Source organism: Neopelma chrysocephalum, unplaced genomic scaffold (assembly GCF_003984885.1).
Source record: "Neopelma chrysocephalum unplaced genomic scaffold, ASM398488v2 Primary Assembly neopelma1_75, whole genome shotgun sequence".
In the NCBI taxonomy this organism is placed as follows: Eukaryota; Metazoa; Chordata; class Aves; order Passeriformes; family Pipridae; genus Neopelma; species Neopelma chrysocephalum.
The window spans coordinates 4,551,683-4,623,771 of record NW_020897736.1 but is presented as its reverse complement, the minus strand read 5'-3'; the positions used below and the strand labels follow the sequence as shown (position 1 = coordinate 4,623,771).

Here is a 72,089-nt window from a genome sequence, read left to right as displayed (position 1 = left end):
ATCAGGGACTAAAAGTATATGAAAACACTGCTAAACAGTGTTTACTTGGATGAGCAATCCCATTAGTCTTCAGCATGACTACCAACAACAAATTACATGCCTACAGGATAGAAATCCATAAGAGAAAAGTTAATTGTACAAATTTAGATCTCTATCCTGAAACTTATTGTGTGTGGGCCAACCAAACACCCTGAATGAAATCTCTCCCAGGCAGAACTTTGTGAGGTAGAAGAAATCTTCCAAGAGCTTGAAGCTTGAGGCTGAAAAATTAGAAGAGCTACAACAGGGCTTTGGTGCTCCATGTACCAGACAGGAAGTGCTGACCCAGTCTAGATTTGTTCTGCAAGTTTGTATTTATTTAGTACCATTGGTGGGTTTTTTCCAGGCTTTCTTCCACACAGGTGTTGTCTCACCCTCTGCAGCTGGTGCAGAAGTTTCCCCGTGTACTCTGAGCGGTGCATCAGAACCAGGCCCATGTGCCCACAGCCAGTGCAGACAGAATTAGTGCTCTGGGAGCTCAGGCTCAGTCACTCCAGGCTTTAGTAAAGCCCTTCTGACAGATCACTCAGGCTCCTCTCTGATCTTCAAAGCAGCCCCCAGTCAGCAGCCTGCACAGCCTGCAGTAGTTACAAACTGCCTTTTGCACTTTGTGCTGCATCACTGGAAATGAAAAAAAGCCATTCTCAGTATTTACTTTCAGCTAATTTAGGTTTACTTTTTCATGTCAGGGATCACACTTACAAAATGATGTCACAAAACAGTCATGTCTAACAAAAACAAACAAACAATAATTCCGGAGATGTGATCCAAAATTAAGTGTTTAAATAAAATCAAGTGTAATTTAATTGAAAAATAACAAAACCAAAAAGCTCGGCTAACCTTCCAATAAAAAATTAAAATTAATGCCAGAAAAAATTGTTATTGTCTGGTAAAATTAGATACTCATGTATGCTCTGATACCTTCCCCTCTCCTTCCGACAAAGTCTAACTTCTGGAAGGTCAGGGACGTCTATTTAAATAAACACAAAATCTATATGCACGCAAAATTTATACTGCAATTTGCTTTCAAGTATCTCTGAGATAAAGCAAATATACATTACATCTCAGACCAAGCCACATTGTTGTCAAGTTTCCTCAAGCAGCAGAGAGGGCGAGAGGCCCTAGAATTGGACATGCATTCCCAGCCTGCAAACCGATTCTTTGCAGTGCATAATGTCTTACGCTCTGTGGTGCTCAACGGTGACCCCCCGAAGCACTTTTGTTACCGATACTGACAGGGGATCTGCTGCGGCCTCACACAGGAGCGGTGCCCACGTTCAGCTGTGTTCACACGGTATTCTTTGCAGAAAATGACAGCAACAGAGTTCACGCAACTTGTAAGACCCAAATCTCACTTCAGACATACTTTTAAGACTGTAAATAACTCCATCTACACCTGATTTCCAAACCCCGGATAAATGGGTGCTGCTGGAGGGTTCTCTCCACATTCCAACTGCAACTCCGGGGCAACTCCGGACCTCGGCCCGGACACCTCGGGGGTTGTGTGAAGCTCTGGGGGGTGTGTGGGGTGCCCTGAGCTCCCCACCGCCGTGCCCTGCTGCCGCTGCCCCCTGAGGTGACCGCAGCGGCCACAGCACCGCGGGCTGAGGGCAGCGGAGGGCACAGACCTCGGGGCGGGGATCTCTAACGGGAATAACAAAGCGCTCCCGCCATTCGGGCAGGTCTGACCGGCCCCCGTCCCGCAGGCCCCGTGGCCGCAGAGCCGCTTCCCCCCGCGGGCCGCCCGCGCACAGCGCGGCCCCTCAGCGCTGCCTCCTCCCTCTCCCCCCTCCGCCCCGCTCCTCTCCTCATCCTCTGCCCGGCTGCAGCCCTTCCTCACCCGCCTCCCGGCTCTGCTCCGCCGCGGCCCTCGCAGGCCCCGGAACGAAAGTGCCGAGCTCTGCCTCGGCGGGAGGCGGGGAGCGGAAGCAGCTCGGGGTGTCTGCCGTGTCTGTCCCGGGGGTTTGTGTTTGTTCGGAGCCTCCCGCCCGGAATGGGATTTTTTTCGACGAGTTCTGTCGCAAAAACCTGACCAGAAACCACAGACGCAATTCCCGGGGAGCGGGGACAAGCCCGCCCTTCCCAGCGGGGTCCGTGCCAGGTGTTTCCCGCCCTGTGATATGTGCCCATCGCTGCCCCCGCCGTGAGGCGGCACCGCCCGGGACAGCCTGGAAACCGCTGGGGCGGGAGGCTGAGGCTTTGTGCCGCTCCCTTGGCAACTCCCGGAAAGCTGGATCAGTTGGATTTTTCTTTTACCTTTATTTTTCCCCCACCTAGTAGTATACTTACAGCATACCGAGTGCCTGCTGCTGGTTCTGCATCTCTCTCTCTCCAAAGAGGACATGGGATCTGCTCTGTGAAATTTCTTGGCCTGGTTGAGGATGCTGCCCCACAGTAGCATTTACCCAATATTCAGTCTTTAGTAACTGCATTTTTAGGTTGAAGTGACTAAACTAAACCAGTAATTTTGGTATAGAGAATATTTCTCTCGGTGAAATGAAGTCTGCGATGTATTAGTTGCAGTAGCTTTAGGGGGAAAAGTTGACATTATAGGCAGATTTTATGCCAAACTTTGATCTCAGTTACACCCCAAAAACCTCACTGTCTTCAGTGGTATTACATCCAGTGGCAGAAAATGCCTACCAGCATTCTGTTATTACTTGTTTTGTTTTGACTTGATCAGTTCTTCATGCTGGCAGCATGTCACACATTGCAGTAGTAGGGAAAAAGAACTACGTGTCCCCATTCATGTTTTTTACTGCCTTACACTGTGACAATACCTGGTGATGTTCAGTAGTTAATGATGCCAAAATAAAAATGTTTATTAGACAAAAGAAGACTTTTATAATGGTTTCTAAAACTCTTTCTTGACAAACTTAATTTTAGTAGGTTTTGCTAAGTTTACCACCTCTTTGAATTATTTCTTTGGGTGCTTAGTGCAGAACTTGTTTGGGAATAAACTGAGTTTCCTCATTATTTAAAATCAGGTTCTGAAATCTGAATTACTCCTTTGTATACTTTTATTCTATGCAGTTATTTACCCAAAAACTGCGATACTGAAATAATATTTTAGGAATGGATGCTGTATCGCTTTTGTTTGGGGCTCTTAATTTCAGAATACAATAAAAAATATTCTCTTTTCCAAACCAGCATTTCTCACACTTGATTTCTACTCAGATGCAACTCTAAAGTTTGATTTTTTAACTATACTTAACTCAGAAGATACCAGTTGATTGATTTCAGTGAACACTTTGGCTAATCTGAAACTTGCTTCCAACTTCTGAACTAAAAACTAAATCTGTAAAAACAGTGCCAGATTTGTTGCTTTTTCTTCAGTATGTATTTTAGAAGTGCATAAATAATAATAGTATAGAAGTTTTGGAGGTACTGAGAAGGAAATGGAGGTTCTACCTTTCTGATTAAGTGCCCTTACATATTTTTCACGTTTTGCTTTGAACCAGAACTACTTCTCTCACTGGAACAAAGAAACAAAAAATGTGTGAAAATATTTTGGTGGGTGGAACACTTCAGTATAAAGAGCAACTTGACATAAAAATGGAAACATTTAATTAGGAATAATGTAAGACCAAAATATTAATTTGTTTTAATTTCTGATTGCTATTATTACCTTTTTCCTTTTTACCCTGAAGCCACAGAATCACAGAATGTACATATGTGTATTAATAGCTTCCTTACATTCAATAGCATTTCACTGATTTTTTTTTTAAAGAAATAATTTGTCTTGCTGCCCTGCTATTAAGATAGAACATGTTGATGTCTTTCAGCTCTACCAGAGGGTTTAAAAACACATGAATTACTCTGTATTAACACTTACTAAGTTATTTCAGGAAAGTGATCAATTTGATGGTTAACTTCAAACAACTACCTTTGGTGTCAACAATTTGCTGAAATATTTGGGCTGCTTGTTTGAATTCTGTGCTAGATCAAGGAACAGACTTTCCTCCTGTGCTTCCAAAGCTGTGCTCAACAGATGGAAGGCATTACTGGCCTTTCTGAGAACTTAAATGGCACATGATTTTATTTGTCTCTTTAGAAACATAATGACCCTTTTTTCTTGAGTTATCTCCTTGTCTAACTAAAACGTTATAGTCTTTTTAATTACTCTGTGTCTGCTCTAATGGGCCTCCCTGGCCTGTTTCAGTTGTTCTGTCTCCTGGAGATGATGCAATCACCTCTGAGTGCAGCACATGGGGCAGGAGGAAATCACAGTCTCCTTACAATGGTGCCAAAATTAGAGATTCTTAGATGTTATATGCATTTACACTCCTATTACAATTCTTTGTGCAAAATAGAGTTCACAGATTACTTAATCTTTGCATTTGTGTAATTTTCAGAAATAACTTTTTACAATGGGCTGAGTGCAGAAGGAATGACTGAGTTGTCTCTCCCTTGATGAGCCTTACTCTTTGGTGGGTAAGTTACAAAAAGATTATTCCCTCAGTGTCATATGTAAATGTGTGTATGAACATGTTCCACTGAACATCAGTCTGCTCTCAGATTTGACCCATGTCACTGAACTAGAGAATTGTGCTGAAAAAGGATTTTCATTACAGTGGCCCAGCTTATCTAGAGTAACATCCTTGAAAAGAGTACCTGAAAGACATTGGCCCAGATAAGTGTTACAGCTTTCCCTCAGGCTGTAAGAGTTAAGTTTATAATTTAAATAAGTTTAATAAGCCAAAGTCCCAGTTCTGCCTGGGTTTTAGGAGCATTTTTCTTCAGTCCTAAATGAAGTGCAGGCAAAAGTCCGTGCAAACACGTTGTTCTCCACAGCTCTTGGTGTTATGAAGGAAAGATGAGTCATATAGAAAGATCAAAATGGTGACTTTTAAGCCTTCCAATCATCCCAGTGATGCAACAGGACTGTAGGGTGGGATATGTTTTGTGTGCAGACACATTTAGATGTAGATCCAGATATGTGTAAAGTCTTTGCCTGATTAGAGCTTTTAATCAACAAAATTATCAAACCAGCCTCTATTTCTACCTAAACCTTGCTAATTTTTTTAAGACATTGTTACAGAGCAAATTGCTGCAGAGGAAATTCTGACTCAGACGAGTGAGATGGGGAAAGCACAGGAGTGTTACATATTTTTAATTCTTTTTATGGATGAGACAAGAAAGATTAAATTTTCACTTTTTTTTTTGTTGGATCCAGAAATGGGATTACACCTATCTCTGTATGTTCGTTGGGGGAGAAAAAAAAACAACTTGAAAAAGTCCTTTTTATTTCTTTATATCTCCAAAGGTATCTGTAGTCACCTGAAGTATCTGTTTTAGACCATTTTCCCTATCTGAAGTACATTCACAGTTCATAGTATGAATTAGCTGGAAATATTGTTTATATCATTGTATGAAATAACATTAATTATGAATTGAATATTTAAACATTTTTCAAGTTGCCAAATATATTGCTGAGAAGTCAAATGTAAGAAATATATAGGTGATTTTTTTTTACCTTACATGTAAAAAGGTACATAGGATTCTGTCTAATGAATATGGTTTGACTTGGAAGTCAAAGAAATATCTCCAACACCATATTAAATCAGTCAATTTTTCTAAGGCTACATGAATTGAGATATATTGGGTAAGGGAAATTCTAAATACTGTGTAAATATGATGACTGACTTAGCCACAAAAATTGTAAATAGCAGTTTAGAGTGTTATTGCAACCCTGACCTCTCTGGTTTTATCTTTTACTCACTTCAGTGGGAATTAGGTATGGTTTTAAATACTTTAGTTACTTCCCTTGCAGACAAGTGAGAAGTCATAGTCTGCAATCCTGTCTTTTGACCCATTTTGCATATTAAGTTGTTATTATTAATAAAAATAATTTTTTGCACATTAACCTATCATTAATTAGTATTGCACTGGTTGAATTTCACAATCTATTTTAAGATAGTTACTAACTGATCAGACTGAAGAATATTGTAAATATTCTGAGTGAATTTTGACTGCTTCACATTTATAAATGAAGGAAACCTAATTCCTGTCATTTATCCAAGTCCAAATACTGTCAAGCTGATAAAAACAAGTTGTGCAGAGTGAAGGAGAGATTTAAAATTCAGATTCTTGAGCAGCCTTGATAAACTCTGTGTCTAAAGAGTGACCTGTCAATAGCACTTACCACAAAGCATGTGCAAAAATGCAAGATTTTTGAGAAAAAGTGTTAAAAAAACACACAGAGTTGAAGTTGAAAATGTACAAAAGTAATCACTAGTCCTACAAAATATAAAATGTCTTTTTATTCTTTTTAAGCAAAGCCTAATGCCTTGGCACCCGAAGAATGGCTGGAGATCTTATCACTTGCACTGGATAAAAATTTTATATGAGTTTATAATCTACAGCTCTTCCTGTTAGAGATATTTATAATACACTGCCAGAAGCTGATGCTGCTTTCTGAAATCCACACACCTTTGCAGGACTGATTAAAAATTTTTGTTTATTTGTGTTAAAATAGGTGCAAATATACTCAGATAAGCAAGATGCAAGAAATATTAAAATCCTATTGGCACTTCTTGACACAGTTCTGGCACAGCTTAGACTCAGTTCTTGCCTCCTAAAGTAGAAGGAAATGTTAGTCCAGTATCTTCCTCTTCTTTGTCATTGTGGTTATTTACAACATTTTCTTCTTACATATTTTTTAATTATGTAGTAAATTTAATGTCACAAGCGTGACTTGATGCCTTACTAATTTTGTGTACCTTCATTTTTGTGTTTTAAACTTTAGATGTTTTGACTTTCAGTCCTAGGTTTATGGGAAATTAAAACAAAACAAAACAAAACAAAAACCAGTAAAAGATTGAGAGCTTTGCAGGTACCTGGCATGTGGACATCAGTCCCTGTGTTTTGACAACCTAATGTTGAAATACCCAAAGCAGCTCTTTTGCTCTTCTCAGTAAAAGCCAAGCATTTCCCCTGCAGGTTTTTTCTCTTCAGTATTTTTGCAAACTGAAAGAAGTTCCTCTGTGCTTGTGGATTGTGTTTCAAATTAAAATCCTTATACCTTTTACCTCTGTCTAGTTTTGATTTGCTTTATGGGTTTAGGATTTTTTAAATCCCTTCACTCGGCGTCTCAAATATTTTTTCGTTGTTTTGACAGAAAATTGTTCTCAAAGTTTGGAGACGTATCTTTCTCTCAAAATAATCTTTTGCAGTGTTTCAGGGTTCTTCTTGATTGTGGTTTCTCCCAAACTTTAATATATAAATTAAATTCAAGTATTCTTAGATCTGTTATTATCAAATAAGCTGCATATTCCCCAAGTACAAAACTGCAAGTGTTTTACTAATGAAGCTCAACTGCATCAACTGTAGACCCAAGATTAACTTTTCCTGTAACTTTAAAGAGCTGTAGTGGAACATATGAAGAACTAGTTTATTTAGCAGCTTTATATCATGAAGCTTAAAACAAACTTTTAGATGAAACCGACTGTTTGTTTTACTTTGCTTATTTTGTGTAATGGTGCTAAAATTTATAAAAGGTATGAGTTTGGAATATTTAGGTTAAGAGAATAAATCAAAAGTGTATGGGTTCTGTTACCTCAGGTGATCACTATGTTCTTTATTAAGAAGAGAAGGAAAATATTCCTGTGGCAGGACACTGTGGTGATGTCCACTGGCTTTGATTCAGCACATCACTTAGATTCTGTCTTAATTGTTGGCTGATAAACTTAACATATGCTTCAAATAATGAGTGTTTTCAAGTGCTATTCTGAATCAGGAACTACTGCAATATACTCAAAAATTTAAACATTTAGAGGAACAACATATTGAAGTAAGAGAGGAAACACAAATATGTGTTTCAGTGCTATTGCTTTGTGTTGTCAAAGCCTCACCTCACAGGGTACATAAGCATGAGCTTTAGTAATGCTGTGCATCACACAGCACACAGCTACAGCTGAATTTATGCTCACACCTTTATCCTGATTTTTTCCCCCTTTGAAGCCTGACCAAGACCCCTTGTTTGACAGAATTGCAGGATTTTGTGGCACATTTTCTACTTGTTCCTGGGGATGCTAGAGATGCTTTTTCTCAGGTAAGATCACAAGTAGCATTTTCAGTGGTATATGGGTAGATGCTGCATTTCAGCTCATAAAAGTGGTAACATGACACATGAGCCAATTGACATGCATCCAGACTGGCAGCTGTTGGCTGCAGAAGAGAGCTGGAAGCACGTGCATGTAGGAACCAGAGGGAGCAATCAGAACTGGTGAGGAAAAGGTAGAAATTATCATGGGCAGTCAGTAAAGTGATTTTTTTGGGGCTGATAGTGTGAATAGTAAAATTAAATTATAATATTAAATTAGGTTCTTATAAGAAATTACTTGATTTTCATTAAATATCATAATTAGTTAAATATTAACAAATATTACTTACTCCACATCCTAATTTTAACCCTAAGGACTTGTTGAAAATATGTAATTTGTTGAAATCAGCATCTTCCAGTTCAGGCATAACTGGGAACTTTGACTTTTACATTGATAAAGTAGGTTTTTGAGAAGTGAATTCCCCTCTTGTTTGTACAGTTGCCCAATGTCTCACACAAATAACAAAAGGTTATACTTTTTTTCCTTTGGCAAAAGGTCTTTACAACTGCTACAGTTCACTTGAAGATTTTTACATTAAGTAAAAAAATTGTAATATCAAATCTCTTTTGTAGACTTTTTAGGTGCAGAGTTATTTTGTCAGGTATATCCTGGTTGCTCATTGCAAGTCATTTATGTTGCTTTCTGTGAAGTATTTCCTGAATCTATTAAATGTTTTGATGATGATTTTAAGGAGGCATTGGCAGACTTAGTTTTTCAGTGGCTATCAGGTACTAATAGTTTTTTTTTCCTTCTACCAGCTCTGCATTTCAGTGAGAATCTACTGCTTTTCCCCTGGTAATTGTGTACATATATATACATACAGAGAAAATTCAGAACTAGCAATACTATTGTCAAAACTGGCTTTCTCAGCTCAGTAATAATCATGATTATGATTTCTTAATACTGGTTGTTGGTATATAAATATGGATGGATAGTTTAAACCATAACCTGGAGAGGAATCTGAGCTGACTATCCATGGCTTTATTTCTCTTTAAGAAAAATAAAACTGGATCAAACATCTCAAAATGTTTTTGGCAAAAGCAGCTATTTGTAGGTGGCCCTGAAGGTGTCTCTCTATAAAAAATGGCCACTTTTTATAAATATTCTTATAGGATTCAGACTCTACCTGCCCTAGAAATTTCTATTGGAAGTAGTATTATATTACCATTAAAGGAAGTAGTATTATATTACCATTAAATATCTGCATGTTTTGACAGTAAAAGTTTATGATTTTTAGATTGCATATGTCATTTGATATCCATTCCAAAACTTAGATTTAGAGCAGATTTCTATCTTTACTGCTCATTTATTTAGATTTCATGACAATGTGGATTTCATTTTCTTGTATGTTGAAGCTGATTGACAAATGCAATAGAAATATGTTTTTGAAGTAGATATAAAATACAGAAATATTTTTCTCAAAACCTTCCTCTCTGTCAGTCACTTTTTGTTGGGCAGAATTTTCTTTTTAGTTACAGACAGAGAAAATTGTATGTAGAAAAAGATCACCCTGAAAATTTAATTTTGAGAAGGTTTACATACATCAAAGTTATATATGCTCCAAAGTCCTAATGGGTCTTTAACTTGGAAGAGCTGGGTAAGCCCACAGTATTCTCTGTAATGTGTAACCACTATAAATAGATAATGGACAGATTTAACTGAAATTTAGTCAGACCAGAAAAAATCCCAAGACTCTGGGAGACCACTGCTATGGCAGAAATTCTGTATCTGCATGAGACTTATGGTGTGGGAGCTGTGTAAAATTCTAGTGGAATGAATACTGAAAACCACGGAATAAAGTCAATTAAGTATTGCTGTGAGAATAATTCACAACCTCAACAAAACCTATGCAAATGTATTGAATTACCAGAATTGGAACAACCACAAAGTAAGGATATTCAGCCATGTGCAAAACCAAGCAGAAGGGAGATAGCAAAAACTGTTCTGGTTAACTTTAACTCTATGAATATAATTATTTCAGTTAACAGGCTTGGAACCCACGCCTGAAAGTTGACCGTGGGCGTAAAAATTTGCCCATTTTAGGCAGGAAATAAAGCAATTTTAATTTCATTTGGGAATATTCATAGGGTGATTTTCAAAATTAACATCAACATTTTTCTAAATTAAGTTTTTTTCTTTTCAGATCTAAAACCAAGGAAATGGGTGTGGAAGAAATGGAATCTCAAAAGCTTTAAGGCTGCCACAGTAAATCATACAGTAAAGATGCTACTGCTGACACACAAACTGCTGCATCTGCCAGTTCTGCAGCAGCCAGTAAGTCTTGTAAATATTTTTAAACACATAATGCACGTGACTGTACATTTTGGAATAGAACTTAGAGTACATTGCAAAATCTTAATTGTCAACAGGAATTATTAGGAATATTTTCAGTTTGTTTTGCACAAAATCTAAATGTTAAAGCAATTAAGAATGAATTGTGAATTTTGGTCAACTCTAAACATATGTCCTGCCAATATGCTGATACTTCCATTTGATTAAGCTGTAAACAATATTACAAAGTATTTAAAGGATCTGCTCATGTTCCATCTAGTAAAATCTGATTGGTTTGGTTTATCAGTTTTCTAATACTAATAACAGCTAATCTTTTTTCTACTTCTTTCTCTGGTATCTGGCTCCCATTTTCAGTATGTCTTGCATTCCAACCTCTATCATTTATGCCTTTGTCTTCACTGTCCTGATGGATCAGACCTTGCCTTTTATTGTTTCATACTAACCTACTGTACTTCCTCATGGCCACTATTTTTACTTCTTTTTTCAATCTTCTTCTGCTTGTGTTGCTTCTAACTTGCTCCCTTTCCGAATGTTACCCAGCATTTTGTTTCTTCAGGGGAGCCAGTTTCTTCTCTTTTCCCCCTCCCTGAAATTACTGTTTTCCTTCAATCATCTACAGCCATAATTTTATGCTACCAGTCTTCTCTTACTCCTTTTTGTCCTCCTTCACCAACCATAACCATAATTTTTCCCATCCTTACCTTCTCCCCCCCAGTTTTTTTTCATGTGCTCATATGCTTTTCTGCTTTTAGATCATTGTCAAGGTAGGAAAACCTTATTTTTGTTGCAAAACAATTGAGAAGAAAACATCTGAGTGAAAACTCATAAATGTGCATTCCCACTGCCCAGCCCCTGCCATTTTCAATGGTATCACTCTGATTTTCTCCAGAGTTATGTTCAATGCTTAGGAAAAGATAGAGGGTTGTCTCTTGTGCCTGTTAATGCTGAGGAGAGAAGTTTTGGAACATGCTGTACTCAGGAAACCCTGAATGCATGAAGTACTGCAGACATGTCAGAGGAAGGGAAGTGTTCTGTCCCGTGCCATGATTCCCATAAAGCTTTCTCTTCTAAAGTGGGGGGCTTTCTAAGCCCGTGTGGGGCTTTCTAAGCAAAGTTCCCTTTGAGACCCAGCTGAAGGATTTAGTCTCTGCAAATGGATACAGCTTTGTAGAATCTTGGTATGGATTGCCTATGCTCAGCTGGGGCTTAATAAATTGTCATTATGTGTTGCCTGTTAGCTTTCCAGAATAATTTTTCTTTTTTACTTTAGTGTTTCTTTACAAGTACAATTAACGTGGCTTCTTTAAAATTGAAAGTCAGTGTTGCTCTCCAGTTATGGTCTTGAAAGGAAATTCTTGTTTACAGATTCCATTTTTTGTGTGTTGCTCACTTTGCAGTACAGTTTTTAGAAACAGAAATGTATACATGTTTTTGAACAGGGGAACATTTGGGTATTTTTTTAAATCTCAAAGCCTAAACCCAGTGGAAACATTTGTGTAATTTTTATACATTCAAATGGTTTTGTTCTGATATAATCATATTTACTTTTAGATATTGGTCATTGTATTACTTTACTAGTATATGAGAACAAGAATATGAAACCGAGTAGAAAGTGATTATTCTTGAAGCAGGTTCAATAAATCACCTCAGCTGTTGATTATAATAACACTTCAAACCATAGGGAGTCTTTTTAATGACAGTAATTTTGAAGTCACCAAAGCTGTTGTTTCTTCATGTTTCTTGCCAAGATATAATGACTTGTTTTTTCCCGTGACAATAAAATAAAAGGGAGAAGCCTCACTATTTTAGCCCTCCCTGTTAATACCCTGTTCAGTGATCTACCTTATTGCTTTAAGCTTTCATGGTGTTCACAGTTTTGTTCAATAATCACTTATTCTCTTGTATGCCCACTGAGAAGGCAGTTACGTGTCCAGATCCACTTTGGTGTCTAGTTTTTTTGTGAAATCCCTAGGAATGGGTGCATGAGCAGGTTGGCTCTCATATTAATGTGTCTTACATTGAATTGAGTGTCCGTGGTTTGCAAATGTTCCCTTTCTTCTGCAGCTCTCATCCAGTTTTCCTGTGCTGTGCTGTAATATCACAGCAGACAGAAACAAGCTGCCAACCCTGTTTGCCACCTTGAACAGAGACAACAACCCAACTGGAACAGTGTGGTGTCCTTTGTAGCAACAGAAGTCACTGTGAGTGTGGGTAGAAACAGCTCCAGCTCCTCTGCTGCCCTGGTGTGATTAGTCAGGTAATTTAAAGCCACTGTGGGTGTGTGTTTGATGTTTTAGCAGTGTGTATCAGGCTCAAACTTGTTTTTCTTACTTATCAAATAGGACACTGAAAATGGCTTGCTTGAAGTTATATGAGAAATCTGTAGCAGAGCCAGGTTTCAAAGGCCAGTAGATGAGCCCTGAAAACTCAGCAGTGAGTAGCTGATGACTAGATTCTTGACCATCCAAACTGGTGCTGTCCAAGGTAATAGTGAGTTGTGTTTATGCTTAGACAGCCAGTTGTAATTGTAAAGAGAGTTGGTCCTGAATTCTAATTAAAATTATACGATGTAACATTATAAAAAACATTTCTAGTGGTATTAAAGATATTACTGGATTAGTTGGAAGAATAGGGAAGTCATTCTTCTGCTCTACTCAGGGCTGGTGACACCACACCTGGAGTGTTCAGTTTTGGGCTCCTTAGTTACAGAGAGACATGGACAAACTGGAGAGAGTCCAGTGAAGGGCCACAAGGGTGATTAAGGGACTGATGCATCTCCCCCGTGAGTAAGGTCTGGGAGTACTGGGACTGTTTAGCCTGGAGTAGGGAAGGCTCAGGGGAAAACTTATCAATGTAATAAATACCTGAAGGGAGGGTGCAAAAGAGAACTGAGCCAGGCTCTTTCCAGTGTTTCCCAGAGATAGGTCAAGAGACAATGGGCACCAGCTAAAAGAACATCTTTTTCTTGTGAGGGTGACTGAGCACTGGCACAGGTTGTGCAAAGAGGTTGTAGGGTCTCTCTCTTTGGAGATATTAAAAAAAATGTCTGGATGTGGTCTTGGCTCCAGATGGCTCTGCTTGAGCAGAGGGGTTGAACCAGGTGACCTCCAGGGGTCCCTTCCAACCTCAACCAGTCTGTGATTCTGTGGATAAAGTGAGACAAATTCTTTCAAATAAAGGTGGGAGAATGAAAGAACTGTGGTGGGGGATATAGGCTGGAAGTAATGCCTTTGCTTCTGTATAAAAACAACAATATGGAAATAAGACATTCCATAAGGACTTGCAGGAGTTGCTCAGTGAACATCACACCATGCCTATGGCACATGGTCACAAAACTGAGATGCAAACCACTGAAGACTGGTCTGTAGAATGAGCTGTTTTCAGTGTTTACTTTGCAGAGGTTGAAAAAGATGTTTTTGTGTTTTAGTCTTAGACTATTCTGAACACCCAAGTAACACAAGTATTTCCTAATTTTGCACACTTTGTTAGCTCCAGAAAGCTTAGTCTGCAGAGGACCGAGCCCTTAAAACTGACCAGCCTAACTCCTCAAAGCTGAGGAAGCTGTTGCTCCATGTAAAGAGAACTTGTCATGAGTTTCACAAAGCTATCTGGGTACCAGGTAATGCAGACACCTGCTCTCCTCCTGGAGCTGAGTACATTAGGTATGTACTTTCTATTGAAATACATTGAATTTCAGCAGCCAACTTAACCTGACCCTTCGAGTTGTCACTAGGTACCAACAGCCAACCCCTGGGTATCTGGTGTCCCCCAAGATCTGACCTACACTGAATAAATCTCAGTGTTCAGGTCTTTCCCCATCTTCACTAAAACACTGTTTGAGGAATGATTGTAAAAGTGAGGATTGTTATTTCATATTGGACTTCAGCTTGAATACACTGTAACCTTTATGTGACAAGTTTATGCATCTTCATTCTGACTCTGCTTTTCTGCTTAGCACTGGAGGTAAATAGTTATTCTCATGAGGAAGTCATTTTATCTAAGTGAGTATTTTTTTTCCCCTCTGTGTGAAGAGACATCCTTTTGAAGTGCCAGGCCTCTAAATAAAAGAGTTTCCTTAATGAAACAACGAATCTTGGTAAGCTAGGATCTGCCTTCCAAACAGAATTGAAGGAAATCTCCCATTTTAGGTCTGGAATGTAAGCAGTTATGGAATTTCAGCGTCTGGAATGCTTGAGATTTACAAGCCAGCTTTCCTCAGCCAGGTATTTATTGTGAAGTTATTTACAGAGCTCAAGACTTAACACTTGATAGCTTTAATACTATGTTAACCCCCCCCATCTCCCAAATATTTATAATTAAATTCTGAAGGTTTATTTTATGTAAGACTATGAATTTCAATGTATGGTGTTAAAAAGCTTTTTCAGTAATTTTGCTGTGGGGTTATTATTAAAGTTAATATGAATGTCATGTTAAAAACCCTGTGGAACTCCTTGAATATTTTCCCATCTGAGTTTCTGCTTTAAATACAGTCCTGATTCTCAGCATTATTTTACTAACAACAGAAAGAATTTAGCTTTTCTTCTGCTAACAAATTCACCTTCTTCACTGTTTCAAGTAAACATGTGATTTAAATAACTATTACCTTTTAAAAATCATCCAGTGATGTAAACAGTTGAATTTCCTTTTTTTTTTGGCTATTAAATGTTAGTTTAAAAAAAGTACATTATTATTTCTAAGTATGGATCTCAATTCTGATGATGGCTGTTTTCCTAATTTGGGGAAAATCTAAACTGTCATTTTTATTTTCTACATATTATATGTTATGAAATTACTATGGTTTTTGAAAAGTTGGTAGTGAAGAGATAGATATTCTAGGCTTATTTATTTAGACTCAGAAATATTTAGACTACTCAGATACTGGTCGTTGAGTGCAATGAAATACTGTGGTTCTCATTACTTTATTGATTTAATATTAACTTACATTTTGCTTCAGCTTATTCAAAGAGAATATACATGTTTTCTTCAAAAAGTAATTTAAAACACAGACAAGTGTATTTTAATAATTAATGGATCATGTAGTAATCTGATTATTACAGATGCTGTGCAGAGCAGTGTTTTAAAGTACTTGCAACAGAACTAAAAGTGAGACCGTGTTGTACCATATCAGGTGTTTTAAAAAGTCATGGAAATTGTCCAATTGTCATTTTTTATTGTGTATTTACACCATTTTGCATACCTTTAATGACACACAAGTGATGAGACAAATTGTAATTATCCCCATAACGTGGAAAATGTGTTTTGTGTAGTCGTTTCAAGAAAAATAACTTTCCTATGGAATCTGGACTCATTTAGGTTGGCAGAGTGCTGCAGGTCTCTTGTCCTGCTCAAAGTGGAGCCCACACTGATTGTGTAGGGCTTTGTCCAGTCAGACCTGGAAAACCTCCAAGGATGGATATCCTGCAGCCTTCTGGGAGATTCCTCAGATGAGATTTGCCCATTGCTGTGTCCCAGAGTGTTTATCAGCACTAATGCAAAAGATAAGTAATTAAGTAGAACCTTGCTAATTAAATTTAAAGAGCCTGTGTAATGGAGCAGTTCCCATGAAATGTGAGTGGCTGTTGTAGGTGCCACTTAAACCCTCAGAGCTTGTATTTCACTCCCAAACCCCAGTCTGTGCACACTGTGTAGTGTTGGTGGTAAACAAAGAAAAAAGCTGCATGAAAGCCAATGCCTCTGAAGGAAAAGCAAAGAAATTACAACTGAGGTTGACTTTCATAACCATTTTGTTTGGGTTTTCTTGAACCTTTAGTTATATAAAGGTTAGTAATGGGCCATATCTAGAAAGGAATATCTGTTTCTTTTCATACAAATGTGCTTTCCTCCCACATGGTATATTGTATGTTGGTGTTAACATTAAATTGTGATGTAATTGATGTAATAAGCTTTTGTGAGGATTTCTGACATCTGTTTGAATATCTGTTAAATCCTAATAGCTTCTTTTTATTATCCTTGTCTTTTAATAGTTCGCTGCTGTAGATCATCACATCTTCTGATTATTATTTTCTAGTTTTAGCACTGAACTGATTTTTTCCGGAGTTAAAAATAAGTGTTTCAGAAGAGATTTTCTAAGATAAAGCTGCGTTGAAAATTGTTCAGTTTTAAGGCTGTATGACTGTGGTACTGAAGAATTGCACCATCAGGTGTCTTTCTGTGAACAGTTCCCTCACAGGACACATTTCAGTTATGACAGCTGTAAAACATAAAGCAGCCTTGGCTTACCTGGTAATGATGGTAACATAGGGATTCATTAGAGAAAGCAGTCAGCAGTAAAGGCTAATTACAGCTGGGGCTCAGGATTGTATGACTGTGTTTCTATAGCCTTCAATTACATAATCAAAAGATCTTTTAAAAGAGCTTGTCTACATCTGGTTTTAATTTTAAGGGTTTTTTACATATATATTTATATATTAACGTGTACTTACATTTTCATTCAAACTTCAGTAGAGCTTTTAAGCACAATCTTAATGAGATGTTATTTTCACTTTTATTTCAAAGTTTCAACTAACCTAGTTTAGGTATAGAAACTTCTGCTGGTGTGTTAATGTTGATCATGAGTGTGAACTTGGTTTCATGTTTATGTATTCACAGAGAGTAGTGCAGACAGTTATCAGCAAAAAAGCTTTTCATAGTACAGTCTGTTGTGATCATGGAACATGTGATAGATAAACCAGCAAGAGCACAGGGAAGGTTCACTGATACAGCTGTACTGACACATTTTCCTGCAAGGATCTCTTTATATCTTCTTTGTTTTTTGACTTGCTAATAACACAATCAATTTTCAAATTACACTATTTGTTAGACAAGTATTTTTTTAGAAAAAGAAATATTTGTTAAAGAGAATTTTTGCTGTTTTTCTGTGAGTGCTCTTAAAAAGAAAGTTTTTCCTGTAGGAAAAAGTGGTAGACTCTAAACACTTGTAATGCAGCATAGGGCATTTAAGACCATTATTAATTAACTTGACTGTATCCCAGTCATCTGGCAGCTGCTTCAGCTAATTTTTTTGGTGATCTTTATCTAAGTGCGGTTATCACACTACCAAGAAAACATGTGGGGAAAACTGAGCAGAATGAAATGATATAATGCATTAGTCATGTAGGGCTTAGTTGAACACTTTAATAGCTGGAAAACTAAGATGTCTTTTCTTCAGCAGGTCACACTGATTTTAGCTGCAGTTTCAAACTAGTCCTGCAGGCTCGTGCATATTTCTGTGAGTTTTGGTTCTACCATCTGAGAGTTATTTCCATTACCTGCTGGAACTGTAACCTTCTTTTACCTGGCATAACTCTGAGCCTTTAATCAGCAAGAGTATGTGGCAAAGATTTTTAAGATTTTTGCATTGTTTCTTTTGAGATGTCTATTGTGTGGTTTGCTGCAGGCTGTCATTTTTGTCTGCCATCCAATGTATGTTGGCAGGAGGGTTGTGTACTAGTCTTTGTGTCTGGTCACAGAAAAAAATTCATGCATCTCAGCCAGACCATTTTGTTATTCCTTTAGAATTAAAAGCATATGAAACAGATGCAGCTTAATAAGTATCTTTTTTTATAAATAACATTTAAATAACTTAAAACAATAAAGTTCAAATACAACTTAAAATAAAGTTTAATGCTGTAACAACAGAAAAAGCATGTATAAGGATGGAAAAATAATATTGAAAGCTGTATGCCCTAACAGGAATTATACAAAAGATAGGATATGTTACATAAAAAACCTTAATATGTCTGAATTTTTGCTTCATCGTTATATAAAATGTTAATTTGTGAAAAGTGAGATGAAGTACATTATTTATTCCTATTTTTATTTTACATACACTATTTGAAACATCTTTTAGAGCAGCATTAGGTATTTGTTTCATTAATAGATAGGAACATTTTGTGTTAGAGTAAACTTAATTTTTCCAAACTAACTCTTTTATCTGAATACAACAATAAACATTTACAAGATTATATTTTTTTTCTGATCATATAGTTTATGTATAGGATATCAGTTTCTTGGGGGAAGTATTTAAAATACTGCTCAGCCTCCACATTTTCTATTGACTTGATAATCTGACAACTCATTCCAGCAGCCTTAAAGTCTGACATATTTTACACAACATTATCATCTGCTTATTATTATTATAGCAGCCATATTTAAGAAGCAGATAGGTTTTTTAAATAAAATATTATCAGATAATCAAGTAATGACTTATTCTTCAGGGTAAATTAATTTAAGAAACTACCCAGTTACAATGACTAAGATAATGATTGTACAACTCTTTAGAATTTTTTACAACTTTTAGTTACTAAATCTGGTTTTGTGTATATTTTCAAATCTTTTCATGTAGTCTCTTAAAAATAAACATAAATGCGCAAGTCCAGCTTGTTCAGTTTCTCAGTAGTATTCCAGCCTCTCTTGATATCTTGTCAAATAGTCTTCTTAAAATTAATCTTCCTGCTGGAACTAGTTCTTTATAGATCATTTGTGATTAGGATATTGCCAGAGGAAGAAAGTGGGATGCTCTGTGTTCTTTCTTTGTTTTTTTACCTTTCATTGGAACCCCTTTGTGGTTTAGTGTAACAAACATCTCCTTTCCTTTGTGTGTCCATTTTGCAGAAGCATATGTGTTATAGTGGTTTTCTTCAATCAGTTCTATGAAGTTGCAGTCCTCGTTGCAGACTTTCTGTTGAGAGTAAATAATAAAATAGAGTAAGATAACTGCAAGTGTTTTTAAATGTTTAGGGAAGATGGGAGATGCATTATAAACCCTGTGTGTTATTAATATTTTAATAAATAAATTTGACTTCTGAAATCTGAACGTTGAATATTTTAAAGAAGTATATAAGCTCTAATAATTGAATTTATTAAATGGGCGTAAAAGTCCAGTATGGGATGTAAGAGATAAGTACAGGATACGTTTTACTTTGTTAGAAATCTGTTTTATAAAAAAACCATACAGATGCTGCATCTGAAAATGTGTATCTTTAAGATTTTACAGGATGACTGTGCACATAAGAGAAGTTTGCATCCATACCTTTCCATAGAGTCTTCCTGACTTGTTCATTGCCAGAAAGTATTCACTTTCCACTCCTTTGATTGCCACTATTCCAACTGCCACTGTTCGGATTTCTAGAATACCTGCAAAGGCACATGGCAAGGGCTGTAAAACGGTTGGTTGTTCTCCAGTCAACTCAGAAGGTTTAGCTGAACTAATATTCAGTAATATTTCCGTGTTTATTGAAAATCTGAAGGAATTGTTCTCGAAAAATGGAAAAATTATGTGTGTTCACGTGAAAAAAGGGCTAGACTTTAAAAATCCCTGTATGTGATCGTGTCTGCATAGAACCGCTTAAAAAACTGAATGGTGATCATTTTTGAGTACATTCTGAAGTTGTGATGTCAGTATAAAATTTTTGTATTTTCAAAGAATCAGTGTATCTTAGAATGTATCAGGCTCGTGGTTTCATTGGGAATATACACTCAGCCGTCAAGGTTCACAGAATTCGTGTAAAGCCTTTATTTTGAAGTCTTGTGTAGCAGTATCATCTCCTTGAAAGAGTTTAAACCTTAGAACTTGTGAGTGATAGAAAACAGACCACACAGTGTCTTAAATAAGATAAAGTATTTGCCTGACCTTTGTGTGCTTTTATGACTGATTGGAGCTGTAAAGATACGTGTATTTGAAAATCATTAAAGGCTGCTCTAAGAACTTTGTTATTCGAACCCAGAAAACATTTAGTGTTGTTTTCTATAAGCTGTTTTATTTTCATCTCCCTGGTATATATCTCTGTGGCCACTATGATACATTTAAGTTACCTGCAACATAAAAAATATTCTCATGTTAGTAAAAAAGAAAAAAATTTAGCAAAGGCGAGAGGATGGTGCAAGTTATTAAGGAACACCAGGTTGTTTTCAAGATTAAATATTATTAATGTTGTCTTAAGCAGTAGTTTGGAGTTATACATCTGAGTTTGAGCCGTTTCCTTCCACACTGAGTCACTGGCAGAACTCTGCCACAGCAACTGTCCTGTCACTTGTTCTCCAAAATGGGGTCTTTCAAAGGCAGCAACTCCAGGCAAATTCCAACGGTGTGGAGGAGACAAGTGAGTGAGAGGGAGGCAGAGACACGTGTTAGATTGACACCTGAATGATGACTTTCCTCTTTAAAAAAACATTTCATTTTTCCCTTCCAAGTTTGCATTCATTCTTCACAGCCATCACACGTGATAATAATTTTTCAATAATTAGGGGTTTTTTTTTGGAGGCATTAAATATATGTGATATTTTTCCTTTCCTATACTTTTTAATATCATGATGTCCTTTGCTTTCTTCCCTGTTCTGCTTTGCTTTCCTTCTTGATATTACTCATGTATCAGTCTTAGTCTGTATTGTTGATTTTTATTTCCTATTTTCCTTACCAGATCAGTTACCTCTTCTCATGGGGTGTGCAGTGCTGGGCATTCATCTTGGAGCACTTACACTTCTCTACTTCTCCATAATGCTAAGCCAGCTTTAAGTAAAGCTTTTAGACTTCTTTGACAAGTTCCACCCTGCTGCAGGCCTAGGAACAATTCTTACAAAGGGCAATTTGTAACTGAAACTAACAAAAATTATATTAACTTTCATTTAAATTTCACTTTAGAAAAACCACAGTGAGGCTGAAAAACAGATGAACATCTGCATTTAGCCAAACAAAGAACATAACAGTGGAAGGGATCTCTGGGTCATCAAGTCCAGTGTTCTGCTAGCCTGGGAATTGCATCAGATAATTCTCTTTTCATAAACTTTGCCAATACTAAATTGGAATTGTTATTTCTTTGCCCCCAGTGTTTCTGCCGAAGGCTGTTCCAGAGTTTGATTTATTTTAATGGCTACAGACTTCCTAGTAATTTGCAATCCACATTTTTTCAGTGACAGCTTCTATCCATTTGCTCTTTTGCCTGTGCTGGCCGTTAACTTAAGGAGAGGTTTTTTTAAAAAAATCCATGTTAGAGTTTTCTATTTATACAGAATTTTTAAAAAATGAAAGATTCAAAATGACTTTTTAAAACAAGTCATGCTAATAGGAATGGTGATTTCTTTGAGTAAGCTGATGTTGGCTGAAGTTACAGGAGTAAGAAATCCTTCTGCTTTTAAAAAGGAAATGCCAAAAGGTTTTGTCCAAGGCAATATTATTATTGTTACAATTTTTACATTTTTTTCTAGATTTCTTTTTTCTGAAGTAGATGGTGACATTCATACTGACTTGTTGGAGTTATTTTATTTTGGTTTGGGGTACTTGTTTTTCTACTTTATTCACATTTCTTCCTTTATGTACATAAACTATGGAAAGAGGCTATTAAGGTTGAGAAATCATACACTGAAAGTTTATTAGTTTATCAATTTCATCATTGCAGTTGTATCACATGCTTAAATTTAGTATCCACACTAAATATCAGAGGTCTCTCACAGACCAGTAAGAATGATTTTGAGTAATATTCAATATAATATAGACAGAAATTTCAGTACTTTAACAGTTTTACAAGGTGCTTCTGATTATACAAATTTATAAGATGTCCAGCTTTTCCCTGCACACCTGTTATGCTCAGCATAATTCTCAAAGCACAAGTTCTTTGATGAACTAGTTAATGGACTATTTAACACTTATGAACAACATAATCTCTCTATGAAAACATCTGAACTTCTTTTCTATTTTTTTAATTCTCAGCTTGATATATAAATACTTAACACAAACTTTGAGGTTAAAGAGACGTGGATAATGGCAATCACTGTCTCTTCCAATTATAATTCTATAAATTATATTTATTTAATAAAATTCTTTTATATTATATCATAATTATATTACCAAAGCAGGAAATTACTAAAGAATATATGAAAGAACAAATCCATAAAATAGAGAATATAAGTTGTATTTTTCCCTCTTTGTTTCATTTCCTTTCAGTATTTCTATTAAGTCAAGGTTTCCCATTATATTCACTATATGACAGTGTAGTCATATTGGTCTTTGTTTATTTTGTATGTTCTTCGTACTCAATCCCTGTAAGAGAAGTTCCAGGATGGTAAATGGACACTGGGATATGTCCTTGCAGGTAGGAACCTAATCCATCAGTAGGTGTCAAGGGAATAAAACTGTTCAACCAGAATTTTGGCCAACTGCAGATATTTCCTGTTTCTTCTATACTGTGTGTAATCATCTGCTACTGGAGGTTCTTGCCAACAGGATGTTGGGCTAAATTAAATTTGGAGCAGATATGGTTATCCTTGTGCTCCGTGTGTACATGGTTTGTTACACAGTCAGGACTGTTAGATCCAGCCAAGTCTGTGAATGTGATCTTTTTAGGTAGCTTTTTTTTTAAAAAAACCCTCTTCATTTAGCTCTACTCCTTTGTTTTGAAGTTCTCTATCACTGCAATGTCTTTGAGACTAGGCAGGAACAGCATTTGGGTACTGGAAACTAACCCAATAATCTCATTTTTCTTGCTGGAAAGAGCTTTGCTCCTGAGTAATTGAAGGTATTAAATTCAACAATATCACTGTAATATAGTCTAAAGATTAGCTTTATAAGGATGGGAACATGAGTTCAACAAAACTCACCAAAGCTAAAGATAGTTCTGGTATTCCATTTTTCACTGCCTTTAAGATGTGAACTGAATTAAAATGTCTTTGTTTCATTGCTCCTCTGCTGTGTAGCTGACCTTCAGTGTTCATGCTGATTCTTTTTAGGGGATTCATTGGAAGGAGGTAAATCTCTTTATCAGTAGAAAAATGGTAATAGAAGTAAACTCTCTATGCTGTGTTATGTTTATGGGCCATTTTATGCATAAAGACAAAAATTGATACAAGAGAATGATAAGATTTCAGCTAACTCAGGGGAGGCAGGATTTTATCCCTAAGGTGGTTTCCTCAGAGCGGCAGGAGAGGTTAGTTAAAATAACAGTAAGTTAAAATCTTTTCAGAAAAAAACTCCACACAGAAATAGAAAAAAAATGAACAGGCACACATGTGAGATTTGTCTGTGCCAATTTCTAAGTGTTATTTTATGTAGCCCCAGATGCTTCAGAAAAATGATAAAGAACTAAAATCTACAGTCAGAAGTTCTACTAAGGAAAGCCTCTTCTCCTCAGTCTAATACTGCACCATTCCTTGTCTTATATTAACAATCCCATTCTTAGGTGCTTCCTTTTGAAGTAAAGAGTTTTAATTCTTTCAGTCTCTATTCGTGAAAAGAAAAAAGTCATCAAGGTAGGATGGGAAGTAGAAAATTCTTATATGTAGATTGTTTCATTGAAATACTTTTTCATACTCTAATAACCAACATTACTTTAGAGGCATGCTTAAATTGATAAGAAGTGGATGAGAAATTCAGAAGGCCAAGCTTCAACAAGGTCTTAAATCCCCCTGATTTAAAAATTAAAATGTAAACTATGTTTTTCAGTAACTTTATCTAAAGCATCCCCATAGAAGTTCAGAAGAGGTTTAAGAGTAGACTTGAATATACCACAAAGTAACTGGGGAAGAAATCAGATTAAAGCCAGAAAGAAAAAAACAACAACCTAGAGATGGGCATACAAAATTGAAAACAACTGTAATTTCTATAAAATCAGCATGAAATTCCAAACAATTTTGTATGGTTGCACGGTCAGTGTATCAAATGTAGCTTAAAATTCCTGTAGTGAGTGAACTTTCCTATGGAGCTGAAATTCTGTCTGGTGTACGTAAAAGACACTGAGCTGAGATGGGCTACAGTTTGTCTTTAGAAAAGATGACTGGGGATGATGGCAGCATTCTTTTTAACCACTTGGTGCAAGTTAAATAACAGACAATTGATATCCAGTAGGGAGGAAAAAAAAAGACAAAAAAAAGACACAAAACAACCCTTTAGGCTGACACAACAGTTTCAGTGGGTGAAAAATATATCAGGTTTTGGAGAAAATTTACCTCACAAATGAGGTGAGTTTCCTGGCGTTCTGGTCTGGAATGACAGTTGCTCAGTACTTTACAAGCAGACATTTTTATGTTTGGACTTATTCCATAGTACCTCAGGCTGGAAATTTATGGAGAAAAATGGGTGTTTAGCTGTATCACTGATACAGATTTGAGCATTCTCATGGGAGATAATTCTTTCCTGATAAGCAGTATTTGATAATTTTGTTTGGTTTTAATCACCTATTAATCACATATTAATAATTTTTTACTGATTTAAGTAACATTAACATTTTCATCTTCCTTTTATTTGCTAATTTTTTTTTTGCTTTCACAACACACTGTGATATTTTATTTAACAAATCTTTGCTTTTATTGCTACACAATCCATTTACAGATTATATTAATTTCTATCAATATGCAGCCAGAGCTGAATAGGCAGAGTCTCTTTGTGTTTACCCATAATATCCCCAAATAACAATATCTTATCTATCACAAAGTAGTGAGAGCCTTGTGATTTAGCAAAACTGGGGCATTTTTTCTTTAATCGTTTTGAGCCAAGGGGCTGAAAGAGCAATTGTGATTCTTGCTCCTGAGAGCTGTAAGGAAACCAGTGAGTGCTGCTCATGGCTGAAGATCCAGCAGGCAGCTCTAACCTGTCCAGAGGGGTTTTGGAAGAAAAGAGGGAGCAAAACCACGGAGCTAGGGATCTTTTCACGTGTCAGGGAGCTGCCCCACTAGGCCAGGTAAGATTGTTGGGGAAGATTCTGGCAGAAATGTTGAAGTACACATTGAGTTCAGTCCCTCATCAGCTCTTTCTGCAGACATTTCCTGTGTTGCAGGTATCCCCTCAATGTCTGTCATTTCTGGTCACTGCTCCTCGATTTGTTAGAGTTTCTGTAGATATTCATTTAAAGAGAAATTTGGATATCCATTACATTTTTCAGCAAGGCCGACAGCAATTTCATCCCAGTGCTGTTCTATTCTGTCAGGTACATTTGTTACAAGAAAATGTTTAAGGGTAAGATGGAAACCTCTAGGAAGACTTCAATAGTCTTCTAAATGCTGGAAAGAAGGAAAAAAGAAGAAAAGTATGGTTTTTAAGGACAGGAAAGCAAAAGCTAGTCTAGAAGCTAGTTGTTATCTTACATTCTTATTATTTTCTTTTTAAAAAATAAGTAACAGATGATATATTTAATGCTGATTTTTAATATAATCTAAGTTCTTTACAATACCAAATTTTGTGTGATACGTACAGCACTTTATTTCTTGTGGCCTCTTTCTGCACTGAAGTAATAAAAAACAGTCTGTTGCTGATTTTTAGGGGTAGGGAGGTTGACAGTAGTTTTAGGGCACTGACAGTTCAGCACTTGTGAGGAATGTGTTTGTGCAACACCCTTTCCTAGGCAGAATTGTCTTAAGATAAAGTATCTGGAATCTCAAATAGGGAAGGAGGAGGCAGAAAAGACTTGGATGGAGCATAAGTCAAAACAAAATGAAACCTCTAAATTTCACTAACTTGTGTTTTTAATTAATTGAATTTAGAGCACATATTTATGAATTCAAGTGACCTTTGCAGATGGTTCCAGGCCAAGAAAAATGATCTCGTTGTTGCTTACACCATTTAATGGAATTTAATGTAATTTGTTCTTTTGCTCTGGGATTTAATAAGTTAATGTCTGTGCCTCTTAAAGCCAGAAAATGCAGATCACGATGGTCAATCATACAGTGTCTTGGAAACCTTTCACAGTCTTAGTGCCTGTGTGCATTTGGTGAGCCAGCACTGTAAATACCTTCATTAGCTGGCTTATTAGTGTTTCTGGAAAAGTCTATCAGTGAAATGAATGCTTTCATTGGACAGTTTTGTAAGTCATTGGTTTCAGGAAACATTACCCCTTTCTAGCTCTTTTTTAAAAATAGTGGCTATATTGTGAAGTATTTGTATGTATTTAAGTTATTTTGATTCTTAATAATATTTTTAAATGTCAGTGCAACAATTTGCATGCTCATTCTCTCTCAAATATAAAATCTAATGGTAAAAAAGTTACTGTGAATAAAGGTATTAATTTAAGATATTTTGTGATATGACTTTATTTTTACCCTTCCTATTGTTAAATTAAAATTTATAGAAAGTAGAATTTGCATTTGTGTTGTGTACTTTCCTTAGCAAGAGGGTGAAGGAGTTTCCTGGATGGTACCTCAGAGAACTTAGGTTTATAAGCTTTGTAAGTAGAAAGGGATATACAAGTGTATGCTTTAATGGTTTTCAAAGCAGAGATGAAATTTTCTCCACCCCAGGAATTTTCTGTCTATGGATATGATTTTAATGAACAATTAATTATGGTAACAGAAAACAAGTTGGTACATACATTCACTATCACTTTGTTCTTTTAGCTTCTCCTTGTGATACTCAGAATTTTGATTAATGCCTTAACCACATATATGTTGTTGTTTACAGCATGGACCAATATGGAAGGCTAAAAAAAGCTTTTATTTAGGGGCTTTGTGCTGTACCCATGTGTGCATTTGCTGTGCATGTGGAGAATATCTGAGGTGCTGTAGATATGAATATGGCTGTAAAAATGATCTGCACATAAACAATGGATTTGTCAAGGATTTTCAGGAGAACAGTTGAAGCTACTGCTTCAGCGAGGTGCCAGACATCTGGATATCATGGACAAATATTCAAAGCACTCAAAACTCCTGTGTTTGTCCTGTGTGTAATTTCCGAGCAGGAATTGTAGTTGTCTGAGGAAACATGATTAAAGATAGGGAGATATTCCTTGAAGACTCGGTGCAGCATTTTGTTAAACATCCTCAAGTAGCAGAATTTGCTTATAAGATTTAGTCCATGTGCAGAAAATATTTGATTAAGCACAAATAGCTGATGTTTAATTGCCTTTTTGCAATTCACTGGGCACAAAAACAGTGGGCATATAGAATTAAAAAGAAAATCAACTAATGGCTAAACGTAAATCCATCAAAGAATTTTTTGTACTCTGTTAGGTTCTCATTTATTGATCATTTTAAGTATTACATTTTCCATAAATTTCTTCCCTGTTTTCCAGTCCTACAAACTGATTAATACATGCATTGCTAGATAGAACAACTTTTTGATAAACCATTGTCCTGGTGATACTCAACAGTTGACAGATAAGTGAGTTAAGGATTTTGAGCCATGTCACGGTTTCTGAAAGACACTGCTGACTTGATATCTCTGTGAAGGTAGCAGAAAAAAATGCAAGACAAGAACCAAACATAGGAGGGAAGGTACAACAGGGACTAAAATGACTGTTTAGAAATGCTGTTATTTTACTTACAAGATCTGTTCTTTGCATGTGTACTTGGACTTGTGGGTGTTTACCTTTATGACAGAAAAGGAAGGGGTAAGCCCAGTGCCACTGTCAAGTCTGCATTGTTCAAAGTGTTTACACAGCCTCTCATGCATCATCAAATGTATAATCTGCCCTTCCAACTGTGCATTGCTGGTACCACAGCGAGAGGTGCAGAGTCCTGTTTGAACTTCCAGGCTGATGTTTGGAAATAGTTTTACTTACAAATTTAATTTGATCTGCAGTGGGAAATATTAAGAGCCATAATACCTTTGTTTTTTAGTTATTTTTCCAAGTGAATAAATGTAAGACTGTGCTTGTCAGTTTGCAACACGCAGTAAAGATTCCCTCCCCTAATCACTGCAGTGGGGATTTCAGTGACCACATGGCAGTTAATAATTGCTGAAGAGAAATAGCTTAGAATTTCCAAGTATTTTTCTTTATTGTCCAACCTCTTTGGCCTCAGTTTTGTATTAACTCTCTGCTAATGTTTTTGGGTTAGATGGGTTTATAAATCAAATGCTTCATTCTTCATTGAAAATGGTATTATAGTAAGAATTGGTCTAGGATATTCTGACTCTAAATTGCCTTCTCCTGAGTAGGTTTCTTTCAAACATTAGCAGTTTAGGCCACTGTCTTTCCAATATTTCTCTTGACTTGATCTTCAAGACCAAAGCCTGTGGCATTTTTCACTAAAGTAGGTCATAAAACTATGGAACTTTTCAATTTAGAGGTGTGACTTGTGAATAGCAGTACACAGTAACAAGTGAACAACATGCTGCCCCAGGCAGGCATTCTCTTGTGAATGTCTCCTTAAACTTATTAGACCCCTTCACTTTGCTGATCTCCTCTGTGCTTTATATAAATATTTTCTTGATCAGCCTCTTATACAGCATGTAGTCATTTCTCATTTTTGCAGGAAACTACATTTCCCTTCAATAAAAATTGCCTTGAAGCTAAACATATGGTTATAATGAAGAATAATATTATTTTTTAGAATTAATACTGTCATGTAAAATCCAAGTCTTAATCCTCAGTCTGAAAAAGTGCTCTCTTATTACAGCATTAATAATTTACTGATATGAAAAATGGAAAAAAAATAGCTGAATGACTGTTTACAAAATGTAATTGTTTCCAAGCACTTAAGAAAATTAATGATTTAATAGTTTAGAGCTGAACTTGTACAAAAAATACTTTCCCTACAGCTCAAATAAAGGATATTTCTAGTATTTAAATATTTTCTGCCAATTTCACTGGATTACGTGATCTTTTCAAGCTTTGTAGACTTTCAGAATGTAGCTTCAAAACAGCCATAGTAAACATAAAATGTTGCTTATTAACCTTTTCACAGCAAAATATGATAAACCATCTAGAGGTGCAAGACTTCCCAAATTCAGTTTCAATGCCTACAGCTACTTAGATTATCTGAATTTGGAAAATTCCACAGACTTCTGTCTCTTCAAATTCTTCCATAATGCAAAAGTTTTTAAACAGATTCATTTGTGTTTATTTTTGTTACTCTGCTGTTTTGTGTTTTCATCTAGTAAAGAGCTGGTGTTCTCCTTGCCCCATTCCTGGGTAGAACTGTGATCACAGTTAACATTTAATTAGTCCTGTCATTCCCATGAAGACCTTTTCCGTTTTTGGAAGAAAAACAGGAGTGCATATTCACACACCTTTTCTGTATGTAAGAAAACAAATTATTCATTATCTGAATTGTGTTCTGAGGAACTTTAATTCCATGTGCATGTCCTCTGTTGTTTTGGCTTATCACCTGGGTAAACTGCCTGCAGGCAGTCCCAGAGATGGCCTAAATATAACATGGCACTGAGTGCTGGACTTTTTCAGTTATAGGAGGCAAAAATAAATCCAAGACAGAATCTTCTCTTTTTTATATGAAATATTCCCTGACCTCAAGGTTTAGCTGTTTTGTTCTGCATATTGTACTGTCTCCAGCCATTCCTGTGGTAGTTTTCCTGGTTCATGAAACAGGCTTGACAGGAGAAATAGCAGAGCTGTATTCTGGGGACAAACTGAACCTAAGAACTGCCCTCCTGTGTTCTTTCAGGAAAATTTAATATTATACATCGTTGAGAAAAATTACTAAAAGCTATTATTAAATGCTTGTAGAATGATCGTGACATTCTGCAATGTGTTATCAGTTTAAATATATAGTACAATGCATTTTTATTAGTGAAAATGCTCCCAGATGTGGCTAATAACCGAAATTATTTCAAATACGTAAAATTCAGAAAGTGGATGCATAAGAAAGAAGGTGGCTGCAGTATTCCAGAGCTTGAATGTATACCCAGGGGCCTATGGCATAGAAGCAAATAGTTTTAAATGGTTTGAAACTTTAGACAGTAAAATTTTGTTTCACATAGTTAAGAGCTCTTTTCAGTCGTAAACACTGCCATCCTATTGCAAGAGATAGACATCTTTTCCCACTTGGAGTAGCTCTGTAAAATGCAGGGCAAGCACAGCCCAACTGAATACATTTTAGTTCCATTTCCAAGCAGGAGCAGCTGAAGCTGGACATGTAAATATCCCAATTACAGTGTCTAGAGGAACACAAGCAGGCACCACGTAATTCCTGTCAAGGTACAGAATGCAAGAAGCTGCTGGGAAAATCTCACTCACCCCTCACTGCATCGCAGAGTGGGGATTGATAGAAACCATCTGGCTCACTCCTCCTGCCTTCAAAACCCCACTGGACATACATTTATATGATATGGTCTCTCGAATTGTTCTAGTTTGCTGCTGATAAATAATTTAGATTCAGCTGAACTTTCAAAATCTGTAGAAGTCCAAAGACTAAAATATAAACTAATAAAAGGCAGAAATTAAAAACCTCTCAAAATCAAAACCAAACTAAAAATTTGATCCAATCCTGGTAAATAAATTAGGATTTTCATACCAGATGTTTCTCCTGTATTGCTCAGTATATGGATCAAAATATGTGTCAAATATCCAACAAATTTTTTTTCAAATAGCTTAAGAATTCCTTGTCTTAATTTTGCCTAATGTAATTAATTTCCTTCTAATGACACACTGGTTTTACCTGACTAAAATTTTAAGCCTGACTGGAAGCCTGAGTTTAGGGAAATCAATCAAATATTTGCCATTACACACAGGCAGCACTTTGAAACCTCCCTCTTTGTTTACATGACCAGATATTTATAAATGTGTTACTGTCACCCCGTTGTTATCTTTAGTTGTTATCTAGATTTACAATCCCATATCAAAACTGAGAAAAACAGAAGCATCAGCACCAGTGGAGAAAATTATTCCTGGCTACAGGACCAATTGCCATTACCAGAGCAAATATACTATGGGAGCTGCAGCCTATTCTGTATTTGTTTGTGTGATTTTTAATCTGCCTTTTTAAATTCAGCTGAACTGACCCATTGGAAGATCTGGGTTTTTTTCAGTTTTGACTGCAAATGCCAAGATGTAGAGGAAATGGAGGATGTAGAGGAAATGCAGGATGTAGAGGAACTCAGGTGTTAACCATGGTGGTAAAAGTATCCGTGCACATGGACGTAGTTTTGTCCATGTGCATAATATCGGGAAGTCAGTGAGAAAACTATTGCAACTGGAGTAATGTAAATATTTTCTAGAGTCTACAGCCTTTCTGTGCTTTGCTTTTTGCAAGTATTACATAGAAATAGTGCCCAGTTTTTTGGTGAAAGTTGCTTGTACCCTAAAAGTAGAAATCAGGGCTCTAGAACTAAGGGCTGCACATTCCAGTGTGTTGTGATAGAAGAGTATGATGTTATCTTATGAAAAGAAGTTATCAGTCATAGCTAAAATGTAAAAAGTCATAAAATAACTAATCAGTACTAAACAGTTAATAGAGCATAGGATTAGCCAAATTATATGATATTTCTTTAAACTTTTTTGGTAACTTTAATGCATTTTTAATATGGTTTTGGTTGTACACAACCCAGTTTCCCATCGCTCTTGTTCTAATTTTTATATTCCCATATGTGAATTGGTGCAGTTGTATTTATTTCAGTTTATATTAAATATTTCAATATATTAAAATTACTAGCTTATGTCAGCTAAAGATACACAAAGGGGACTTATAAAGGGCAACTATGAAGTTAGAGCTGTGTTGTTATCCACTTTGCATTATCACCAAGAACCCCAGCTATAGTATTCTCTCAATTAACCAGAGGAAAGTACATAAAATGTGATAGAAATCACTTTCTTTACCAACAAAGAGAAGTTTCCCGTGGCCCTGAGCTGCCTCAGGAGGGCTGGGAGCTCTCCTGTGCCTGCAAACTGCAGGGCTTCATTTCCTTGGCTCTGAGCACACAGGTACTGCTGTGTCACTGCACAGGGACTGTTTGTAATAAAGATATCTGTGACCAGCCTGCTAAAGGATCTGATACCTTCAATTCAGATCCATCCCAGCAGCCATATTATTATATTGGTAGTATTCCAGATTTCCATCTCTGACAATAATCAAACAACCTGTTTGATAGATGACAGTGCAGTGCATTGGCATAAGCCTAAAGACATACTTTTCTCTTGATCTTGAAACAAATGGAAGATTTCATTCCACTCAATCATTTGATAACAGCTTCAGTCTTTTAGCCTTTGGGAATGTTCCACTTTTCAATTTTTCTGCTACAGTTTGCTTTTATATGTATTGTCATGAAATTTTGATGAGCTCCACAGAATGCATACGCAATCTGTAGCAGAAAGGATGGACCCCTCTAAAATCTGGAAAACAGCTGGTCTATGAATTGTCGATGTTTGAAAACATGCATTTCAGCTAATGGGCTTAAACAAGGACCTTGTTCAAGCAGGGGAGAGTAAAATGTTCACTTTAAGGAAGCAGAGTAACAGGGAAGAGATGTCTTCCATAGTTTTATAGAGCTAGAGGACTCGGGAGAAGGTTAGTGAGCTTTTGAGATTAGACTCTGGACTGGGTAGCAGAAGCTGCATGTGCAAGTAAAGGAGTTGCAGCTCTTCCATTCTTTTTTTATTCTTTTTGTGGAGATTTGCATTAAGTTTGTGTAATTTTGTGATTGGCAGACTCAGTTTGACAGCCTTTTTTGATTCTGCATTGTATTTATGATCATTTCTGCTCTTTATTGTACTGTTCTCTCCTAGTGTTTGTAACATAAAAGAAAAGTGACTGTGTAACATTGAACTTAGCAGGAAATTTTTAAACTGCCTTGAAAACCGTGTAGTTAAACCAGCACAGGGCTTGGCTGTACCCATAGGGGTGTGTTCTAAAATGTATATGGAAAACCTGTTCCTGGTAAAGGATTTGCTATGCTTTTTGCTCTGACTGAAACAATTATGGCTATTCCAAGCACTTAAAGTGGTAAAGAAACCTTTTCTTTCTTTGGAATATCTGTGACTTCAGCTGTGTTGCAGCAAGGAGCTGGAGAAACCAAAGCACCAAAGTTGACTGAGATGGTCATTGTTTTTTACCACTCAAAATGAAACAAAGTAATTCTACTGTTGTTAACTAGATCTTTTTGTGCCACCTTAATTCTCCCAAGACTATCAAGGTATTCTTGATTCATATGTAAATGCAAATGTTATATGGTCAAAAACAAGATTATACTTCTACTATTAAATATATATTCACTATAAATAATGCTATCAGTTTTTAGTATAGAAATGTGGATCTGTGGTTTTAATATAGGTCAGAAAAACTTAGAATAAACCTCCATTTATCTCTTTCAAATGGGAATATAAATTTGAAAAGTAATAGCTAACTATTTTTCAAGTTGAATATCCTGAGTTGGGTATATTCTGGTGTATTGGACTCTTAAGCCCATATATTGATAGAATAGAGATAGAAACATTACTCCTACATTGATATTGTTACGATAGATAAGTCATTCGGACTTGAAAGTCAGGAAGAGATTGGTGGAACAGGAATTTCATTTTTCTTTACGTCCAGTATTTATTAGCAATGTTATGAAACTGTATCTTAAAGTAAAAGCACATGGATTTGCAGAAGCAGTAGTTATTGTCTGGCATTTTTTTAAGTAAACTCAAGCCACGGATAGGCATCATAACAAAACTTTTACTGATTGCAGTAGAGCCAGACTTCTACAAATGGCATGTATTTGTTTCTTTCCTAATATGGGTCTTTCAACTCTTGAGCAAACTTTTCCTAATGAATCACAGGGTTAGATAGCTTTTCCACTAGTCAGTAACTTAACTCCTCCACAGCTGTGCAGTATTTTTGCTTTCAACAGGAACTACTTAGACTATTAATGATAGTTTGCCGTAGTTGATCCCTGAGTCAATAGGGATAGAAAAGCCATATTTTGACTGGATGTTGAAAAGAGCCAATGCTATACTTCTCAACCATTACTTTCTCATAGTGATTACATCTCTGTGTTGTTGAGAGTGTATTTCAGTCAAATACCATGAACAGAGAGCGGGAATTATTTTTTTTCATGTAGAAATCTATGTTAATAAAACAAATATGGCACAATCTGACAGGGATCAAATCAGACTCTTTTGTACAATGCCACCTGTAGATTGCAGCACATGTTATTCCATTAGATGATGTATGTATAATTCTTCAGGAATCCACTGACAGAGGCTGGTTTGGGGTGCAGCTGCCAGACAGCTCTTAAGGGGAAAACAACAAAAGAAACCATCCAACTGTGACAGGTCTGGTGTTGGAAAAGAGTAAACTCATGGAAGTGTGTGCTGTAACTGGCAATTCTACTTGCTCAGCTCAGTTCAGCTGAAAACACCCATAAATGCATGGTTGAAGTATGGACAAAAAGACAATACAATAGATTGTGATCCAAAATCTTCAGTATTTACAGTGCTGTATACAGACCGAAATATTCTGCGTTTTCCTGCATCACCTAAAAAGGGGTGAGCAGCTGCATTCTCATTTTGGAATCCAGGTAGTTTATCAGGGAAATAATTTGTACAAAACTAATGTTTGTTAAATTTTGTCATATATGGATAAGGATGCCCCAAAGAAAATTGTATCACAGGCAGCAAAAGGTGAACAACTGATGTGAAGAGGAAGAAAGGGAAAAAGTATTTTTATAGTGGCAGTCATACATTTTAATTGAGCCCTAGCAGGAGAAAAATGTCTATATTTTATGCATGCAAGATTATCAGTTACAATGATTAGGACAAAGTCAGGAAACATGGGTTCTCTTGTTTTTGTCTCACACAAACAGTGGCTACTTGCACATTTTTGCATCACCTGAAGTTATGTGGAAATGGAAGTACCATACATATACTATGGGGCTTAGGCTTAAGTATTGCCCTTTTTTAAGGTAACTGAAATGTTTCTTTGAGTACTTATTAGCACTTTTAGAAAATTGTCTCTGGGCTGTCTACAGATCCTATCTGAACAGGACAGTGTACAGATACCTACTTGTGTTTATGAAATATTTTGTTATATAGGAAGGAAAAAGTCTTATTTTGGCAAAGATAGGTATTTATTACATTTCTGATGTTAAACAGTTCTGATTAATTTCTCCAATAATTTCTCACCGTAATTATGATAAGTATATCTTCTATCGCTTGATCATTTTCTGCTTAAATGATATAGCCATTGGAACTCATCACATTCTCTTAAATAATCTGCTTGGATCAGAGCTAGGCAGTTCATCTCTGTACTAAATTAGGGGGTCTGCTTTATATGTTATGAATTATCTGAAAAATCCTGCTTTTGGTCTGGTTTGGTCTAATGATAGCTCACTGATTTTGATATAGACCAGTTTTGCTTCCAGTGTTCCTTCTGGATGAAAGTGCCCTTTCATAAGTTCTCACTGGAGTGTGTCCTTGAAGAATATTATTAAAATAGAGGAATTCAAATTCAAGACACTGGATTACTTAGCTAAAAATCAACAGAGCATGATTTCCGTGAAATATGTGGTAATAGTTTCCTAGAAAGATGTGGTAGTTGTTTTTTTTTTGCTTTAATTTAGTTGCATGACATTAATCTTCAGTAATATAGACTGAATTTTCCAAGTCCCATAAATATCCAGTCAGAAATGAAGGCATATTAAATAATTTTAGTTTGCTATTTATAATCGAGTAGCCTGGGCACCGGTTTGCTAATATGAACATTCTGATTGAAATTGGTTTATAATAATCTCAAAGCTTGGCTTTATTAATAGCTGTATTATTTTCATTGCTCAACTTAAAAGGCATTTAAAGGGACAAGTATAAGTGGCCTAGGACTCTTGCCATTTACTTTATAATTTGAGCAGACTCTCCTAAGGCTACTCTCAAAATTGATGTAACATTTGGTTTCCTTTGAACTAATAAATATTTACTATGAAGTCCAATACCAATTCACCCTAATATATGGCTGGTACACCACTAGTAAGGTAGGAAAACATGCCAGACTGTTTGTCTTTTACACCCTCATAAGAAAACTTCCTTCCTGGCTGCTGAAGCAGATGCTCAGACAGAATGCTCAGCACTCTGAAACCCAAAGCAGAGCAAGAGACTCAAAGCACCTGTGTACCTGCTGACATTGTTAAGTGCAAGGAAGGCCTCCTTTCATAGCCAGCCTTTGTAGCTGGTCAGTAGTGTGAAAGGAGGATTCCTTGCAGGGAAGAGGCTTTCCATGTGTTTCCCATTGTGGTTTTCTCCACAGTTCTTATGTTGTCCCTGATGAGGTAGGTGGTAGTATTTTTTTTCCTGAATGGTCTTTCTGGAATCATAATTTGGACACGAGAAAGTTTCTTTTTTTCTGACTTGTATGCGGTACTTTAGAGTGCTCGAAGGAAATTGCTTGCCCTGGAAATTATATACCTTGTTATTTGGTTTTGGTTCTCAGTCTTTGTTGGAAGAATGGCTTTTTGTCACCAGTTAGTTTGAAAGTACTTGTATTTGTATGCAACTCAGGTTTTGATTAGTAGCAATATTTGTAGGCAGAGCTCTGAGTTTTGTCACGCTTGCGGTTCACGCGTGGTCAGAGATGGGCTTAGTACATGGCAGAGGTTTCTCTGTGCTGTGTTATTGAATGGCATGGGGAAGATGGTGCTAAACTAATGCAGGCAACAGTGCTGGGTGGGGAATTCAGTTGGGATGAATCCCACTTTGAGGACAGGTATTTGTTCCTGGCCTTTTGTAAAGGTCATACTCCAGTGTTTTGTGGTAGCATTGCAAAGTGTCATGACTGTGATGACTTCAAGGCTTCTCAGGTGCAGTTGCCTCACACAAGCAAACATAAAGGAATGCTGCTGAGGAAGATCTTGTGCTGGCCTTTCCCACAGTGTAAGTCTGTCTCTTGTTGCAAGGCAGCCCTAACAAGCAAGTCTCATTATTTGAATCATTATGTGCTGGATTAGCATAGCTGATTCCCTAAATCCTTGTAAAATTTCACCAATAAGCACTCAAGAACTGCTTGGATTTCTACATATCATCTTGCACATTATGTGCAGTCCCCAAGCTGCCCAGGCTCTTCCTAAGGAAATAAATTAGCATGGAGAAGTTAAAGTTGGTTTTGAAAGCTGGTGAAAGTTGCACTTTCCAATTGTGTCAGTACTGGCTGCACTCTCAGGATTCAGTTATCCTTTCTATTTTACTTCAGAATTTCTGTCAGGCAGAACAACTCTTGTTTTCACAAGAAGCTACACAAGCACTGGATGGAATCAGTCTGTTCTCCACTGCCTTCTTCCCTGGACTAGATCTGCATTTTCTCCCAAATCCATCTGCTTGATGGCCAGCTAGAGAGCCTGAACATTGCCCCCCTCAGAGTTCATACAGAGCACTCCAAGGGCAAATCTCTGGTCACCATGCAGTGCTGGGCACATGTTAGATGAGAAACCAGAAGCTCTTGTGAGCGTCCCCACACACCTGGCAGGTAAAACTCCCCATTTACCACTACATTGTTTACAGCTGGGCACACAAACAGCCCCAGAAGGATGGCACCAGTTCACCTGAGCAGCTCTGGGACTGCAGCACAGTTTCACATACAACCTTCTCCAAATTGGATGTTGATTGTAATTATTCCCCCTCCCCCAATATTTTTCAGCTCTAGATAATATCTATGTTCATCTATAATAATTTCTCTGTTTAACAATCACGAACTTCTCTATGTACTGTTTTTTACTGTAAACATTCATTTTTGATTGAAATATCAAATTCCGCATGACATTTAAAGGTCATAATAAAATGTATAAAATTAGCACAGGTTATTAATGAAAAAAAGCTTCTTGTTAACAGGTAGTGATATTTTTTCTGTTTTGAAACACATTACCTGCTAGTAAGACAAATATCAAAATTCCAAGGTATCAAAATTGCCAAGAACAAGTCTGATCACCTTCTTTTTATAGTCTATAGCACCTCCCAGTGTCTATTGACCCATTTAAAAGGAAGCAAGCCAGTTTACCAAAGATGGAAGTATTAATGCTAGGAAATTCCTTCAGGAAAATCCCACTGGTAATGGGGGTATTCAGACAGTGTTATTATTGAAGTGATGGAGATGAGTGGTGTTTGTTGATCCCTTTTGAAGCTATTGTGGTTAACAATGCCATGAAATGGTCATTTTTGCTGTTTTCATTTATAGTTTTGAGTTAATCTATCAATGTTCTGACCGGGTGTAGTTTTGAAAGTCTGGACGCTGAAGGATTCTGTTCTTAACAGAATATCTGTCCTTTTAATAGAAAAAGACCTTTTAATAACTTCATCCTGGTTTCGTTCTTTGTTTTAAAAGCTAAATAACAGTCAAGAGAGCATATTGATTGCATCGGTATTTTTATTGCTTTTTTTGGTGTGTTTTGGTGTGTTGTGGGCCACATCTGTGATTATCCACTTCTAACTTTTCAACACCAGTTGTAACAAAGAACTTTTTCCATTTGTATAAATGATGTCATGTGTTATGAAAGTTTTAGAGTGTGACAGTTCAGTGCTGGGATTGTTAACCTCTATTATGCTTCTGCCATAAGAATTTTCACTATTAACTTTTTAATAATATGTTTCTAAATTACATACACCAGAAGGCTAACTTGACCTTTCTGTCAGCTCATATCCAGAATTAAAAATTAAAAATAAAGTCAAAGGTCAAACAAGACAATTGAAATGCAGTTGCCAAATATAGTCATAGACAGTCAATTATGCAATGAAAGCAGTGTGCCACCCACGAAGAGTAACAGCCTTCATTTGCCTAAACTTCTTCTGTTTTGATGAGAAAAGTATTCCAAAATATACTACTAGTTGATAGATCTTGTAGTGTGGAACAGTATAATTATATGCTCTAGGATGTCTTGGTCTTCCTGAGCTTTAAGGAAGATGGAGGGGAAAACCAGCTTTGCTCTGTACTCCAGGATCCTGGAAATCTAAACCAAACACTTTCAGATACTCAAACAATACAGAAAGCTGGAAGCTGTGAAGGGGGATATCTGGATTTAGGTTTTGTTTTGCAAGACACTGTATAAGGCATTACATTTTCTACCAGATTCTCTTTGCCTATATGGAAATTGCTTTTTTAAGATTCATCTGACTTCAGTGTTTTTCTGTCTAGCTGCTGACTTCAGTTGTTTTAGTTCATTTTCTATTAGTCAATTAATATTCTATAATAAAATTATTTAATATTTGTAGCAGTAACACACAATTCTTTTGAGGTTTGGAAGTTTTTTTCCACTAATACTTTTTAAAGCTCTTTACAGAGAGGTGAATAATTCTTTTCATAGAGACACAGAGAGTCTGAAGAATTTTCCCAAAGTCTGTAAGCAAATTTCTTAAAAGTTTGGATTAGCCTCAAGTCTCTTGAGTCTCAGGTCAGGGCCACTTCAGCACATTTTCTTTGGGATGGAGCAATAACATGCTTAATGATACAACACTGAATTTTTTGAACATTCAGAAATTGTAAACAATTGAGGGGGGAAAAGCTGTGGGGGAGAAGGGGCTGCAATTTATCTTTTAAATGTGTCCTGTAACTGCTTCCACAGTTGGCTGCTAAATTTGAGTGATGGTTCCATAAAAATGCACTGTTTCTCATTTCTGATAAATCTCAGTATTGAGAGATTCAGAAAAACTTGAAGCCACAGCTGAAGTACGAGGGTGTATCAAGGTCAAATTAATCAGTTTAAGGACAATGTGTTTAGACTCAGGTGTTTTTCACTGCTCATACTGATTTTAGCTCAGTTTTGAAGCTCACCCTGGCAGACAGAGCCCTGTTGGTGTATATTAGCTTGTGAAGCTGCTGCCTGGGCCTGAGCCCAGAGGTTTGAGTCTCTCCTCACAGAGCTTATGCAATCATTTTCGTTCAGAGGGAGAAGAAAGTGAATATAAACTGCTACTGTCTGGCTTTCCACATACTTTTCAGCTGGTAAATGCCTCAGAATAGACAAGGTGATGATGAGTCAGGAGGTACATTCAGAAGTAATAAAGAGTTTTAATTGTGTTTTGTGGCACCCTGTCATCCTGTGTCAGTTGAGCACTGATCTGGACATGAGATCTGCAGAATCTCGCTGCAGTGGTTCAGGACTTTATTCCCTGCTTTCTTCTCACTTCCACAAAGGGTACACTTACTGAAAAAGTCATTAGAATCTGTAAGACAAGTATAACTCAGCTGCTTCTGATATCTGAATCTTTGCTAAAACCCATCTTCATCCACAGCTGGGGGTGAAAACCTGGGATTTGTGGTAAAGTATAGGCTGAGGTACAGGCAAAGAGACTTTCTGCTAGTTGAAACCTGGGGAGTGGTTTGTACCACCAGTGCTAGACAAAGAACTGGAGAGGGAGCAGGGAAATCTGTTATTTAGGTCTGATTAATCACTGTAGGAGAGAAAGTCATCCTTGGCACTGTAGGCTAGGTTTTGAGGGGATACATATATATTTCCATTTGAATTAAATCTCCTTCTGTTATAATTGAAAAGAGTAGCAGAGTACTAATGTGAAACAAAAGCACTTTCAGGTTAGTGAAGGTTTGTCTTCTCCTGACACCAAAATCTTGGTTGAACAAACAACCTCTTGAAAAATCAAGACTGCAGTTGCAAAGACAGACTTTCTGCTTGTTTGGAACACACATAACCCTTAACTGAATCTGGTACATCAATACCTGCCTTGAAACATCTGATTTTCAGGAACCAAATCTTCTTGGTTCTCTGTGTAATATGTATTTAATCAACAGAAACAAAATTTATACAGTGGCACAGCATACATAGTCCAGCATTTGTTTTATGCTAAGAATCATATATAAAATGCTATTGGAAATAATTCTGATTTCTAAGCAAGTTTGACTATTTAACCACTAAGATAGCATTTGAAGTGTATTTTGCCATCAGTTAGGGTTTAGGTTTGAACAAAACTGAGTTAGAGTTCATTTAATATTGCTGAAAACTATGACTTGTTGGACTTTGGTCAAAATAGAAGTAGTTTTCCAAGATAAAAGTTTTAATCTAGATTTCAGCCATTTTGTGTCAAGATCTCACTAGATTACTTTTTCTACTTTTTTTTTTGTTGTTGTTGGTTTTGCCCACTGAAAAGAAGAGGAAATTGGTACTTTCTGGGTTTAGGGCACACATGGAATATGATAGGATCAGACATCTTAGGATTCAGGTTCCGGGAAGGCTTTTCTAGTAACTAAGAGACCCTTTGAAGTCTTTAAAATGAGATTCCAAAGGCAACAGAGCGTGGAAAGTCCTAAAGCATCATCCAGTCGTAGTTGTAAATCCTCTTGGATAGAGTAAAAATAAACTCTGATTTTTGGCTGCATTTTTTCTGAACAAAATCATGTAAAATATGGTAAAATTAATAAACACAAACTGAAATGAAGAAAAGAGTAAACAGTGATAATGAGAGGCTTATTTTTCTATCAGAGACTGAGTTAACAAATTGCCATCTTATCTCCAAGACTTTTTCAGTCAGTCTCACATTTTACAATCAAGAATTCAAAGAGTCTGTTCTGTGTGCCCAATTAGATTCTTTTCCATGAACAAGATAAAAAATTATTTTTCAATAGAAACCATCTGGTTTAGGCTTGGACAAGGTATAATAAGTTTTTGTCAAAGAGAAATTTTTCTATGAATAATGACAGATTTTTCTGGGTGACCTAATCTCTTGGCTGCTGCCTAATTCTTGCTTTAGTTTTTCAGTGTGTGACTCTCAGCTCTCACTCTGCCTTTTAGCTTTCAGATTGAAAGCAAAGCTGTCAGGTGCAAAGTGATTTCCTCTGCTTAGTGGAGATCACTGTCCTCTGATTTGATTAGTTCACTCTTGAGTTATCACCTTTATGTCCACCAGAAGGCTCTGCTGCTTTCTGAAATGTGCACAGAACCATGTTCTTTGGGTACCTAACAAGGTCAGTGCTGTTGTAAACAGGATGCAGCAATTCCCTTTCACTGGGACAGCACACACAGATTTCTTGAACTAAGCAGTTAACTTCTGCTGTGTCTTGGAGCAAGTGAATGATAAATACAGATTAATTACAGTTGGCGAATGAGGATTTGGTTCAGCATTCAATTATGTCATGAAATTTGAATCCACATACATTTAATACAGTGGCTGTTAAGTTAAAACCTTAGGCAATTTTTACCACTTTCATTATTTTTGCTGTTGCTTTCATAGTATGTTATTATATATTTTTACTCTGTAATTAGAGAAGTTGGAAATGCAAAGACCCTAATTCCTCACCATCCTGGCATTCTGACATTCATAGTTCCAACTGATGAGAGAACCTCTGTGAATTTTGGCACTTGCCAAAGTGGTGATGAAGTTATCATTCTACAGACATTTCTCAGTGAAGTTTGCTTTTCACAATTTTCATGCTTCCCAGTTCATGGGCTGAAAACAAATAGTTGATTCTGCCTATAAATCTGTCAGGGCAGCTTCCTTTATGAAACTAAGTTATGATGGGTAAAAATATGATTTTTTTCTTATTTTTATTTTAGTAGCACATATTAGTGAATTCAAAAGGGAAAAGAATTCCTTTTATTTGTTATGTAAGTGGGAAATTAGGACAAAAGAAGAAGAAACTTCTTGGAGCAACACTTTTCATATCCATTGATTAGTTTGACTGCAGCTGTTCTGGGATTGCACCCTAAGAAACAGGTCTGATTTACCTTTTACTAACTTTCAGAACTGGAAATCATGGAACAAGAATATTTGAACACACACATTAATACATCTTTGTCATGGGTATGATTTTAAAATCATGTTTTTCAGAGACCCTGGATAAAAATAGCCTTTTAAGTCTCCTAATGTTAAAAAGGGAAAGGGTGTTAGTCCAGGTGGGGATTTTTATTCTTGTATTATTTTGGTTGGTTGGTTTTGCTTTTGTTTTGTTTTGTTTGTTTGTTTTCCCCCTTATAAAATATTATTTTCTTTATAGGTGTTTTAGTAGAGAATCATAAGCACATCTTCAAAAAGGCTTCTTGCATCTTTTGTTGAGCAGAGAGTATGACAAAAAAAGTGTTTCTATAATAATACTACAACACTAATTTTTTTAGTTTCTCAGACAATCCAAGTTATAAGTGTTCACATTTTTCCAGTTGTCTTTGTCTATATTTGCCTATTCTACTTGTCCAGCAAAAGCATTTGGATGTTATTCCCTGGGATACAATAGATAAATTACAGTAAGAGACTTCAACTTAAGATGGTGGGAGACTTCCTACATACTTCAGTCAAATTTAGTGGAGCCAGTTCATCAAAACACACATCAGTCACCAGATAACCATGCAATTTTTGATTGGGTTTTCTCCTGATACTCGTTTCATTTAGCAGGAAAAGGATTCAATTTTTTTTCACTGCAATACAAATGTAAGGGTTTAGTGACTCAAGTTTGCCTTTCGGGAATTTGTAATAGTTAGTTACCATCACTAAATGATCAGAAAATGTAGTCTCTTGTAGTTTTCTGAACATCATTAGCACAAGATGATCTATTATTCTCTAGTGGTCTCACTACAGAATGTTTCAAGGTGTCATTAATGTGCTTCAGCAGCATGAAATCCTGCAGAGAACTGAGAACCTTTACTTGAATTTGAAATAATGCTAAATTGCTCACACAGTTTTTACTTGAGCCTCATTCAACTAAAAAAAAGCACAAATGTATGTAATTATTCAGCTCGTATGCTGTCATAATTTCTTTAAGGTGTTCGTAAATAACAAAAGAAAAAACTGGGTACTGTGGATATTCACTGATCTACATTAATTTAGAAGAATCTGTTTCAATGCTCAGTAACCTTTTTTTCAGTGATTTTTGTGGGAACAACATTTCACTTCCAAACCAGCCCTATGGATCTCTATTGTAGCAATGTCCTGAAACTCAAAGGGAGTCTTCTTGAATATGGACCAAATAACTTAGTTGGCTGCTGGCCATGTGTTGTCTTTCAGAGGAATATGGTTATTCACTATGTAATAGTGTAGGAAGAAAGGAGACATATGGAAACAAATTTTAAAAGAAACAGTCACATTAGTCAATGCAGTTTTAGCCACACAAGTTGCCAAGCACTTAATGTAGTCCTGAAGTAAAGAAATAAATGATGCAGCCCACTAGGGAGGCACTTATAGCATGGAAAGTGCTGTTCTTATAGAAAACAAGCAGGCAGCTTCAGCTGAAAGCTGAATCACACCAACAGTTCTTGAAGGTTGATTTATTGGTTTCTTTTGCTGCTGCTGCTGTTATAAAAAGCACAATACTACATACAACCTACATTAAAACTGTATTTAACAGCATCCTTGGAAATATATTTGTCCTTTTATTTGTCCCTGGCCCCTTTTGCTTATAATTTTATTTTGAAATATGCAAAATAATCCTATGTATTTTCCTGTTGTATCTTAATAAAGTAATGTCCTTTCAAGTAGATGCCATATTTCTCTAAATAAACAATATATTTGCAACAACATGAAAGAAAACGTGGCAAAAATAGTTGCTGTAAAAATTGATGCCTTCAAGTGTAAATCAAAGATATGTAGGTATTTGTGTGAAAAACACAGATTAGTGCAACAATTATTTTTCCAGTCCAGAAATTGTATTGGGTAGAGCTTTGTAAAATATTATATGTCCATTCTCTCTAGATGAGTCATGGTTTTGGAAGAAAGGGAAGAGAATATTTTTTCAGCATCATGATCATTGTAATAATGAACTGCAGAAACTATAATAGATTTTGTTCCTGGCTTGGCAAACTATCTAAAAGATTTTGCAAGAGAGTTTACATAATTCTTTCCATTGAACTTTCTAGTATTGCATATGTTTTAATTGTTAACTCAAACAAACCAAACTTTAGGTAGTTTGTGGACCATATAAACGTGGTTTAATGTTTCAGAGGTATTTTATGAGCAAAGTTGGTGGTTATACATTTTCATACTTACAACCTTAGTTCACTTGTTAAAATAGGCTCTCTGTTTGCTAATAGTTTCCAGCTGTAACTAATACATTAGCAGATCTACAATGTAGTATTTAAAATGACGCATTTCAAAATCAATAACAAATGTCCTGCTGTACGATTAATTGGCAAACTTGTTCTACACAATGGTCAGTTCACTATACAAAATTCCTCTGAAACTACGATAAATCAAGGAATAGGAAACAATGATGTGTAGATTTCTAAAACCTTAGAAATAGGAAATGCAAAAGTATTACTTACTGTAGTTGTTGTTTGCTTCTCTTGTCCCTTTTACTTTGCCTCGCTTATCAATCCTCATATACCACTGAGTTCGACAGAAAAGTCTTCTCACTCTTACATCCCCCCCTTCCATATAATCATAGCTTCTGGTGTGTCGCTCAGGGCTGGAACAGTTCACATTTGTAGCCATTTGCTCTGGAGTCATGTCATTGCAAGCTAAAGATATAGTGCCCATTAGAAAGATAATGTAAAAGTATGATCTGTAGAGCAAAATTGGCAGGATCCATGTCAGTATCCATTTGTGCATTATAGTGCAGTGTTCTGGGTGTTCATGAACAACATAATGAAAATTAAATCTCAAGTAGACTGTTGCTCTTAGGTCACCGACCTGCCTTCTGTCTTTATGAGTTACAGATTCATTTAAATGAGATTGCTCCCTCTTCTAGAATTCTGATCGTTATTCCTTAACAGATAATGGCGAAATAGAAGAGCTTCTTAAATATCTCTTCAGTCAGAATATCCTTTAAAGACACAAGTTATAAAAACCTCTGTTGTCGTGACCTTCTTTACTACTTGAATTTGCTGCTTGCACTGAAAATAAAAGATCTGTGAGAAAAGGTGCATGTGTAAGTCTTTATGCTCAATTGTTACAAACACGCAAGGTTACGTTATGCTACTGAAAAGTGCTGCACACAAATGTGTGACATCTGAGCTGACTTTTAACAATATGCAAATGTATATACAACAGATATCTCTCAGACAACTTTTTACACAAACAGACATTTCCCCTGGTTGTAAATAGAGTTCTATCTTCAGTTTTAAGTCCTTCCAAAAATCTCCTATTGATTCACTTCAACTACTTTCTCATGCAGGATAAAATTCTCCTTGTTACTTCATACCTATATAGTCACTATTAGCACAATCTATCATTTAACTTTTCACTAGTTGAGATTTCAAAACAGACCTCATAGCTTTAGCCCTGTATTTTCATTCCTACTCTTTTCAGATTATTAGTAGAAATCGTTTTCTTAATTCTTTTTTTTTAGCATCTAGCGTATACAAATGAAGATAAAAGCTATTAGCTGTTAGAAACTGTTCTTGTAAAGGACAGATAACTTACTTGTTCCTGTTGATAAGAGCTGGATGCCCAAGTACTCCATTTCTGTTGTCTGCTTTTTGCAACATGAGCCACTCTACTGTAGCTACAGACTTTCTCAGCTCAGAGAGGCTCCACCAGAGTTGTAATTGTTTCCATAAATCAACACGCCGGAGCGCTGGTGTGTATGTGCTTGTGCGTGCGCGTGCATGTGTGTGTTGAGCCTGTTGTTCAGTCCTTTTCGATAAATACCTTTGCTGACCTCACTTGGAAGCAATTAGAATTTAACCAGTCAGCTGTCAGTTGAGTGCACGAACAAAAGTAAAAGGAGACTTGCATTGTATCGTGTCCAATGGTCATCAGAGGGAGCTATGTACATAGTTTATGCTTTAAATCTCCAAGAATCTACTTTCTAAAAACATATATTTCGTGGTGTGTGGATAGAATTGCTTCATGTGCTAGCCAGTGTTTCTGTGCTTTGGTTTAGATTGGTATTTTGCTGTCCTTAAAAAATTCCTCCTCCTCTCTTTCGTACTCACATGCTTATCTCAGTTTGCTTTCGGATCTCTTCTGCAGTTTGGTGTATTCACAGTCTGCTTAGTGCCTTTCTAAAGGATACGTGAAACGTGGGTCTGTTGTGTGCTGTGGAGAAGGGTGTGCTGTGGCCCCTGTAGATTGTACAGTATATTTTCATATCATGAATTTGAAAAGAGGGAGTACTGCACTGAGATTTTTATTTCATCGGCCGCTAGGTGAAAATGAGAATGTATATTTGGATATTTCAAAGTCTGACATTCAAACACAGCCTTTATCAGCATGAAGGAAAAATTGCTAGTAGGGACCAGCCTTCCTTAGCACGTGTGGTTGGTTCTTGAAACTCACAAAGCAAGAATGAAAAGTGGCAGCAATGTGAGAACACCCCTAATGTGGTATAACAACCAATGGTGAACAGCAGGCTTAAAGTTTGAAAAATCAGTGTCATGGGTACATACACCTGGTTTTCTGTGCCTATTTCCATCTCTGGCACCAGTCTGTCCATGTGGCATTTCATCTGTAAATTCTGCTAAGTTTCTGGTGAATGTATTTGTAAAACATACTGAAGCAAACTTTTCAATAACTCCTCATCCTGTTTAATTGCCAGGCTGTTGATGTGAGTACACCTCAGTCCCTTTAGTAAATACTACTAACAAGGTGAATTTGGAATTAATTCACTTATTAAGAATAGTTTACTTACATTTAGTTTTTTATTCTTGATAATATAACACGGATTATCATTCCCTGCTCTTATCCCCCCAGCACTCCATCCGCTTTACAACTGGATAACAGTTACTTCTTTAAAACGAACTGCAGGGGCAGTTAAAAATCCCAGGGAGTACATATGTGCCACCTTGTGGTGAGGGGGACAGAACTGAATCAGGGTGTTTCCCTGCAGTCATCCAAAAGAGCAAAAAGGTGTATGGCACCAGGCAAGCTTGTAGTGCTCAGCCTTTCCTCTGCACAGACAAAGAGAATGAGCAATTTCCTTCCTTGACGTTGTCAGCTTCCTCCTCAGCGCTTGCGTGGATTGATCCTGTTTGTCACTTGCTTTGCATTCTTTTTTTAGCTGTTTTCACTCAAAGTCCAAAGCTGATCAATTTTTCTTGTCATTATTGCTCTTTCAGCACATTGGGCTGTTTCCCATATTTCTGGAGCTCAGCCGAATTTTCTATTTCAGCAAAAGACTCAATATATGCACCTTTCTGATATGAAAGGTGTGGTGCTCAGGGCTTTCAAAGGCTGGATGCCTGCAGTTGATACACAAAGAAGTGGTTTTCATTAGGTTAACTCTTGTGAACTGTGATTATGGCTATTTCCAGTTTGACTCGTATCTTGCCAACCCGTGACCACCGTTCTGACAAGAAGTGGGGATTGAAGTGATTTATCCCCGTTGCGGTTTTTGCCAGGACATTGGCTGAATTTGTATCAGTGTGTTCTCTGGCCCATTCCACAGTCTCAATTCAGAATGATAGCAATGAAAAAAATGTGTGGCATTCAAAAGGCTTATCTGTTGTGTATTATAAAGAAAGCAATCGAGGATAAAAGGTAATCTGTACTTTACTCAGCAAAATAGGATGCAAGTAGAAATGTTTTTGTAAATATTCTGGGTCTTTTATGTGCAATAACAACTTGCACTTTCAGATCCATACTGGTTTTAATTTTTCGTTTTCCTTGCTAACTTATTGTTTCTGACAGTTAGTAACAGGAGAAAAAATACATACCTGAGGTTTCAGTTACAGAAAGCTGGAGCTATTCATGGTCCAGGCATAGGCATGTATTTCTCTTGGCTCTGAAAAAATAAATCACTTGCTATAAGTGTGTTTTTTAAGTGGTGCCTCAGTTCAGATTTCTATGAAGTTTTGTATTTAAGAATAAATGTAAAGCAGCTTAAATAAGGCAGGAGCTCTAAGTTTAGTTGGTGAACAATGCAGTTTTTCTTTAATTATTGTTGGTTACTTTCATATCCTCATATTTTCTATTTATAGAATAAAATCTTTCCGCCATGGTTTAACTGCAGTTTTCCTTAATCACAGTTTTATGTCTTGCTATACAACAAGTACAACTGGATATTTTTTAGTGGGAGGATGCCAGCTTGGTCTGCATGTGCACGTCAGGCTTCTCTGCACATATCTCCAATCCTTGGAACGATCCAGTGTGCACCTGTTTAAACCAAGCATAATTAATATCTCTCTCAAATTGAACTGGTTTAGGTTTAGTGAAGATTTAACTTGACTGGCACTTTGTCCTCTATCTGCTTACATGCATGACCAGGGCTGTGCAAATACAATTCCCAAGAAAATCCTGAATGATATATAGAAATTGTCCACATAAAATGCTTGTGATTTTCTGTTTCTTTGGCAATATTGTATTTGAATGAATGTGTTCAGGTATCAGGAACACAGGAAATACGAAAATGTGCAGAACACATATGCTGTAAGCCATCCTGCAGTGCTTAACCCTGCCCCCTTTATGTTAACCTGTGCTTTGGTTCCCGCTTCCTGGTTGATAAGACAGTTTTCCATAGCATTGCTGCAGTGCACAAAGTGCTGAAAAGTGGAAATAAATTGCAAGCACTTTGCTTGCAATTATGAAGACTGTGCATAGGCCTCCAGCTCAAATAGAAACAGTTTAATAAAGTTTATTCCCTTTTTCCTTACATAGGAAATTACTTTCTGTCCTTTCAGATGAAAACATGACTAAGAATCCATGCTTTCCTCATCTCCAGGCTGGCCTGCTGTAATATCTACTGCCCAGGTTTGGCACTGGGTCATAAGTGCAACTTAAAAAACCCTCCTTTGTGTCCAGTTTGCCCTTAGGGCAACACAGACCTGCTGAGAAACTATCACTGTGTTCCTGCTTGTTCCCTGATCCATTGCAAATTTGCTTTAGAACATCTTCCAGAACTTCCAGAGTTCTAGACAGTAGGAAGATAATAATCTCTGTATCAGACTCTAAACTCAAGTTGTTGGGCTTTAATGCCCTGCAGCAAGAGCTAAAATGGGATGGGAAGGGCCTATGGAAACAATTCTGTAGATGTGAAGGTGCTAAATCTTGCTGTGGTTAAATCCTTGTCTGTAGTTTCCAGATCTTGGAAATCAGGATTAATTCAAGGTTGACTTTTGCTACATGAAAAAGATACAAGAAAAGTGCTGCAGTTTGTGCAAATCTTTGGGCAGCATTGGAGTATCTGAAAAACGCTGCAAAATGCGTGGAAAATAAATGTATAGCAAGGCAGCAAACAAGAGAGATGAGGAATATTGCACCTCAGTTTGGATTTATCTTTTCAGGTTGTAAACCTAAGATTAAAAACCATAATTATGGATCTTTTGTCTCCTTGACTATAAGAATGTTATTTTGGTAACTGGTGTGGGTTATTAAAATCATATTGAAAGGACAACAATATTTTTTTCCTAGCAATTTTCAAAACAGATCTCTTCAACATCATTCATTTCTTTGTTTCCTCCTATTCATCCAGATCATATTGAGCTGATTTAATTCTACAGGAAAATTTGAATGGGATGCAGTAGATACTGAAAAACACCCCCTAAAACTATCAAATAGTTGACAACCGCATAACTACTTCCTTTTTTGTTAATTAACTACAGCAAATGTGTTTTATTTAGCTCATTTTAGGGAAAACAAAGACTGGGAATGCCTTAGTTCAATCAGTAGTAAACTTCAGAGATAAACTCATCCAGGCTTTATTCACTAGGACAGTGGAGTATCATGATACTGACTTTGAAAGGAGACAGAATGAAAAAAGAATGCAATGGCCATCAGATGAACCCTTCTTTTCTCAGTGGAGTTTGCACTATATATGGTTATGATAGATTTCCTTTTTATAATTAATATATAGCTTGATAACCCTCAGGTTTAGGGGATCCTACTTGTGATGACATCAGGACACTCAGGCTGTGTTTATCATAAGATGTTGCAGAATTGTAACAGTGCATTTTTGCTGGAGATATGAAAAATAGAGAACTGATATGAGAAAATACTGAGGAGAACCATTTGATTTATCTCATTTATTACCAGGTATGACATTCAGAGGTCTCTCTTTCTGAAGCGATCCATCTGTTTGTAGTCAAATTCTTATTTTACCAAAATATTCACCATGCAGTCATTTCTTCTGCCTGATTTTAGATATATTCTTTTTACAAAATAAAAAATGTGTAGCATCTTTTCATATACACAGGTCTTGAATAAGAATCAGCTTTAAGACCTGGATTGGCGGAATGTGTTTGCTTAGATCCATCTTCTCCACCCGTGAGCTTATCCAATTGAATAGGTGTGGTACATCCAATATTTACTGCCCCTCTGGCGTACTGTAGATGTCAAAATGCTCCTGTGATTGATTCTAAAAACCTAGGCTCAAATATATACACACTATACATTGAAACATTATTAATGATGTAAAGTAAAATATGCAAAAGGCACAAATTCTAGTTATCCATCTCATACATTCAGTCAGGGAGGGAAATTGTGAAGAACACAGTGATGATAAAACTTAAGGTCTATATCACAGTACATAGTCACAGAGTCACCAAACCAATGTTTATCAAACAAAGCTCTTGGCATCTCTCTATATATTTAGCAAGTCCAGGATTTCACCCAGGGTTTAATGTAGATTCCTGGTTCTGTGTTGTTTACAAGCATCTTAAGTCCTGAGATTTAACTAGGCATTTTTTCAGTGGCTTTTCTTTTCTGTACAAAGCAGGCAATAAAGCAGGTTGGTATAATCAGTGCAAACAAATGCAAAATAACAAAATGTGGAACCGTGGATGGCAGAAATGCTACTGGGTTACTACTGCGTATTTAATATTTGATTTTGGGAAACAGCTGGAGTAAGACCTTTCCTAACCTCCATCTAGTTATGTGGGCTATTGTTACACGTGTTTTAAAAGCAAAATAATGTAGGGGAAAATTGCCCTATTCCCCTGTAAAGCCGTGCTCCTTGTAGAGTTCAAAACTCACCAGTAGATTCAGAGTAAGAGCAATTCCCTGTAATGATTGCATTATTTATTACCCATCTGTCAGAAACAGGGACACCACTTAGTCACAAAAACGTAAGGTTTTCCAGCTGTTGACCATTTGAATGGTAGGTAAGCATTGGCTGAACTGAGGAAATCTAATAAAAGGGTGTTGTTAGCAGAGAATCTGTGTTTGTAATTGGCTTTCAGAGCGAGCTCCACTACATTTCCTCACTTTTTCCATTCCCTCACTTACTGATAATGAAGTCCATGATATCCTACTAAATCCTATGTAAATTCAGGCCAGAATAGTCATTTGATAATCTGGGGAGGGTGTGAAAGAAGGATGTAAAGTGCTAAGGATTGGAGTGCAGTTCACCATATCAAGTGCAGGGTTAGAATTAGCATGTCAACATCATTCCTGAAGTGTCTGATGTGGGCATGGACTGATGAGCCAGTTTTTCTAATTGTAAAAAGAAGGAAAGAAAGTGTCAGAATACCTTTGCATTCAAAGCAGCAGGGCAAATTGAGACTGTGTGAAAACTCCAGTTTCTTTCAGAGCTCCTGCAAAAGTTAAGCACGATGGGACACTATTGATTTCAAACTGGCTGTGATTTAAAGATGCCTAGACTGAGGATTACCAGATTGTGCTATTTATTTGCAATATAAACTCTCCTGCTCCTCTGTATGTATAGTTCTGTAGGTTGAAGGAGTGATCCCTTCTCTCTGTGAACAGCTGTGCTTCCAAGAGTCTAAATGTCTCTGCAGCTGTTGCTTTGTTGGATGGTTATTTGCCTGGCTTGTGGCATCAGCAAGGATTGAATTTTGTCAGCGACTGATGAGGGTCAGGCATTGGAACAGATTGTTATCAAACTTGATGTTGTTCTGATCTGCCTCCTTACTCCTGCATTACTTTGCTTATTGTAACTATCACATTACTAAAATAATTTCTACCCTTTTAACAGTAATTACAGTTGCTAGTTTTTCACACCTTTCACAAAGGCTGTCCATTGCAACTAAAGTCTTCTCCACACAAACCTAAATATTACTGTTTGGTGAAACTGGAATGCAGAACATTTGGGAGGTGGTAGAAAGAAAGAGGGAGGGAAAAGCTGAGACTAAAGATCTGTGTATTCCTTTCTGCCCAAAAAAGAGGAGGAAAAATTTGATTCCCTGATAGGAATTTGTCTAGTGTAAATTCTCCTTATCAGCCTTTTATGATATTGGGTTGAGTGCATCTGTAGCATCTGTCTAGCTTGTGTACCTCTTGCATCTCTGCCGTGCTTGACAGTGTGTTACTGCAAGAGAATCCTTTTCTGTTGTAGAAAACTTTTCTTGATGTGACTTTGTGAAAACTTTTCTCGCACTGAGTCTGTGTATTGGCTCCAGTGCTGAAGTTACTGTGCTAAACTGCATCGTGCTGAGGTACAGAATGTGGCAGCCCCTTGGCACAGCACTCAACTGAACAACTTTCTGTGGGTGTTTTTAATCCAGTTGACTGAAAGCCCCAGAAAAATAAGATATAAATATTTAGGGAAGTTACTGAAAAGCTATTTTTTTAAAGAATTTTGACAGGCAGTTTTTTGCTAGTTAACCACATTTCAATAAAATTCCTCTCTGAAGATCATGCCATTGTTTGTTTGTTTGCTTCGTAGCGTTGTTAGACAGGAACAATGCGTTGGCAGTGCCTGCTATGAATTCTTGCTCACTAAAAGGTCTCTGGTGAATAGTTTATCAAATTGAACATGTATTCTATAATCTTAAATTACAGATTAGGTTTTTTTCTTGTGTTAATCTGCTGTGCCCTTCCTGATTGTTCCTGATGGTGACTAAAACTTTTTGTGTCTTTTCTTGATTGAGTTCCCTATGGAAGAAAAGACAGCTCTCCTAAAGTATCCTGAAATCTGGGGGCTTGTTACAATTCTGAGACTCTTTTGTGAGGTTTTATCAGTAACTCCCAATACCAGCATGATTTTGATAGTCATTACTTCAACAGCAATAAGAAAATATCTCTTATAGCAGTCTCAAGTTGTACAGCTGTGGATAAAAAAGTGATAATGCAAAGAAAGATCACCTATGTACACACACAAGTTGAAGTAATGTTTCATGAACAGTATTCATTCTGATGTTTCCAAAATTCAGTGTTTGGCTTCATGATCTTAATTTTCTTCTGATATTGGAGTAATTTATAGTTGTAATTGTTGATTTAAGCAGTTGGCACCAGCATCTCAAATGCAGCAGAGGATGTCTCAAGGAATGGAACTCTGATCCAATACCAGTCTCTCAACATCCACAAATGCTGCTTCTCAGGCAGGTCATTGTCTGAGTGCCCAAGCTCAGTAAACTTTTGCATGAAGGTAGTGATATGTTTCCTGAAGTATCCCAAGGGGCCTGTAAATGTACAAGCAGGTGCTGGCATATGGAAGAGAAAGGAGAACCAGCTATGGGAAGAGGAAAATTAGGAGCATTATAAACTGTGGGAGACAAGAAATAATGGGAAAAAATTGGCAAACTCCCAGACAGAGGGAGAGGGATATGAGACAGAACAGAGGAAAGTAATGAGGTTCCTAATGTAAGCAGTATGTCAGAAGAAATAGGAGCTAGAAAATAGGGGACCCCTGGAAGTCGTTTTAAGAAGGAACAGGAAGAGATAGAGGAATTTCTCATATTAATCCCCTCTTCTTCTGTCTGATGCTTTTTCAAAATATATCTAAGAGAAATAACATCATTTGGCAAATCAAATGTGTATTAGGCTGTACTGCATGTAATCTTAAATTTCTAAGTTTGTATTTTGGCTTTGGCAGTCTGCAATGAAGGACTTCTAGAGGTGGAATGATTGCTGTACCACATGGTGACAAAGCTTTGTTCACCCAAAAAACCAGATGCTGATATCTAAAAGTGTTAGTTTGTGAAAATTGGAAGTAAGTTATCTCTTCTGCCTTTATATGGTGTGCTATTTCAGATTTTGCAGCCTGGTTGTGTGGCTTTTGCTTTTCCCGTTGTAAGTGACACTCAACTGCAGCAAAATGACCTGGTGCAACTGGGTCAGTAATCATTAGAGTTGGTGCTGAGCAGGGCTAACCTAGTCTCTCTTCTAGCTCTTCTAAGATTAAGGTAGATATGTGAGACTTTTTTTTTCCTATTTTTTAAATTATTGTTTGATCTACCTAATGAAGAAATCCATTCCTCTCCTGCCAAAGGAGACTGCCACCCTCTTCAGTGGTCTGGTTCCTGGCCTAGATGTACAGAAGCAAGGGAAAAAAATCTGACTTCAATAGGTGCCCACTGATATCTGCAGTAGAAGCTGTGGTGTTAAGGACTGGTCCTGTAATTTCCTTTGTGGTTTGTGATCCCTGTTCCTCTGTGACTAGAAGTTTTGCTCTTTTCTATTCCATGTAAACAAACAGATGGTCTACGCTGCAAAACGGTGCCATTCAGTCATACTCGGTCTTCAAGATTGCAGGTACTGGTCTGCATTGAGCACAAAACCAGCTCCCATCAGGATTGGCACAAAGATAACACTTCCATTTAGTGGCTCTCTGGATTAGAAGATAGATAATTTTTTTGGAACTTTCATATCATACTTACAGGCCAATAAACCAAAGCGATATTCCCGTAAAACACTGAGGTCTAAATGTAAATTAGTCTTTTTCCTGTGAGCTTTATTTCTTGCAGATTTATGAGCAAAACTGAAAATACTGATTTTTCTTTGTTTTAGTGTTGGCTGGTACACCCAATTTTAGTATAATGGTGCATTGGAATATAATCAAAATAGGTGTCTGAAGAACTAGATTGTTTCATGTTTCTTAGGGATTTTTTTTGTGAAAAAGGAGATTTCTGGTTTTGAATGTTTTTCAGTTTTTACCCCACCCTTCTAAAAGATACATATACTCTCCTTCTTCAGTTTCGAGAAACACCCCCAGGGCATCCTTTTTATTTGAATTGATTTTCTGGTTGTTTATCTTTTTCAATCTGGTCATGAAAAGCACATCTGGTTCCTATTTTAATCAGTATTCCAGTGGGAGCAACATCATATTATAGAAGGCTAACAATGCTAAAATAATAATCCATAATGATGCAACTTCTGGTAATTTAAAACTGTTTTATCCACTGTTTGTAGAAGTGTGTTAATGATGTCGGCCAACTGATCTCTTTGTAGATTAAACTCACCCTGGGTCCTCATAACAGAAATCTCTGACATCCACGTAGGCGAACCCTTGGAACTGTCAGGAATTCCTGTGTTTTCTGAAGTGTCTGAGCATTTCAGTACTTGTGGAAAGTGCAAAACTGACAGTTGTGCAAACTGAAGCAATCAGTAGACAGAGACTTGGTAAAACAACCCCGGTGCTAGTTTACATGTAAACTTGTTCTGCCTTTTATTTGATGCAGTTCTGCATCTGGAGGTGACAGGGCTGGAGGTCTTTCCCTTGTTTTTCTGTACTTTGTTGGTTGATTCAGGACTTGGCCTGTACGGTGAGAGTGCCAGAAAGCGACAGTGGTTGTTTTATTACAGAGCTGTGTGCTAGCAGCTGAACTGAGGTGGGTTGCCAAACAGCCTTCAAGTGGTAGGACTTGTTTTCTATATTTCTTGTCTTGGTTTGAGCCAGCAACAAAGAGGAGAGGCTGCTATTGTTTAACTAACACATATTTAGCAGTTCTGTAAAAGTGAAACTCTGTCACGTTCATATGTGCGTTGCCACTTAAAGTACATCATTGTAATGGCATCTCCAGACTGGGCTTCCACACTATTACAGAACAACTGAAGAAGCTGTCCTTTAGAAACAGCTTTGAGAAGTGAGGAGAACACACTCCTATTTCTTGAGACAGCTCTGATAACAGAGTAGTCTATCTAAACTTCTTATTCAGCCTTAAAAATATTTCTTGGGACAGTCTCTTTAATATATACCTGCTTCTCCCTTGACTCTGGTTCAGCAAAGTTTCTCACAGAAGTAGGTTGTAGCATATTTTAAATTTAATATTGGTATGGTCAAGTTTAATATTGATATGGTCAAATTAGGAGTGGCATTCTTGGCAGGATGATTAAAATTTTGCAAATTCAATTTTCAAGTAGGAATGGTTACGTTTTAGAGCGCGGTAACTGCAGTCACTGTTAGTGAAATTCTCCTGAAGGTCTGTGTTCTTGGTAGGAGAGTGTGGAGGAGGTGTACAAATTAACCTCAGCAGTAGGTTTCTCTAGTTCTCTAAGAAGCTCTGCTCTTAATTTGTTTCATCAGCTCACTTTCCTATCCTAAGACAGCTGATGAATGGATTGATGTCTTAACACTTCCATGATTTCATCCTTTGGATTAAAATAAGCTATTTTTCTCACAGTTCTAAAAGAGCAGATTATATAAAACATCAGAGCAAAGCAATGCAAATTTCAGAGGAGCTCAGCTTTTGAAATGCTGTGTCTGAACTTCTGTAAATAATCTGTGCTCGAGGTCAGAATATCAGGTCAGGGATATCCAATGACTGTGCTTTAAAGCAGGGGAGCTACAATATCTTTCATCACTAAAGTTTTTGGTTTGCATTTTTAAATAAATCAGGAACAAGTGCAGGGTATATATAGTGTGTGTATATATATATATATTAATATGCCTTGTGCTGACAGAGAGGATGTCTTGAATAATTTTATTCCAGCATCTTGAAACATGGGGTTAGTTAGACTGGTGAAATGTTATGTTTTCAGCTACCTATTTACAAGAGAGACTCTCCATAACATTGTCAAGTGCTATTCCTTGCTCTCATTTGCACTGATGCTGTATTCCTGGTAGACCTGATCTCATTGCAGGGGTAGATAAATGGAAATATCACTATCCTCTAGGTGCAAAAGTAATTTGGAACCCTTGTCATACTTTGGAGCTATCATAATTCTCTGCCAGATGTTATAAAAATATTTAATGAATACTTTGCTTATGGGTATATTATAGAATTGAAAAGAATTGAAGGATGGAAGATTCTCTTAAATGTTGCTTTCGTGAGCTGCAATTTATTATTTGTTTTACTTTTTTCCTTTTTCGACACTATATAATTTCTGAATTTCATTTGTATTTTAAAAACTGTTCTCATCTTTAGAATGTTTCATTTTGAAATTACTTTCATGAGTCAAAAAATATTTTTGTTTCTACTGAAGAAGGGGGTGGAGAATCACTGTACTGTGCCTTTGGCACTTTAAGATTTCCCTAGTAGGCAGTTTCAAGCTGTGGGTACTGAAAAAAGTTTCCAATCTGGCTTGCTCTTCAAGTCATAGATGGTGTTCATTGGCTAATGTGCTGTTGAAATTGTACCCTGAATACAAACCAAAGTTGTCTTTCCAGATCCCTGCTTTCATTTCTATAGCCTTGTGATCTAACTTCAGGTGCCTCCTCTAGTATTTTTCTCATATGTATCACAATTTAACTTGGACATAAATGCTTTCAGGATATTTGGAGGTAACTGTGTAAATAATGACAAGGAAATAAAGCTTCCCATAGGTAAATGTGTGCTTTCTGAAACTGGACAGTTCTCTGCAGAGAAGCAGTTTGCTGACTCCACACCAAGAGGCACGTGCAAGCGGAGTCGTTCTGAAGGAACAGCAGAGAAAGTCCTTGTGAGGTGATATCAGAGCTGGGGAAAGTGAGGTACAAAGCAGAGATGCCCATTTTCCATGGCTATGAAATGATGCAGCCGTGGATCTCAGAGCTGAGTGCAGGTGACCTCACTGCAGGAGCTTTCAGAATGAGAGCAACTGCTGAGGCTGTCTTGGACTGTGCATTTCACTTTCTAGTTCTCCCCTCTTGGCAGCATACTTTTCCTTTTTTTTTTTGGTACTATTTCTGAAAGAACATACCTGTTCAGTTTGCTGTGTATATGTACTTAGGAACAGTGTATATGTTGTTAAATAAAACACATTCCTAGAATGGGATAAAGGCGCAGTAAATGATGAAGTCATGGAACTTCTGTGACTTTTGGGAACTACTTTTATATCCTTCCTCACCCCCAACCCTCACCCCCCTTCCTCACCCAGCTACTTGCAGCTCAAGCATGTATTTTTTCCCAACTCTCTCCTTGACTTCAATACTAGAGCAGATTTTTTTTTTTTTGCCAAATTTTATAAGAATACTTCCCCTCCCTTTCTCCACAATAAAAATCATTAGCTCCACCTTCTATTTTGGAAGATGCTACTGTCTTGTTTATGGAAGCCAGTTCAATTTTTCCTTTGGCTTAAGAAATGTCTGGTTTCTGAAAATTGTTCTTTCCGTGTGCATAATGCCAATTTGGAATTTTGCTGAATAAATGAGTAAAGGAGTTGCATGGCGGGTAGGAGAGAAGCTGAAAGAAATATTTGGTGTGAACTCACTTTCTCCAAGTAGCTAGATACAATGAAATACAAATTTAGGTGTAGTTTATAAAGTAAAATTTCTCATTTTCTCGGTGGGCAAACTGTTAAGAAATCGGTGGCACAACGCAGCCTTTTCTGTTTCATTGGGTTTCTTTCTCACTACAAGTAAGACGATAGTGGGTCACATAATTCCTCTGTTCTGGAACAGAAAACCCACCTGACTTCAATGATTTTGCTTAAAAATTGATGGCATGATAAGGTCATTCTATTTAACATCCAATATTATAAGATAAGAATATTAAAAGCAGCTTCATTGTACGAAGTGAAAGCAGATAAATTATCTCTGATTTATCAAAGCTTTACACGTTCTAGAAACAGATGCCTTTCAAACCAATATAAAATTCCTAGATATTAACTTTTCAAACAATAACAGCTGTCAGAAATCAATCCCTTTAGATTAACTACTCTTGGAGTAGTCCAGGTTTGCTTTAAAATTAAACACTAACACAGAATGACTTTCTGAAATCAGTGCATTGTTTTCTTACTCAGTCCAAAGAAATTCAAGTTAATTCAGAATTCATGGTATATTTAGATCATATTTTCTAACAAGGGAAATCTTTCATAATCTAAGTTAAAATGTTACTTTTTTTTCTTTGCTCACAATTTAAAGACTCTGTGATGCAGCTTTTCTATTTAATTTTTTCTGGCTGTTTTAATCTATTCACAAGAGTGACAAAGGAATTAGGGCTGGCATGACTTCAGTCAGTTGTATTCCTTGACAGATTAAATTTTTCTGGCATCTTCTTGAAGAGATGAATCAGTTTAGGAGTTTGACTTAGTCTCTTTTTTTTTAATTATTCTTTTTAATTGCAAACAGAAAAATGTGTAAATTAAATATTTGGAGATAAAGTTTCAAATTGTAGGGGAGTCCTGATGCCACAGAGCTGGACTCTTGCTGGATCCTCTGCCACATGCCTGTGTTCACATGCAGCTCCCTGTCTGACTGCACCTGTTCCAGCTTTCTGCTATTCTGAGAAGACATTTGTGCGTGTGGCAACGAGGCAGCTTTTTAAATGGAGATGGATTTCTGGTGCCTCGGGGCAACAGGAACCAGTGTATTGAGCGACTGTGGGATTGCTGTGGTGCTTTCCCAACCACCATTCATTACATGAAATAAATAAAAAAAGTCAATCATTCTTTCCTTCTCTGCTGTTATTGCAATTTTAGACTAAAAGGTTTTGGGAATTTGGGTGTTCTAATCCATCAATTGATGGTACAGTTTGGGGAGCAGTACTAGAGAAAAGGAGTAAAGCTCAAATGATATTCCATTCATAACCCTAGTTTCTGAATTTCAAGTGATCAAAAGCAAGATGCAGCTTTACATTTAATAGAGGGGATAGGTGATTTTTTTGTCTGTCTTTGGCAGTATTGCAGTTCTAAGTTTCCACTCCACTTAGAAGCAGCGATAACTGTAGGACTGCACTAACAGAGCTGCTGATTGTCCCTGCCAGAGATACTGTCATGTGCAGGAATGTAAATCTTTGCTGATTAACTTTATTATAAATGTTTTTCCTTTACTCTGACACTGAAGACAAGTACAATCCATATTTTATTTGGCACCTAGTCCTAGATTCAGGCATAAGAGCCAGTAACCAACATACAGAAGTCCATGTTACCTTTGCTCAAATGCTGAGTCTGTATTCAGAAAGTGCTTATGAACTGAAGTGTCAGACCCTCAAAATACTATGGCTAGGTTTGTGTTCAACTTGGATGCATCCCAAGAGTGCATATTTTTAACAAACTCTTCCTCTGATGGTGATCTTCTGAAAGCACTCGGACTGCTGTATTAGTGGCAATAATTAATTAACGAAGGATTAGGAATGATAAACTGTCTTCTGGCATTCAAGCAGATGGGGAGAAAAAAAAAGAAAAGCAGGCTTTCCATTACTGTGAAAGAGGAAATTCTATAAAGTCTGGAAAATCTGGTCTTATATATCAACACTTTCTGGAAAGAAACAGTTTTAAGTAGTTTTAGGTATTTAGACTGACTAAGAAAAACATACCTTAGAAAGATTTGACTTCCAGCTACGGCACCAGTTCTTCTCTGCTTCCATCTTCAAAAGTCAGGGAATGTATTGAAGTGCTACCAGGTCCTCATCACCTGATAGTTGTTCATTCAAAATTACTGTAATAATTAGAACCAGAATCTTAGCTCCTTTTTCTTTCTAAGCCTCAAATAGCCTCAGAGAATAGAAAGACCTCGGAGTGTTTCATCATTTATTGGAAAAATGGAAGCAAGCTGAATTCCTGGAGCCTCTTGGAAGCTGCGCTTTCACTCAAAAGTCTCTTGAGATATGAGTGGCAGTAATGGGGAACAGAATTTCTGTACCTGTATTTAGAGGTGTGGGTTTTTTGCATATATGCACATTTGAGTGACCAAGATATCACTCATCTTTTTCCAAGTCTCCCATATAAAAAGTGTCAAAAGTGCATCAGCTTTTTGCCAGTACTGTTCCTGCTGTTAGTCACAGGCTACATGCAGCATTTAATCAGAAAGAAAGAATACACGTATCTTCACTCCTTTTATTATTCTATCACGCAAAAATATGCAAAGCACTTTATATAGGTTATTTCACAGCCGATAATAAAAAAAAAAAAAGGAGCAAATTTATTTTCCAAATGTATTTGTTTGGACTTTGTCCATTTCTATACCCTAAAATCTGCTGCTTTAGATTGTTGAAATATTTTGTCAGTACCTCCCTAGCTGAAAATAAAGAGAGACTTTTTTCTCCAGCATGCAAGTGCTGCTCGGGGAGGTTCTGGAAGCGTTCACGCACCGTGTAATCTCTGACAGTGCACACACTGCAGGGGAATTTCCTAGAGCTGCCTGCAACAGTCCTTTGCCTCATCTCATCAAAGGAGCAGGGGGGACTTGACCCATCAAAACCATGTCATACTTTTTTGACTAGGTAATTATAAATAAAGCCTCACTTTCAGTTGTTAGTAATTCTTCATTTCTTACTTTCATTTGCGGTTATTTCATGGCATGCTGCAATAACTAATGACAGCCTAGGTACTCTGGGTTCTAAATCAAAAACAGTTTTAAGAGTTAAATGCTTTCACTTAAGTTGGAAAAATCCCAGCAGAGTAAAAGCTTATATAGTACAATTTGTGCATGATACTAGAGCAGACTCAGAGTTCATTCTAAGTTTCTGCATACTAAGCATCTACTGAAATCAATGACAGCTGCACATGAAGAGATATTGCAGAACCCATCCACAGATTAATGAGTAATAAATAGTAAGTATGAGATAATCTCACTCTACTTCATTTTAATTAGAAAACGTGGGTTCAGAGTTTGGGATGAAATTGTACTCAGACTTCTATGTGAGTTTTTAAGGTGAGAATTTACTTCTGAGTGTGTCCTGTATAATGTGGTCAGATACTCATCTCAAGCAGTTTGCTCATGTGGCTTTTCCTCTACACACCATCGATTTATAAGTCTATTTTTGAAACCAGCTCTTTATAGATATGAGATATTTTCAACAAATTCCTCTGAAAATTTATTGTAGCAAAAGTGGTATTGCTTCCAGCTGTTTCTATCCAGAACCAATATTAAATACTGGAAGATAACACAACCAGATCACTTTCTCTATCAGACCTTGACACTAGGTCATGGGAATTAATAATGTTCAAAATGTATCTCAGATTGAAGCTGGAAAGGCCAGTCAGAGATCTCAACCAGCAGCAGATGTTAAAGCCAAACTCTGATCCAATTATTACCTTGCACCACAAAAGAGGAAAAATATTCTGGAGGCCAGTTTTGATGTTTGGTCTTTCTGGGTGGGCTGCATGTCTTCTGTTTGACTGATCTAGTCCAAATATTGCTCACAACACTTTCAGGTCATTCAGCTGGCAACACATTTCATTCCTTCCCACCACACATTAGGATATTGGTGAGATAAGATATGGGTAAGATATCGAGAAAGACACTCTTTCAGTTAATACAATCAGATTAGTTTTAAGCTTTTACTCTTACTGCCATATTTTGTTAGTTTATAATATAGCTGTTTGTCAAGTTTCTGTGCTGTTTCCTAGCTGTGTGTGGGAGATAACACCGAGGGTGATAGAACAGTAACAATGTTGAAAGCACATGAAGTCCCAGTTGCTTGTTCACTGGAAGCAGCCGATTCAAAGGACTGGATTCCAGCTACAAACTTTATATGCACTTCTAGTTATTGCTGATATTTCTGATGTGATGAAAATATCAACAGCCACTAATATGTGGTTACTTAGACATTGGTTCATGAGGCAAGGAGTATATATTGCTCAGGTGATACCTTTTGCTCATATGCAGCATATAATTTGTGGTGGGCTCTGAATACTTCAGACTTAAAAAACCCTGTTCCTGAATCCACTCTGGTGTTTGGGAGCAGTGCAGTAACTGTGCCACTGAGACGTGACATATCTTAAGTAACCTGGTGTGAAAGATTTCCCACACTTGCTGGGAGGCAGAATTATTTTTCAAGGATCAAGGTGATCACCTGACTCCAAGTGGTTTTTCTATTATGTGTTGTACAGTAAAATATGGATTCTAAGAAACAAAGTAATCAAGTAGGGAATAAATCCTTCTGCTGATAGCACCAATATTGATTCTGTAGAAGCAGAAGTCTGGGCAGCAGTGGTAGCAGCAGGAAGGTATTATATTGTGGTAGTTGGCTTGCACCAGAACATTCTAATGGTATTTGATTATTAGTTGATTGAACGTCCCTGCATGGCAGGTAACACATTGACCATGTCTGTGCACCTCGGGCAGCAGAACACTTTGTCACTCCATTAAATGACCTTTGTTTTCAGGATGATTCATTTCTATATAATTTGTTCTGTAGTTTTTCTAGACAGAATTGTGAATGTCCAAGTTTTTTTGAGAGAATGTGTGTGTAAATCTAACAATCCATCCCAATGAAAAAAGGAATAGTTCTGCTCGGAAGAGGTCTAGGTGAATCCTGAAAAATGGCTGTGGATCAGAGCTGCTCTGCTCCTCTGACGGGTTTATTTGACCTTTCTGCCTGTGTTCCTCCCACTAGGGCTACTGTGAAGAGCTGAATTTAAATTGCTGTATTCTGACAGTGCCTCAGAGTGAACAGCTACTGAGAAAAACTATTTCCTTTAACCTCTGAGCTGTTTGTTTTGCTTAAGGACTGAGTTTAAGTGAGGTGTGATTGCTTTGTTTAAGGACTGAGATAAGTGAGATGCACTTAAAATGTGCATGTCTGTATCTATTTGTATGCAGGGAAAGCTCTTTATTATGGTGATACATAAAAAGGTAGGACAGGACATTTTTGTTCAGCTAAATGGTATTGTAAAGTCATGTCTCAGAAAAGTATAGTCTAACATCAAAATATGTGATAAAAGTGCTATTAAAGTTTTGGTTATAGTATGAGAACTTGCAAATATGGAATCCAGAAAATGGAAATTCTTCTCCATTAGTTTGGGAATATCAAATGAGCAGAATCAGGAAAAGAAACCTATATTGAGAGAAGAACTGTCTGTTCACAAGATGTCTTAATATACAAAACTTTTCAGCTGCCTATAGCAAGAATATATATCTTAAAAGAAGTTCTCTGGCTATTCCCTAATTTTCAAGCAAGCAAGACCAGCAGAACATCAGATTAGACTAAACTAAAATAAAAATGGCTATTCATGCAATATTACTAAGCACGACAGGACACTGTAGGTACTAAATTTTTAAAAGTTTCAAAGATTACTGAAGAAGTTTGGAGAAACTCATACAGAGCTGTTAAGTAGAGTCACTACCTCCGGTTTCTGAGCCACAGAATGCTTGTGGCCAAGAGAGATTTCTGGGGAAGTATCACTCTGTGCTTGCCATGTTCTTAGCCTTGCTGAGGCATCTGATGTTGGTCAGAGCTGGAAATTGGACATCGCGCTCTGTGTACCTTTGGTTTGACCAAGCACAGCTATTCTTGTGTTCTTCTCTTAGAACAGGAAACCATCCACATATGTCTTATTTTTTTCTACTGAGAGAAGGCAGATTTTCAAGTATAGTAGAGCAGATGCAGCATTAAGCTGTCTGGTGACAGTCATACAAACTCTCAATTTGTTAATTTTAATTTTTAACGTTTTCTTATCCACTGATGAGCAGACTTACTTATCTATAGATTCTATATTTAAATAAGAAGGAACTGATAGCATGTTTTCTTGAATTTTAAGTTATCTAGTTCCACTCTTAATCAGATCCTCTACAGGCTTGTTTAGAAAGCCATCTTTTTTCTGGGTTATTTTTTGGTGTGTTTTTGTTGGGGGGTGTGTGTGGTCATTTGTTTTTTTTTTTTTTTTTTGTTGGTTTGGATTTGGGGTTTGTGTTTTTTGTTAGTTTGTTTGTTTGTTTGGGGAGGTGTGGGTTTTTTTGTTGTTGGTGGGTTTTTGTTGTTTTTTTTGGTTCTTTCCCCCAAGATTTTAAGAAGATTCCAAGGAATTAAGTGGTATCTGATGATTGGCCGAGTTGTTCTTTTGCATTGGTGTTAGAATGATGTGTTGGTTACATTTTGAAATATCCTTGTCTCATTGATCTCTTCTTGAACACAGGATTTTGAATGTCCACCCTCTATCTGATGTTTTGGGCTTTACTTATCCTGTGCTTAGTCCTTTCAGTGCTGAACGTATTTCCCTAATTCTTACTTCTCTTAACAAATCAGGTTTTTTCCAAGATTCATAAGACCCATAATGTAAATAATTTCAAATAGGAGAAGCAGGTGACATGATGTTTGCACCATGTCCAATTTTGTGTCTCTGATGCAGTGAGGAAAGATAAGTTACCCTTACACAGTGAGGCTAAAGCTCTTCATCTTTTTTCAATGACAAAATATAAGATTGTGGATCTTAAAGTGGTAAAACAAGTTCTCCTCTATAGAACCCTTACTTCATGTCTTTGGACCACAATGGGAATAGCACCACATCTAAAAAGATCTCCTCTTAATTTCTTTTAAAATTGGGGTCATATTATGAAAAGCATTTTCCTAATTCTTGTATATCTGGCAAAGAAAATTGCAGAAGTTAGAAATTACAGCACTTTACAGCAATGTTGTTCTCTGTTCAGATAGTCAGTGTTTCTCATTTTAATGGCAAAGGTTGGTCAAGCTTTTCCCATGTTACCATGGCTGTAAAGAACATCCACAAATCTGAGACACTAAATTAAATTTCTTACAACAGTTAACACAATAACTCCTTTAAAATAAAGTTTTTATGTTTTAATTCTATTCATGTAAGGTATTTATTTAGCCATTCATACTACGGTTTTCAAATTAATAATTTTTATACTGGGAAAGTGAGGAGTTGAAAAAGATGCATCTCCAAGCCTGGTCTGATAGTGGGCTATGGCCAGTCATGACGTGGAAGAACAGATTACAATTTAGTTTACAAGGCTGTCATGCAAAATAAGCCAGTTGGTTTTGAAGGTCAAAGGGGTGCAGATACTTCATGTGACAAGAATAGTTTAAAATCTTCAAAGCTACTTCTACAGATTGTTATTTTTTTTAAAAGAAATGATCTTGTGAGAAGTTGTGTCTGGTGCCTTTGCTTGTTGTTGGGTCTGTTCTATAACAGCAGATTCCAGGAGGGGTCTGTGTGAGGCAGGTTGTGCAGCACAGTCTAAGGTTGACCTGCTGTAATTTTTTTACTTTCTTTTCAGAATGGCTTTTGTCATTCTAAAGAGAATTTTTCTTCAAACCAAATTTTTCTTCTTTCATTCCACTTCTTTCTCCTTGTTAGGAAGTGAATTCTGTTGAAAAGAAGGCAGTAATTCCTTAGCAGTGAGGGAGAAATCGGATAAAATGAAAGCCTATGAGGCTTTTCTCTGTAGGATGACAAGTTGTAAAAATATGACTGTATGCTGAAAAGTGACTGTAGAGATGGCATCTTGGGAGTGAGTGGGGGAAGGTTATGTTTATTATCTGTTAATGACTTCCAGATCAAGTTTGCTCAGTTTGTGAGTAAAAAAAAAATAAAAAACCCACCCTTTTTTAACTGCCTTTTCTGCAGACTCAATTTGGGATTTAAAAATCATGCTGTGCTAATTTTAATCCAAGTATTACTGTCAGCAATAAAAAGGTTCTTCAGGGTATATTGTGCCTTCAGTTAAACTGTCCATCACTGGACTGTAAATGAAAAGCTTATCAAAATCAGGATTTGTCTAGTCCTGATTAGTCTTGATTAAATATTTCTTAAGTCTTATTAACCCTTTTAAACACTTATGTCTGTTGAAATGGTTTGTGGACTTACCTACCGTGGAGGACTGTAAAAGGAAGAGGAATAAAACTCAAAGCTATTATTTTTGCATTGTGCATAAGGATTGTTGGGTGAGGTCATAGGAATTATAAAAGAAGTCCCACTGACATACTGACCATCTTGTTAAGTTTAAATTTCTCAAGGATTTGAGTATCTAGCATTCATGTGTAACACAAATGAGAAAAGTTTGTGGGAAGAAGCAGTATTTTAATTAAACCAAATGATGTAATCTGAAAAACGTCAGCTTTCAGACATGCGGGTCCTTCTTGAGATCCAATTGGAATCAAAATGTTATCAGAGACAGCCAACAGCTGGGGAAATGTTGGGGTGCATTTAAGTGTGGCCTCTGAGGGTGCTTTTATGGCAGCGCCACCGAGCTTGGTGGTAGTAAATTGTGATGGGTAATCAGTGGTAATCTTGCCCTCCTTCCTCTCTCTCTGAGATATTCAGTGATTCAAACTGTACTCAAATCTTGTCAACAAAGACCTTGTTGCTGCCTTGTCAGGCTGCAGGGTTCAGGCGTGTTCTGAGACATGACTTTTCTATTGCTCTTCTCACTAGACTGGCAAACTGGGCTGGAGACTGCCTCTCCCTCTCTGTCAGCATGGAACACTGGGATTCTTTGGGGATCAAGGGAGGAGGAGAAAGGGTTCATCTTTGTTACACTTTTCTCATTTTTTTTTTCTTCTCAGATGATCTGGCACTGTCCTGGATGACAGTACCTTTCCTTTAGCCTCATCTTGTTGGTTAAGGATCCTGTTCCACTCTGCCCACTTTCTTCTTTCCAGGAAGAACACTGCTCTACAGCAGGAGAGCACTGCAAGGATTTGAGATCACTCCTGGTTTTAACAGGCAATAAAGTTTCTGCCCTCAGTACCCCCTCAGAGGGGCTCTCCATCTTTTCTGTTTCTGGTGTTGAGGGTGTTTCCTCTTCAGCAGAACCCTGCACCTATGACATTTAAATTTGTTACTCCTGTTGATCAGCCTTTCAGGCCCTTGTCTGCTTACTTGCTGCTGCACCTTTACAGGGAGTTACACTTTTCTGTGTGTGTCACTTCTACCTGCAGTGGGAGATTTTCATGCAGCACACGGATGTTATTCCCAGAGAGCAGCATGTCTCTGAACACCATGTTGTGGACAAGGTTAGATTATAATTCTGTTTGAATCAGGACATTACTTTATCCATTTTCTTTCCTAAATTCACATCTTGGGACTAGAGCATTTCTATGGTTATTGGTTTCAGAAAGTCCTGGGCTATATCTGAAAACCCAAGCTTTTTCCATGATGCCTTCATTTGGTTTTAGGGCTGAGACTTGCAACTACACACGTCTACAGAGGGAATGTTTGCCCATGAACCAGCATATCTCAGTATAAAGTAACATTTGTTCCCATTTGTATTCTAAGATCTTTCTAAGAACTCAAATTAACTGATTTGGAAGTGGTTGGTACCTCCTTCCCCCTCTTGGTAGTTTTCAGCAATGTGGAACATTGTTCTCACACGTATTCTTCTTGTGAGTATATAAATTTTTTTGAAGCCCTATGGGATAATTGTCATTGCTGGAAAACTTCTATTGAATGGTGTTTGTCTGCCAGCATCAGAACTTGAAGAGGTTATTTCATCTTGGCTTTCATTTCAGTTCTATTTTAGCAGTTCTTTGTCTTCAACTCCATCATCTTCTCTGTGCACTGAGCTTCTGTGTTCAAAGACATTTTTTGAAATGAAATTCTTCATTTTGTGGTTCTTATTCAATGATGTTATTTCTCATTTTAGGAGCTTTTGTATTTCTTTAAGGCAAGTGAGACATGTTAGTGGTTATTTGTAATTCTTTTTTGTTCAGTGGATTTCCTGTTATGCAAAAATGTAAAGCTTTTCTCACTGTTCTTCCAAACTTTTGTTTTCCTGTCTTGATAGTTTTGTACATCTGTGTCTGCTTTATGACCTGTGGCTAAGATGTACTTGCCCAGTTAAGATCTGGCTTTGTCTTCATGGATGCCTGACAACTTACTGTAAAACTGCAAGTTAGAACTGCTGCCTGTTTGTTTCAAGACCTTCAAGAAGGGAACAACTTTATTCCTCTTTTCTGAATGGACATGAGGGTACTGAAAATCTATCTAAAAATATCAGCCTGTCGTGCTCATGTATTTCATTTGCCCAGTAATCATTTTACTCATTTGTTACTGTAAAAAAAATTAACAGGGGCAGCTTTGTAGAGCATGAAACTTGTAGTTGGACAACATGAATGGACACGTGTGCACTGCATGGAGTGTAATGTTCCAAATGGTGCACAGGCAAAGTCAGAATCATGGAATGGTTTGGGCTGGAAAAGACCTTAAAGATGATCCAGTTCCAACCCCTGCCACAGGCAGGGACATCTTCCACTAGACCAGGTTGCTCAAAGCCCCATCCAGCCTGGCCTTGAACACACCCACAACCCCTTTGGGCAGCCTGTGCCAGGGCCTCACCACCCTCACAGGAAAGGATTTCTTCCTATTACCTGCTCTCTTTCAATTTAAAGCCATTACTTGTCCCATCACTACAAGCCCTTGTAAAAAGGTCCCTCTCCAGCTCTCTTGGAGCCCCTTTAGGTACTAGAAGGCTTTGCACACACCTGTGCTTTCCAGATTATTTTTCTCTTCAGTGGCAGGTGGGTGGAGACAGGCAGAAAGACATCATCTTGTGAAACTGGATAATTACTACTTTCTACCACCATGGATATCTAGTATTATTAATACCAGTCTTTTAAAAACATCAGAGACCGAGCTAAGGATCTTTTATTGCTAGTGTTAGTAATATTTTGTCTAGTTTCCAATCTTTTGAGATATAGAAAGTGGATTAAATAACCTTCTCAGCACCATTTTTCATTAACTGATTCATTATCTGTAGAGAAATCTCCTTGTATAGCATTTTGTCTGGAAAATAACCATGGAAAATATACCGAGGGGAGATTTGATTTATTAACATCTCGCTGGAAGTGTGAAGTGTATCCTAAAGTACCAAGAAAATGCTGTGTGATGAAAAGGGATATCAGAAAAATAGGAAGACAGCAATATTTCTGTATTGCCAGTAAGAGAAACTGTATGATTTTTATATCTTTGTTAACAGAGGATGCAATTTGCAAAAATGTACCTGAAGATAGGAAATAGTCAGATGAAAGAAAAGGGAAGATTATGAACATATAAGTGATGTGCCAGAAGAATCCAAAACCATAACAGATGATTGCTTTACATACTTCTGATATTAGAAGGATCATACCATGGGTAACTCACTAACAAAAGCCATGCTTCTGTCAATATTTATAAACTATGCTACTAAAATGCTTGACAGAATACAGAGGATTATGGAGAGAAAACAACAATACATGTAACTGGAGGAAACCTGAAGAAAAAAAGGGTTTTGTTTTTTTCTCTACTGATCTACAATTTCAATAATATTACGTGTGATTTGTTAAAAAAACTAGACAGAAAAGTCAGAGGTAAATGTAACCTTTCTTTAATAACTGATAGTTGTACCATCAGTGGTTTGAATAGTGCTGCATTTATGTTGGACTTTTTCTTTTATAACCTGTATTTGTGCTGGGTTATTTTCACGTTTCACATGATTTTTTTCCAGTTCTCCTTTCTACCATATTTTAATGCTTTCAATGCTCACAAAAGGAAAATTTTTTAGAAAAGAATCAATTAGTTAGATAAAGGTAAAAGCATGATTGTAGTTAACTGCAGTTTAAAACGTGATACGCCAGGTTAATTCTTGATAAAACTTTAATTTGATTCTTTTGCAATTACTGTTCATAAAATACATAATTGATTTTTAAAATAACTCAAGCTTACTTGCAAGTGTTTTTGTTCCATGCCAAGGACTTGGTCTTATGACTATCATAGTCTGCAGATTTCTTCCTCGAAATGGAGAATGGTCTCCCAGAGCATTAGATCATTGCCATCAATCTTCATCAGAAATTCTGATCCCTTCTTATCCTGGTATCACCATTATGTAGTACAGTACTTTGTTTTGGTGAAAAAAATCATAGCTAAAAAAAAAAAGCTCAACATAAAAATTTTGTAGTATGTGTGTAGAAGTTCTTAGTCTCTTGTGTTAATATTTGCAGAGAGTTAGTTTGACAATATCCTTTATTGACGTTTCTCCAGTTTTTACTGTCCTTTTGTATCAGTTCAGATCCAGAATAGAAGTGTTTGCTCCTCAGACTTTGGGGGCCACAGTCCTTTGATCTCCTACTTTCTTAAGACACACAGTACTGATAATGCTGTGTCATATTCCTTCACTTGAGCAGTAATTGGGTTGAAGTTTACAAACAACGATATCCTCTTGGACTCCCTGACCAACCTGCACTGTGTTTAAAAACCTTTCCTCAGAAGTTTTTGCCAAGATGGTTTAAACCAGCTGGGGCAGGGAAGAGAAGAATGCATTACTCAAGTCTCACCCATTTATTTTGTTTCCTTTTTCTGCTATGATCCACAATAGCTGGGACAGTTTTCTCTTTTCTAGACCGAGACAGACCACAGTAATGCAGACAATCTCAGCAAGTGGTTTGCCTAAAAGACAGCAACTTAAAAATACAGAAAAAAGGTTTGATTGGTTCTTCATCTTGTTATCCTCTAACCTAACATATGATTTAGAATGTCTGAA

The 72,089-nt window shown here is 36.9% G+C and overlaps 2 protein-coding genes and 1 long non-coding RNA gene across 12 annotated transcripts in view; 1 reads left to right on the top strand and 2 right to left on the bottom strand.

Annotated features, from left to right (window-relative positions):
• The window catches only part of DTWD1 (DTW domain containing 1), a 9,016-nt gene extending 6,862 nt beyond the window's left edge, over positions 1-2,154 (bottom strand). Inside the window, exons 1-2 of one of the 9 annotated variants that reach the window (XM_027688541.1) lie at positions 1,880-1,980; positions 366-660 (exon numbers count right to left, since the gene is read on the bottom strand). In XM_027688541.1, the coding sequence (XP_027544342.1) occupies positions 366-476 (111 nt within the window). In that variant the 5' untranslated portion in view covers positions 477-660; positions 1,880-1,980. The other 8 variants (XM_027688548.1, XM_027688544.1, XM_027688543.1 and 5 more) reach the window with 8 other exon arrangements.
• A 2,262-nt stretch (positions 2,155-4,416) lies between these two features.
• Positions 4,417-13,105, top strand: LOC113970055. Its single transcript, XR_003535036.1, has 3 exons — positions 4,417-4,469; positions 10,288-10,418; positions 12,501-13,105. It is a non-coding gene; the product is annotated as an uncharacterized LOC113970055 (long non-coding RNA).
• Positions 13,106-18,181: 5,076 nt separating this feature from the next.
• Positions 18,182-46,515, bottom strand: FGF7 (fibroblast growth factor 7). 2 transcript variants are annotated; one of them, XM_027688538.1, is made up of 4 exons: positions 46,340-46,515; positions 45,241-45,435; positions 19,468-19,571; positions 18,182-19,116 (listed from the first exon to the last, which is right to left on the bottom strand). In XM_027688538.1, the coding sequence occupies exons 1-4, from the start codon at positions 46,377-46,379 to the stop codon at positions 18,922-18,924; spliced, it is 534 nt and encodes a 177-aa protein (XP_027544339.1). In that variant the 5' UTR covers positions 46,380-46,515; the 3' UTR covers positions 18,182-18,921. The 2 variants fall into 2 exon arrangements, with proteins under 2 accessions (XP_027544339.1, XP_027544341.1); XM_027688540.1 differs by having other exon boundaries at positions 45,241-45,825; positions 46,340-46,480.
• Between the last annotated feature and the right edge of the window lie 25,574 nt (positions 46,516-72,089).

Coding starts and splice junctions, on each gene's coding strand:
- FGF7 (XM_027688540.1), bottom strand. CDS start 45,526: ATGCACAAATGGATACTGACATGGATCCTGCCAATTTTGCTCTACAGA. Junction 19,572..45,240: donor AGAAGCAAACAACAACTACA/GTAAGTAATACT, acceptor GTGCCTTTGCAG/GTATTCTAGAAATCCGAACA. Junction 19,117..19,467: donor CAGGAAGACTCTATGGAAAG/GTATGGATGCAA, acceptor TACTCTCAACAG/AAAGTCTGCAACGAGGACTG.